Consider the following 72,089-nt stretch of genomic DNA (forward strand, 5'->3'; position numbering starts at 1 on the left):
CTATTATGTTGCATGCACTGCCCTCAGGGGAGCCGCGAACTTGTGCGGGCCTGGGGCAGCGCATTCAAGTGAAATACAGGGCAGTTATGAAGCAGCCACTCCGTGTTTCTCTGTTCAGACGGCAACCCACCTGCACTTTTAAGAAGGGAGAGAGATCCCCTTGCAGGCAAGCACAGTGAGTGACTGCACCCACCTGCAAACAGATGGCTGGGGGTTCCACAGGACCCGTCTGGCCCCCCACCAAAGGACTGCCACCAGGATGTGCACTCACAGTGCACCAGCTTTTTGTGCTGCACTGTTGGTGCATCTCCTGACAGCTTCTTTGCCTCTGAGTCCGTGTCTATAATACAGTGCTGGTGCAGAGGCAAAGAGATGGGGAAAGAGATGCTTGGGGCCATGCACCCATGCAAAAGGGGAAAGCCATCTTAAGATACCACTAGTGCTATATGTGTACCAGCACTATCTGTATTACAGAAGAGGCTGCACAAGTGTCTGCAGCCCCTTCTGTAATACCAAAGTGCCCAGATGGAGCAGGATGCTCCCCCTGGGCACTTTCTATAATACTGCCGCAGGTGATTCATGTAGGAAAGTGCCCTTTTTGTACGGTCACCCCCACATGTTTTTTCTCCAATGCTGATGGTTATGACTCTGAAAGTGCATTGGAGCCTGCTAACCAGGCCCCAGTGCAGTGCTCTCTCTCTAAATAGAATGTATGTGAATTGGTAACCCCATTTGGCAAGCACTTTAACCCTATTATAAGTCCCTGGTAAGTGGTACAAGTGAATCCCAGGGCATAGGAGTTAAAGAAGCCATCAGGGCCTAATGCACTGATTGTGCCTCCCTCAGTGACCCAAGTAAACAGATGACAGCAGGTATGCCATTGGAGACTGCAGGAGCAGTGCAAACTGCTCAAACTATACTTTGCCCTCACCATGAGTGGCAAGGTCACAGCACTATTTTATTATATGTCAGTCATCAGTAAGGTAGGACTGCTCAGCACAGGAGACAGTGTGCATTATATTAAAGGTGCTCACGCATAAGTGCAACATTATATGTCCCTATAGTAGCCTCCTTCCATCAGGGACTACTATAAGTGTACATGGGGCCACAGCATAACATAGGCTGGAACCCGGGCACACAGAGGTTGCCAACTCCATTATGGTCCCACTAAAATGTTATGTTTGGTATCAAACAACTTATCTCATCAAAATCGACCTTTTTCCAAAGTCAGATTAAATGTGACATGCTCCTAGGTGGCTACTTCAGAGGTTACCCATCTTGTTGCCTAAGCCTTTCCAGTGCCCTGGTTGACAGCCTACAGTGGCTGCCCCTAAGACATAAATCTGACCCCCTGACAAGAGGTGTTTTCTCTCTCAGGAGGCAGAAACAAAGGCCTTCCTGGTCAGGAGGTGTCACCTCCCTCCCAGACAGGATGGCAGTAAAGTGGTACATAAAGGTGATGAGCTTCAAAACACCCTCTAATGTGCTATCAGGGTTCTTCCCAGAGGAGGAAATGCCAACACCCTGCCCAAGGCACATTTTCAACCCGGACAGGCATGAACATTAGATGGTCAGGAGGTATACACCATCAGAAGGCTAGCCACACCCCTAGGGTGGGCTACCTGGTCTGTAGAGCAGAAGAGGGGTTATGACATTTTTAAAAGTGGCAGAATAGAGGCTTTTGGGTAGACAAGCTGTCACCCTCCACAGGAAGTGGTCCCCTCAGGGGCTGATTAGCCGCTTGGGCTACTAGCCCATTGGCTACTAGCATCCACACCATTAACACTCCTAAATCTAGGATTTAAAGGGCTCCACTGGCACCAGAACCTCTGATCTGATCGACTTGCAACCAAGGGCAAAAAGAGACCCGAGTCGGCAACTTCAGGACCTGCACAAAGCAAAGGCACAACAACCTGCACCTCTGGCAACCACCCTGCAATTGCATGATTGTGACTCATCCTGGACCAGAGTCTAGTTCCAAAGGAAAGATATACCACTTTGAGAGCCAAACGCAACACCAGCAGAACCTTGCACTAGAGGTACTAGTTACCAGGAGCTCACAGGTAAAGCATGCTCCCGGAACGAAAGAATCATTGGCCATCGAGCCCGCTGAAGGATTGCCCCCAATGTAAATTGTCTAGTGCATTATGGAAATGTAGTCCTGACCTCCAGCAAGTTCCAGGTGACTACCATTTCCTCCCGGACTCCAGGACATCAAAGTAACCCAAGATTGAGCTTGCCGCTACCAAGGCTTAATGGTGGCCAGTCCAGCTACCACTACCTTTGTTCGATGCGGTGCCTCGACAGAACCAAGCAACACTTTCAACCTGCTGCCTCAGTGGCCACATTGTTGAACTTTTACATCCGTTTCCTCATCAGCACAGTCTCAGCGGCAAAACCAGCAAACCTGCAGCTCCTTCTTCCGCACCAGGGACAGCCTGGACAACTCCACACCTGGGCCCTATAAGCCAGGTAAAATTCAACTGACTGTTGGACCCTGGTCCTGAGACCTTACCACCTAGTGGTTTCCACTGAACTCGACCTGCAAGTGACCGCAATGTTAAAGTTTTAGAAGAGAGAAATGGGCTGATTTATTTCTCCTAAAAAAAATATAACTCCAGTTAAACTCATCCGATTGTCTTTGTTTTGGTGTCTAAACTTATATAAACCTCTGCTTTATTTTTATAAATTAGTGTTGAATTTCTTTTGAGTCATGTTAATTACTTATCCTTGTTGGTACTCAGAAAAGCTTAATACATGTTCCTCTAGTAATGCTTGACTGCTAAATCAATCAATCACGTGCTTGTTAAGCGCAACTACTCACCCGTAAGGGTCTCAAGGCGCTGGGGGAGAGAGGAGGTGCAGGTTCCAGTCCATCAAGGAGGGGGTCTGTCGAGGAGCCACGTTTTGAGGTTTCTCATGAAGATGGAGAGGGATGTTGTCTGTCTGAGGTGGAGTGGTAGGGCGTTCCAGGCTCTGCCCACGAGGAAGGAGAGGCCTCTAGATCTGGTCTTTATGGCGCGGGGGACCACGGCGTAGGAGAGCTGGGCTGATCGTAGAGTCCTTTGGGGTGTGCGTGGAATTTGAGTTGGCTGTTCAGGTATGTTAGTCCGGGGTTGTGAAGGGCTTTGTGTGAGTGGGTGAGGATCTTGAAGGTGATTCTAGTCTCGGTGGGGTGCCAGTGGAATGTGCACAGGTGCTGGGAGATGTTGCAGTGTCTTGGCAGGTTGAGGACCAGTCTTGCAGCAGTGTTCTGGATGTTTTGTAGCTTGCGGTTGAGGTTTTTGTTTATTCCGGTGTAGAGTGCGTTGCCATAGTCGAGTCTGCTGGTGATGAGGGCGTGAGTGACGGTCTTTCTGTGCTTGAGGGGGATCCATTTGAAGGTCTTGAATAGGAGGCGGAAGGCATGGAAGCAGGAAGATGCAACGGAGTCGATCTGGAGGTCCATTTTGAGCTCAGAGTCCAGGATGATTCCAAGGTTGCGTGCGTGGTCCGTGGGGGAGGGTGGGCTTCCGAGGGCGGGGGGCCACCAAGTGTCATTCCAGGCATTGGGGTGTGGGCCCATGATGAGTACTTCTGTTTTGTCAGTGTTGAGTTGTAGGCAGCTGCTTTTCATCCATTTGGCGACAGCTTCCATGCCTTCTTGAAAGTTGTGTTTGGCTGCGTTGGGTTCGTTGGATAGAGAGAGGATGAGTTGATAGTCGTCTGCGTATGAAACAATGTTGAGTCGATGTGGGCGAGTGGAGCCATGTAGACGTTGAAGAGCGTGGGGCTGAGGGAGGACCCCTGGGGGACTCCGCAGGTGGTGATGGTCCGACAGAAAAGGAAGGAGTCTGACCCGCTGCGTTCTGCCAGAGAGTAAAGAGTGCATCCAGTCGAGGGCCTTGTCCCGGATCCCTGCGTCGTGGAATCTGCGTATAAAGGTGCGGTTGGATACTGTGTCAAAGGCCGCTGAGAGGTTGAGGAGGATAAGGGCTACTGTTTCTCTTTTGTTCAGTAGGGAGCGGATGTCGTCTGTTGTGGCAAAGAGCGCGGTTTCTGTGCTGTGGTTTTTTCTGAAGCCGGATTGGGAGGAGTCGAGGATGTTGTGCTCTTCGATGAAGGTGGCGAGTTGGCTGTTGATGGCTTTCTCGATGAATTTCGCTGGGAACGGGAGCAGGGAGATGGGTCTGTAGTTTTTGAGGTCGGTGGGGTTCGCCGAGGGCTTCTTCAGGAGGGGGATGACCTTGGCGTGTATCCAGTCGTCGGGAAAGGACGCGGTCACCAAGGAGCAGTTGATGGTGTGGCAAAGCATGGGCGGGATGGTGTCGTCTGCTCTGTTGAAGATGTGGTAGGTACAGGGGTACGTGGGGGCCCCGGAGTGGATTGACTTCATCGTATTCAGTGTGTCTTCAGTGGTGAGGGCTGTCCAGCTGCCAATCGTTGGTTTCAGGGTGTCGTGGGTAGCTGATGAGGGTTCAGTGTGTTGGTTGTCGTCGTCAAAGTTGTCGTAGATGTTCTTGATTTTGTGGTGAAAGAAGGTGCTGAGTTTGTTGCAGAGATCTTGTGAGGGAGGAATGTCAGTAGACTCGCTGGTGGGTTGGATGAACTCCTTGATGATGCAGAAGAGTTCTTTGCTCTTGTGTGTGTGTGTGGAGATTCTGTCTTCTATCGCTGTTTTTCTCGTATTTCTGATGAGTTGGTGGTGGGCGTTGGTGGCAGTTCTGAAGTTGGTGTGGGCTTCTGTGGATTTGGAGTTCCTCCAGGCTTTTTCGAGGCAGTGCATCTGAACTCTCGGAGTTCAGTGGTAAATCATCTGGCTTTCTTGGCATGTTTGTTGTTCTTCTTGAGGGGGGCTATGGTATTGGTGCTGTCAGAGATCCATCTGTGCAGAGTTCGGGCTGCGGTGTTGAAGTCGTTGTCTTCCGCAGTGGTTGGGGTAGAGTTGCCGAGTGAGGAGGTGAGCTGGTCGTCGTTGATTTTGGTCCAGTTTCTTCGTGGGAGCAGGTGCTGGGGTCTGTGGATGGTGGGTGTTCTGAAGGTGAAGTGGATGCATCGATGGTCTGTCCACGGGAGTTCGGTGGTGTGGCAAAAAAAGGACTTTCCTGATGTGAAGAGGGGGTCAAGGGTGTGTCCTGCTGAGTGCATGGGTTTTGCCACAATCTGGCAGAGTCCAATGTTGTGGAGGTTGTCCAGGAGGGATGCGGTGTTGGGGTCTAGTTGGTTGTCTAGGTGGAAGTTGAGGTCTCCCAGCAGGGTGTAGTTGGTGGATGCGATGGCTTGCGGGGAGATGATGTCCGTGATGGAGTTGGTGAAAGGTCCATTGGGTGTCGGGGGTCGGTAGATGAGAGTTCCTTAGAGGGGGGTGGTTGGGCTGGCCTGTATCTTGAAGTGTAGGTGTTCCATCAGGTCTGTGGGCTCGTCGGGGAGTGTGCTCAGGCGGGTGGATTTGTGGACAATGGTGATTCCTCCTCCTGGGCGGGTGGGGCAGTCCTTACAGGAGATCTTATATCCTTGGGGGATGGCGATGGGGATGTCCAGTCCCGAGGTGGTGTTGGTCCAGGTTTTGGTGAAGAATGCTACGTCTGGGGTGGTGCTGTCGAGGAGGTCCCAGATTTCAGTGGCGTGTTTGTGGAGTGATCGGACATTGAGGAGGATGCACTGCAGGGTCTTCGGTTCCATTGTGTTTTTGCGGGCAGGTTGTGCTGGGTCATTGTTCCTGGTGGTGCTGCAGGTGTGCTGGCAGCGTTGACAGCTGAAGGGTCCATGGGTGTCGGCCGGTGACGCTAGCTTGCAGTTGTTATTGCGGCTTGGGTTGAGTGCGTGGAGTACCGCTGGGTTGTAGCGTTGGCGATGTGGAGGTCCAGGGTTCCTGGTGCTGGTCGCGGTCGGGTCGTGGACGGGCGCAGATGAGCTTGCCCTTGGCGTGCCAGCGGCGCAGCCGCTGCGCAGCCGCTGCGCAGCCGCTGCCATTAAGTAGGGGTCGGGGAGGGCTGGGCAGCTAGGAGGCGGGGAGGGGAACTGGCTTAGGCTGGTCGCGCTGGGGGGAAGGGCCACTGGGGCAGCAACGGTGGGAAAAAACAGGGTAAAGCAAGCAATAGAGGAAGAAAGTAAAGAGAAAAAGGGTGAAAAAGAAAAGAAAAAGATCTGAAGAGTAAAAGGGTGGGAAGAATAGAGGGTGAAAAAGGAGCAGAAAGCAGAAGAAGAGTGAAAGGGTGACAGAGCTAAAGGGGTAAAAACAGGGCAGAAAGCAGAAGAATAGCGCTAAAAAGTGTGAAAGGGTGACAGCGCTAAAGGGTGAAAATGGAGCAGAAAGCAGAAGAAGAGTGCTAAGAAGAGTGAAAGGGTGACAGAGCTAAAGGGTGAAAAATGGAGCAGAAAGCAGAAGAAGAGTGCAAAGAAGAGTGAAAGGGTGACAGAGCTAAAGGGTGAAAAACGGAGCAGAAAGCAGAAGAAGAGTGCTAAGAAGAGTGAAAGGGTGACAGAGCTAAAGGGTGAAAAAAATGTAGCAGAAGGGGCAGAAAGCAGAGCGAGAGAAGGGAGTCAGAGGTCCATTGGACCACCAGGGATGAGGTGCAGGTATAACCTGCGGGTGGAGGAGGGCCTCGAACACCAAACACTACGGGAGTGCAGAGGCTCAGGAGAGGCCTCACTTAATGGTGGAGCTGCGAGGGTAGGAGAGCAATTTCACTGACAAGGAGTCAGTGGTCTGCTGTGTGCCACACTACCAGAACTGAGCTAGGGATTTATTAGTATGACTACAAAAGACATATTTGGGGTGACGTGACAGTATTGCATTGTGAAGCCTAACCAGCCTCACTACATAATACCCCACTTTCCTACAATCCTTAATCCTCTACAATTACTGATTCACTTAATGGGAAGGGGAAAGGGACAGGGTTAAAAACCAAATGCCTTTGCCGTGACGTGACTCTTGTAGCTATCTAGTGCTTTACAAAACTGTTACTTAAAATAAGTAAACAAATGAATAAATAATAAATAATGGAACATTAACTGTGATTCTGTAAATCCCTGTATTGTTGCATGGAAGTAAGATTCCCCGATTTTATCCCTGGATGAAGAGAAATCTAGCCTGCAGATGTGGCCTAATGGCTAGAGCAGTCAACCTCAAAGCTGGGGAACCGGGTTCGTGTCTCAGCAGGGATGCGCAACATCCTGTGATTCTGGGCAAATCACTTAATCTCCCAGTGCCTAACAAAATGAATGTGTCCATCTGTAACCAACTGGTGCTCATGTAAAGTGCTCTGATGCCTTCGAGTCGAGTTTGCACTATCTAAAACTCCCTAAAAAATATGGGTGACCTCGTGTTTTAACAACAATATGAGAATATGACTTTGAGCGTGAAGATCATGCTTGTATGCTATGGAATTTCAGTCCATGGGAAGTGTAAATGCAAATGTTTGCATTGAAATCCACACTCTAGTGTGCAGACTTTGAAAGGAAGGTAATCAAACAAGAAACCATCACTCTCCGGAAGCGCATTGTATGAAATGTTTTTAAGAACACATTTATGTTGTGAAGCATAACAAAATAGACATTGACAGCAGATAAGGACAACCAAGTGTCATGCAATCTGACTGTTTCACTGCCTTCTGTAGCACAGACTCTAAGGACGTTACAGCCACGTCTTGCCTCTTAATCTTGTAGGCACACTGGCACTATCACTTAGATAATCTACATAATAGTGGCACCTGGATTGCAGGGTTGGGTACAGCGTTGACCTCAAGAATAGATGAGGCAATGTGTCCCTAAAGATAAGGTTCAACAACATTGCAAAATTCAGTCAATTAGAAGAAGAAGGACTTACTCTAAAAGGGATTTTGATTGCAGTATTTTAGGGGCTGATTACGATGGCGGTGAACCCGCCACCAGCAGGCTGCTGTCGGCGGGTTTACCACCATCGTAAGGCCAATTACCACCCACTAGATTAGGGTGGCAGGTGGTGTGCCTGCTGGGCGGAAAGCCCGTCCACCATGGATCCGACAGAGGCAATCGTTACGACTGCCTGTCAGACCACACCACATCCGGAGAATGGTGGCGATGCCTAGCAGGCACCATCAGCCAGATCAGGATGCTGGATCGCCGCCAACATTTGCATGGCAGTTCAACCGCCATCGAAAGGCTGTCAGGGATGTGCTTTGGAGGCCCATTGCTGGCCCCCCTTGTGCAGGGGAACTTGGTGTGTGCACTTGGGGGGCACCGTAGAGCCCACCTACATTTCCCTGCACCATGTGGCAGGCACCACATGGTGCCTGTCGCGTAGTGCAGGGAAATGTAAACAGTGATTTTTTAACCCCTTCAGTGCCACGCCCTTTCCCCCTCCTGTGCCGGGCGTTACATTAGTGGGTGGGGTTCATGACGAGATAGTCTCGTCATGGGCACAGCGCGACCGTGCTCCATGACGAGACTATCTCGTCATGGGCACTGAAGAGGTTAACATTGCGGTGGGTGCTGATGCCAGCAGTCCATCCTCCATTGTAATGACTCCCTTAGAGAGACCCATGAAGGTTTATCAAAATATTAAAGTGTAATACACAAGGAGAGTATATAGCTCAGTTCAATAAATTAATCTTAGGACATAAAGGCTGTCAGAATAGACATAAGTGCAATAATATGAAAAATCAGGGAAATCATCTCAGTGCAAAATATAAGACGAAATGACAGAGATTCAGGCAGCATCCCTGGTAGAGACCAAAAATATCTAGCTCACCCCCAGATTTAGGGTCTTTTATATTGAATTTCACCAAAGAAAGCTATGACGAGCTGCGTAGTCAGCATCGGATGATTGATTATCAAATTCACAATTCAGAATTATGAAAAGTCATATAGACCCACTATGTAAGAAGTAGCCCACTACATGAGTATTTTTTCGCCCCTTCTGACCTAATGTCATCAGAGGTACCTGAACAAATGTGCTACACTAGACAATGGAAAGTCTCATTGATGGTCGGTCTACAGCATGTGAACAGGAAAGGCTTCTCCAGAGCACTTCAAGAGCCGCATTTCATTGCAAAACAAACTGTACACATTTTGCTGCGTGCAGTGTCAAATGAGAAAATATAAACATATAGCGGCAGATTTACAAGCCCCTTGCGACACTTTTGCATTACTTTTAACATGGGAAAAGTGATGCAAAAGTGGCGCAAGGGTAAATCTGCCTCATAATGGATATTATAAGGCAGCAGCAGCCATGTTTTTCACTTAGTTGGTGCCTAGTTGATCATAGGCCTGAAAACAATGAACTTCTAGATATCTCAGTGTTTTCTTATAAAATTGCAGTTAATTCATTAATATGTACATATGACTATAATCAGAAAATAGCTCCGCCACACTAAAAAGGCTGTAGTGATCGATTGTGTTACAAGAAGAATTTAACACCATCTCTTGGCTAAGCCAATAAAGAGGAAAACACATTTACGTTTTCTGTGCCATGCGTTCACATCCGATATTAATATTCTCGTTTGCACATAACAACAATATATAATTATAGTTTTACATTAAGAGCACACCTAGCTCTTCATCGCACACAAGATTTTCACAACATTCATGCAACAAAACTATTGAATGTGTCCTCACTTGATGTGTTTGGGCTGTGTTACTGTGTGCTTGTCATTGGCTGCAGAGTGATGTGCCCTTCGTAGTCTTGTATCAGATTTCTGGAGTCACTGTACAGGGGAGTACAGTAGTCCCAATTCAGATCAACATCGTATTGCTCACACGAACGTGTCTGGAGTCCTCCGTTTCTGAAACCAAAGAAGAAACATTTCCTGTCCAAGAACCTATTCTGGAGAGGAAAACGGACCATCACAAGGGACCTCTGATCTCAATATCCCTTCCGACTCCCAGCAGGCTTTCAAAAAGCTCCTTCCTCCCACAGAGCGCAGATGAGAACATTTCCCACAAGCTCTTTAAGCATCTGTTTCAAGTGATGGTACATTGAAACCGTGGCTTCTCTGAGACCAGCAGGGTCAGCACCTGTGGTCAGGCTTTTCCATTCTCTTTATTCAGCCAGAAAGGGATGTGAGGCGTGGTTGGACATCTGGCTTTAGCACATAAAAGAGGGTCATGGGTTCACAGGCAGGATCTACTGATCTGACTGTGAGTGACAGCACCATGCTGTGTGATGAAGGCCACGCTTTAATGTGTGCTGCTACTGAATGACATTCTGAGGTTGGTTTGCCCAATAAATCCTTTCATAATAAGGATATGTGAATTGAATCAGTGGTTTTTCTGCAGTTATTGCACTGTTCAATGGTATGTTTGTGACTGCTTAAGAAATATACATGCCCTGTTTTTTTATCGTTATATATAGTGCGTATTACTGCCATTTAGCTTGTTCCAATTCTGGCAGACAAACTTAATCTAAGGCTGGTCCGTACCTCCAGTCTAATATCTGTTTCTAATTGCATGACACAAATCTGAAGACAGCAAGACCCTGCCCCTTGATGAACAATTTAACCAGAAGCCATAGGAGGCCCCGCTCTGTAGTGCCCTTCCTCTTTCCATTTACACCTTCTCCCCTTTTTTCTGTCTGCCTTCACTTCTAGCAACGAACATATCTCAAGAGCTAAGGCTAATACTGAATAGGATGTGATGGAATTTGCAGTTTTGCTTGCCTATTGCTTGGTCCACCAGGTTGTAAACGCTAAATTCATCATAACTCAGTGAACTATAACCATGTTCTTGAGACGGGAGCATGTATCATGTATTTGCATTGCATTTGCACCATGCAACAGAATGCATGCATGACCAAACTACTAAGTGAGATTTATCAAGCCATGCAAGGCCACCTTTCGTGGCCCAGAGTGGCTTGATAAATCCAGAGTAACGCAGCGCAGCACAGATCGCTATGTTGCGTTATTCTGCCCAGGGAGGCGTTCCATGGGTGGAGTTTGGATGGTCCCACTCAACACCCAAGGATTTTGACGCATTCCCAGATTTATCATTAGTAATAGACCTGGGAATGTGCCAAAACTGCTATGCCTTCTCAGGTGAGGTGTAGCAAGGAGAAATATGTCTCCTTGGTTTTTCCTCTTTCTATGTGTACAGGATTTCACTAACCTGTCTCCTACTTCTGGTGAATGTGCATGTGTCTCTGATGTTTTAAATGGCTCCCGTCTCAAGAACACGGTTATAGTTAAAAAAATAAAGATGACTGTAGGGTTTTCATCCTGGTGGACCAAGCAATCGACAAGCAAGACTGCAGATTTCACTGAGATCCTATTCAGTATTAGCTTCAGACGTTGAGATATGTTCGCTGCTAGGAGCCCAATTAATACCAGATGAAAAGAGCAACAGGAGCCTCATTTTTCCATAGAGTTCAATACCTGTCAAGAGATTTGCATAGATTCATAATTACTGCCTTCGCTGTCCTCTATCCACAAGGTATGACTCAGGACAGACCATGGCTGTGTGTTCTGTCAGTTGCTGAACTCTTTCAGGTTCAATATCCCTCATCTTTATCTTCTACAGCACTGTAATTCTATGTCATCAATTTTACATTTTCAGTTTAACCTCTTCAGTGCCCATGACGAGATAGTCTCGTCATGGAGCACGGTCGCGCTGTGCCCATGACGAGACTATCTCGTCATGAACCCCACCCACTAATACAACGCCCGGCACAGGAGGGGGAAAGGGCGTGGCACAGAAGGGATTAACCAGAGGGACGCTCTCCTGGAGAATGGGAAGTTGTGATGATCTCTATCATGGCGAATGGCTGGCTTGGTGATGCCCTGGATGTTGTCCTGGAGCACTTTTCGATGCCTACTGGCGCCGCCTTTGCCGAGCCCCTTCCCTCCCTTGCCACGTCCAGACATGTTCTCCATTCGGTGCTGTGAGCAGACATCATATATATCATGGGTACTCACAAACTTTCTCTTGGGCCCAAATTTACAGTGTGGTTTGTGGTCGAGGGCCGCACAGGTGGGAGTGGGGTCAGTGGGGAGCGGGGTCAGTAGGGGCAGGCTAGAGTAAAAAAAACTGTGACCATGAAGTCAAACACAGGCCCCTGCAGTGGACGCATTAGTCCAAGAAGCCACTAGACCTGGCAGACACACACACACATATATACATATATATATGTGTATGTATATATATATATATATATATATATATTTGGAATAACTTTGGCGCTGATTGACGAATCTTCGCAAAATTTTCCAAACTTTTGGCAAGCTCCGGTCCGCTCCTATCCTGACAGTTTCACGGTGATTCATCTACCGGGGGCCGAGAAAAAAGGGGGGTCCCAAAATGCATTTTCCCCATGCATTTTCCCATAGGACCTTTAGCCGCAGCTACCGCCCGAACTGCTGAATGGAATAACACCAAATTTGGCAAAGAGGTAGTCCTCAGTTCAGACTCGTGCCTTTTGCTTAAATGGTGTAAATCCGTTCAGTAGTTCCTGAGAAAATTAGAGTTAAAAGTACATATATATCTATGTCTCGGAGGATCCGCGCACCCTCCCGATCACAAGCTGAATTTTAATTGGCTGCCAACACTCTGAATCAGGAAGTGTTGGCAGCCATCTTGTGCTTCGGTAGAACCGAGGCACATGAAAGCCAAAATAAAACGACCCAAAAAGCGAAAAGGGGGCAGGGTAGAAACACACTGACCCCCTAGGCCTGCTCAGGGTGTCCCACAAGGACCCCCAAGGCCCCAAAATGTATAAAAAAAATTCAAAAAATATGGGAGGATGCGTGCTGGATGCGCGCATCCTCCCGATAGAAAAAAAAATTCAGAGCCCGTGCTGAATATGCTAATTTGCCCCCGGGGGGGCCAAATCCCAGGGGTCTAATAATAAAATAAGTGTGGGGGGGTCCCAATCCCCCCACACTGCCCCGGGGACCACCACCCCCTGGGGCTCTAACATAATATATGTGGGGGGCTCATGGCCCCACCGCAGCCCCGGGGACCGCCACCCCCTGGGGCTTCTTGAAAATGGGTGGGGGGGCCCCCTAAGCACCTCTAGAGGGTCAGAGTATTTCCACTCTGCCCCCTTTATATGTTTTATACACTTATTCCCCTTACTTCTTCAGCCTCGCTTCTAGCGAGGCAGAAAATGGCCCTCCAACAGTTCCTGGTTTCGAATGTAGACAGACACTCGACAGCCAATTAGCATTCAGCGCGCGATCGGGAGGGTGCACGCTCGGTTCGGGGAGGGTGCGCTTACGGTGCGGGTAGGGTCCGCGGATCCTCCCCGGCCATAGATATATATGTACTTTTAACTCTAATTTTCTCAGGAACTACTGAACGGATTCACACCATTTATGCAAAAGGCACGAGTCTGAACTGAGGACTACCTCTTTGCCAAATTTGGTGTAATTCCGTTCAGCGGTTCGGGCTGTAGCTGCGACAACAGATCCTATGGGAAATTGCATGGGGAAAACGCGTTTTGGGACCCCCCTTTTTTCGCGTTCCCCGCTTGACGAATCACCACGAAACTTTCAGGGTAGGAGCGGAGCGGAGCTGGCCAAAAGTTTGGAAAATTTTGCGAAGATTCGTCAACCGGCGCCAGACTTAGTGGGAATAGAATGTTGCGGATTTCCTATGGAAAATAGGTCCTAACTATAACTATCTACTGGCGACCGCCAGTAGATAATATATATATATATGTATAGATATATATATATATATATATATATATATATATCCAACAAAAGTTGCCTGCAATGAAAGAGCCCACACAGGACGGTGAGTATAGCCTTCTCATTTATTGCTGAAAGCGGTGGGAGAAACAACAGGCTGCTGCGCAAGCATTTCAGTCCAGCCCGACGCGTTTCGTGCGGAATGCACTTCTTCATGGGCTAAGGGCTTCTCACAGAATGTAGACATCGGCAGTTTCAAACGAGCACTATTTCAAATATTCTTGCAACACGCCCAGGTTGGCGTGGCCACCCCGTGGCCTGCTGGTTGCTGTAGTGCTGTGAGTTTTCCTCTAATAAGGCGCCATGCTGCATTCTCAATACAATGAAATTAAATCCAAGTGGGTAGCGTCTCACAGTTCCGTTGTACACCCACACTCGTTTATATTCAGCAATGGCAAGTCCTGGCCTAGCGCTGCAGCGTCGGTTGGTACTGTAGCAGGACTGCACACAGGTGCTGCTGGGCTCATTCCGCGGCTCAGGCGGTGCCGCTAAACATCCAACAAAAGTTGCCTGCAATGAAAGAGCCCACACAGGACGGTGAGTATAGCCTTCTCATTTATTGCTGAAAGCGGTGGGAGAAACAACAGGCTGCTGCGCAAGCATTTCAGTCCAGCCCGACGCGTTTCGTGCGGAATGCACTTCTTCATGGGCTAAGGGCTTCTCACAGAATGTAGACATCGGCAGTTTCAAACGAGCACTATTTCAAATATTCTTGCAACACGCCCAGGTGGGCGTGGCCACCCCGTGGCCTGCTGGTTGCTGTAGTGCTGTGAGTTTTCCTCTAATAAGGCACCATGCTGCATTCTCAATACAATGAAATTAAATCCAAGTGGGTAGCGTCTCACAGTTCCGTTGTACACCCACACTCGTTTATATTCAGCAATGGCAAGTCCTGGCCTAGCGCTGCAGCGTCGGTTGGCACTGTAGCAGGACTGCACACAGGTGCTGCTGGGCTCATTCCGCGGCTCAGGCGGTGCCGCTAAACATCCAACAAAAGTTGCCTGCAATGAAAGAGCCCACACAGGACGGTGAGTATAGCCTTCTCATTTATTGCTGAAAGCGGTGGGAGAAACAACAGGCTGCTGCGCAAGCATTTCAGTCCAGCCCGACGCGTTTCGTGCGGAATGCACTTCTTCATGGGCTAAGGGCTTCTCACAGAATGTAGACATCGGCAGTTTCAAACGAGCACTATTTCAAATATTCTTGCAACACGCCCAGGTGGGCGTGGCCACCCCGTGGCCTGCTGGTTGCTGTAGTGCTGTGAGTTTTCCTCTAATAAGGCGCCATGCTGCATTCTCAATACAATGAAATTAAATCCAAGTGGGTAGCGTCTCACAGTTCCGTTGTACACCCACACTCGTTTATATTCAGCAATGGCAAGTCCTGGCCTAGCGCTGCAGCGTCGGTTGGCACTGTAGCAGGACTGCACACAGGTGCTGCTGGGCTCATTCCGCGGCTCAGGCGGTGCCGCTAAACATCCAACAAAAGTTGCCTGCAATGAAAGAGCCCACACAGGACGGTGAGTATAGCCTTCTCATTTATTGCTGAAAGCGGTGGGAGAAACAACAGGCTGCTGCGCAAGCATTTCAGTCCAGCCCGACGCGTTTCGTGCGGAATGCACTTCTTCATGGGCTAAGGGCTTCTCACAGAATGTAGACATCAGCAGTTTCAAACGAGCACTATTTCAAATATTCTTGCAACACGCCCAGGTGGGCGTGGCCACCCCGTGGCCTGCTGGTTGCTGTAGTGCTGTGAGTTAAGCACCTCTAGAGGGTCAGAGTATTTCCACTCTGCCCCCTTTATATGTTTTATACACTTATTCCCCTTACTTCTTCAGCCTCGCTTCTAGCGAGGCAGAAAATGGCCCTCCAACAGTTCCTGGTTTCGAATGTAGACAGACACTCGACAGCCAATTAGCATTCAGCGCGCGATCGGGAGGGTGCACGCTCGGTTCGGGGAGGGTGCGCTTACGGTGCGGGTAGGGTCCGCGGATCCTCCCCGGCTATAGATATATATGTACTTTTAACTCTAATTTTCTCAGGAACTACTGAACGGATTCACACCATTTATGCAAAAGGCACAAGTCTGAACTGAGGACTACCTCTTTGCCAAATTTGGTGTAATTCCGTTCAGCGGTTCGGGCTGTAGCTGCGACAACAGATCCTATTGGAAATTGCATGGGGAAAACGCGTTTTGGGACCCCCCTTTTTTCGCGTTCCCCGCTTGACGAATCACCACGAAACTTTCAGGGTAGGAGCGGAGCGGAGCTGGCCAAAAGTTTGGAAAATTTTGCGAAGATTCGTCAACCGGCGCCAGACTTAGTGGGAATAGAATGTTGCTGATTTCCTATGAAAAATAGGTCCTAACTATAACTATCTACTGGCGACCGCCAGTAGATAATATATATATATGTATAGATATATATATATATATATATATATATATTCACTTAAAAAACCATAGGTTTCACACATGTTATAGTTAGCTGGACGTTTCCCTCGTAATAAACCAATGAAATTCCCCCGTTATAGTTAGTAAAGGGAACTATAACTCACGCGACCGCAATCCACTGCTGATGACGTCAGATATTACATCACTGTATTTATTCACTTATTTACCCATTTTTCTTTCCTTTAACCTTTAGCTATACATATTTAATAAATATTTATTTTACAGAAAGACACATATGTCATCAGTGATGTAATATCTGACGTCATCAGCAGTGGATTGCGGTCGCGTGAGTTATAGTTCCCTTTACTAACTATAACGGGGGAATTTCATTGGTTTTTTACGAGGGAAATGTCCAACTAACTATAACATGTGTGAAACCTATGGTTTTTTAAGTGAATTTGCAAGGTTTTTTAAATGCTAATTCCTAACTATAACGTGTGTGAAACCTATGTTTTTTTCAGTGAATTTGTACGGTTTTTTAAATGCTAAGTTATGTATTTATTATTTAACTTTTTTTTTTAAGGTTTTTCACCGTGCGCGCACGGTGCGCTTCAAGCACCGTGCGCGCTCTGTGGGCACGCGGTGCGCTTTGCGCACCGCGCACCCACGTTACGCCGTTCGCGTAATTTTCACGTTTCTACCGTGCGCGCACGGTAAGCGCACTCCGCGATTTTTCGTAAAAATATTAAAAACATTTATGGCCCTTGGGGGTCCTTTGGGAACCCCCTGACAATGGCTAGGGGGTCAGGAACTGTCCACCCTGCCCCCTTTTCATGTTCTCCACCTTTATTTTTCACCTACCTCGGACTGCGAGAGACAAAATGGCAGCCGGCACTTCCTGGTTTCGACCGATTCGAATGTTTACTAAGATCTAACAACCAATCAGAATAGCGCTCGTGCACGGCAGGGTGCGCTTACCGTACGCGCACGGTGCGCGCCTATAGATATATATATGCTTTTAAATGCTATTTTCTCAGGAAATACTGAACAGATTTACACCAGACCTGCAAAAGGCACATCCCTGACCTGAGGACTACCTCTCTGCCAAATTTCAAGGTTTTCTGTTCAGCCGTTCGGGCTGTAGCGCGGACTAAAGGACCTATGGGAAAATGCATGGGGAAAACGCGTTTTGGGACCCCCCTTTTTCTCAGCCCCCGCTTGACGAATCCCCCCGAGACTTTCAGGGAAGGAGCGGAGCGGAGGGCCCCACCTATTTTGAAAATTTCGCGAGGATTCGTCAATCGACGCAAAAGTTATTCCAAATAGAATGTTGCGGATTTCCTATGGAAACACGGTCCTAACTATAACTATCTACTGGGGACCGCCAGTAGATAATATATATATATATATATATATATATATATATATATATATGTTGGACAGCAGGAGTGGAGAAAGAAACAGGGACATCATAAGGATTTTGGGGGCCCTGGGCCAAACCTATTTTGGGGCCCCTGTTCAGAACAGGTTTGAATTTATGATTTCATTTCAGAACTTTCATGCCCTCTTTGGCCAGGGCACGGACAGTATACAGGCGCAATTGTTCAAATTCTAAATATGTTTACATCTAATGTTCAGGGATAGTGATGTGTGTGATCAATATTGTAACACATCAGCAGTTCACTAATATTACTGCAAGTAAATATCTGTGACACACTCGAAGATGAAGCTGCTACGGGTGGAGAAGAAGCTGCGGGCTAAGAGGACGTCATCGGCAACACGAAACAGGAAACTTCCCAAAAGGCCCATTAAAAGTCAGCTGTTAAAGGGCCTTTTGGGAAGCTTCTCGCCTGTGCCGTGTGTAATGTCACAGAGGAGGGCACAGAGACCGGCAGTAAACACAGAAGATTGGCGCAAGAGCATACGTAGTGAATACATATTTAATACGTATTCACTACGGATGCTCCTGCAGCCATCTTCTGTGTTTACTGCCGGCTTCACTAGAAAAGTCGAAACGGCAAGGCTGCCAATGAAGGCCTGCCGGGCTGTACTTTGAGTACCATGGATCTATAGCATCACATGGCCTTTACCACCAATCCACAGTTCCATGTCTCTGTTTGCTTTGCTGAGAGTAGTGAACAAGAACTCAGTATTATTTTGGATGTTTCTTCCTGAACATTTGCACAACCTCAAGGGAAACAGGTTTTCTCCAAAAATGAGTTCTAAAACACAAGATGCAGGTGCATATTTCAGCTTTACAGAAGCAGAAAACGGGGCTTGAAAAAGATGCTGCTAATGCATTCAATAGATAGTTACATGCACCTAGTTTGTCTCTGTTAAAGACGCGTCCCCTTTGTAAATAACTGTTGTGCACTAGCATAGTAAACAAGTATAACTCATCTTCATAAAAAAAAACAAGGGCCATATTTATCATTTAGTTGCACATTGTGCGCTCAAGCTGGGAAAAGACAGGAAGGCACCCTATAATGTTAAATACAGCCCATTCCTCTCCTTTCCCTGTCAGGCAGCTCAGCAAGGTGGCTTGCTGCACTATGTGAATTTGTGGTAAATAGGCACCAAAATGCCTAGTATACTAGCAATACCAGTTCTGTGGGTTCATCAATGGCTGTCAAGTTTTGGCTCTGGGTGGGTTTGTGTAAGGAGATGCAGCGTTAAAGCCAGAGCTGCTGACTTTGGAACTGGGGAGCAAAGTTTGAGCCCTGGCGTCTCAAACATCCTGTGATTCTGGACAAAATCAGTGTAATCTGCATGTGATGACAAAAAAAAAAAAAGGTATCTGACTTTATTTCATGTAGTCTGATGCTCATGTAAAACGCTCTGATGCCCTGGCCCAGACTTGTGCTATATAAAACTACAAAAAGAAAATCTGTTCTCTTGGAGACATAAGGAGGAGTATGTTCACGAAGTAAAGTCCCAGATTAGTGTGTAACCTGATTGATGTCAACAGATTTACAGAAGTGCTCCCCTTCTGAAGAAATTAGTGATAACGGGGCACATGCATCTAAAAACTATTTTGCGATTCCTTAATAGCGATTTTTAAGAAATCGCTATTACGGAATCGCAAAAGTGAATGCATCAAAAAATTCTCTATAATTTAGCGATTCAGTAAAAATCACTATTCTCAATAGCGATTTCACTTTTACCGAATCAGTAATAGCAAATTCGCTATTACAGAATCGCTACTAGCGAGTTACTCATATTGCTGCATTGGGATGACATCACAACCAGGAAATGAATCAGTGAATGCACACACCTGTTCACAGAGGGATTCAGAGGATGAGGCAGAGTGGTGTAACTCAACAGGAAGAAGCTGTGTTTGGAGCAGAAGCAGTGAGAAAACAACAGCATGGCCACAGAAAATGGAAAAAATAAAGGAGGAGGCAGGAAAAGAAAGCTAAAATTTAGTGAAAAAGAACTTGAAATCCTCATTGAGGAATTGGTGTTGAACCACGACAAGCTTTTTGGAAAACTATCCCTGCAGGTTGCAGAGTCAGTCAAAAGGAAAATTTGGCTGGCAATCCAAGCAAAGGTTAATGCTGTGGGGGTAACACAGCGTGCAATCTCAGACCTGCGCAAAAGATGGTACGACCTGCGCAGCCGAGCTAAAGAGAGGGTGGCTGAAAGACTAGCAGCTTAAAAGAAAACTGGAGGGGGGCCATCTCCCGAACGTGCAAACACACCACTGGAGGACATGGTTGAATCCGCACTGCAGCCAGAGGCAGTCGTTGGGATAAAACAGATCGACACCGCTGAACAGGCGGGTACCTCCCAAGGTAAGATCACTGCTAAACATATTTCAATGTTAAATGTAACTAAAATAGCACCAAATGATCATCCTGCGTAGTGTAGCACACCTGAGTCCAGTCCACGTTTTACTTGCAACACCCAAATGCACTGTGGGAGTTGTATACAGACAAATGTAGGGGCAAGGCAAGGAGGGACCAACACAGCTTTAGTGCAGTAGAGAACAGCAAGGAAGTGACTAAAGTAGACTTTGTCCAAAACAGAAGTTAATTTATTAGACATTTGCATGCGCTATGTCACAAACATGTGCAGAAAATAAATGACTGATCTTGCACTGTTTAAAATCACAGATGCAGCAGCGCAGGAGAGTGACGTGGCTGACGTCCACGAGTCAGAGGGACCAGTGGAACAGTCTGAGGAGGGACCGGAAGTGTCAACATCCTCACACATACCTGCTCCCACTTGTTGCAGGCGAATAGTCCCACCATTGACTGCTTCGGACAGTGATAAAGAGAGTCACACAGGGACTCCCACACAGCAGGTTGGCAACACACCACCACCACCAACTGAGGTACCTTTGCGGCGCCGTTCCATCCCGTTCAACATGCGAAGGCCCAGGGCAATCCTGACATCTGCAGAGGACAATGGGGCACCTCCCTGGAGTGGGCTTGAGGGCAAGATGCTGAGGGTCCAGCGCCTGGAAGGAAGGAACATGAGGATTATGCAGAGCCAACTGGGGACAATGGCAACACACATGGGGGACATATATGACTGCCTGAGAGAGCTTACCACTGCGGTAGTTGAAGGGCACAGGGCTAACACGGAAAACCTAGCCAGTGTTGCGACAGCTATGCACGAGTTGTGCAGGGTCATCTAGGGTGACCACGCCTCCCATGGCAGGAGGCATCACAGTTTGATCGGGCGCCTGGACGGGTACACCAGGGAAATCAATAGGCTGATTTCAACTACAGCTTAGCTTTTCAGGCGTGCTGTCAGTATGCAGGTGGAGATGAGCCACTGCTGCGGGGATGTGGCCAGGGGCCTCATCAAGGTCACTAATGCAGTGGAACAGCTCCAGACTGCTGCAGCCAGTGGAAACAATGTGCTTGCAGAGGGGACAGTGAGGAGGCCTCCAGCCTCAGCAGCCTACTGGTACCTGTGACAAATCCCAAGAGGCGCAGTACCAGGAGCAACTTCGACACAGAAGGCTCAATAAGGGATATGGCTGAGCCTACTGAGAGGGCCACGGCAGTGCGTGGCCAGAAGAAGTAGACATATGGATAGGGACAAATCTGGTACGGTAACCAGAATCTTGTAAATAGTTCCCACTGAAGTTTTTGTGCCAAGGCAATGACATTTAATTGTCTGTACTCACACTGCACTTGTCTGCACATGGTATGTGTGCATTAACACAACCACACAATTTTCACAATAAACCTTTGAGCACATACTGTGTTGTTTCGTGATTAACCACCTTAAAAATAATGTGTGATTTCTGCCCACCTCCGTCTCCCCTCTGCTGCATTTGGACCGCATGCCGCTTGTAGTGGTTGTCTTGGCTGGTAAACAACGTTTACCACTGAACTTTTTCCCCGCAGGGAATCACAACGCGGTTGTTACAACGACCGTGTTGTGATTCTGCATACCATTACCCCGCAAGTCGGAACAACGACTTGCGGAGGGGGTGGGGGAGGTGTCGGATTTAAAATCCAACACCTTTCCTAGTGTCCGCAGAGACTGGAGTTGAAATAGTAAATTATACTATTCCAACATCCAGCGCCCCCCCCTCCGTAAGTCTTTGTTCCATCTTGTGGAGTAATGGTTTGCGGAATCACAACGCGGTCGTTGTAATGACCGCGTTGTGATTCCCTGCTGGGAAAAAGACGGCGGGATGACGACATAGATTCCTACCTCAGGCTCACTGTCAGAGTCTTCCAGGGAATTGCCTCTATTAGTGGCTATGTTGTGCAGCATGGCTCATGTAGCGACTATTTTGCAGCAAGTCTCCGGCCTATTCTGTAATGCACCCCCAGTTTTGTGGAGGCAGTGGAACCTAGATTTTAGTAAACCAAATATCCTCACAATCACGTTGCGTGGGGAGATGTGTGCCTCATTATATCGCAGCTCACTTAGGGCCTCATGTAGGTGGGCTTGCATTTACCACTTCATAAATACCGAATCATACCGATTCGGTATTTATGAAGTGGTAAATGCAATGTAGGTAATGAGTCGGTAAATAATACCGATTCGGAAAAATTTGGTAATTACCGAATCGGTATTTACCGATTCGGTAATGAGGCATTCCTTCCCATTGATGGGAAGGTATGCCTCATTACCGAATCGGTAAATACCGATTCGGTAATGGGGGAGCACATGCAAGGGTGGCAGGGTGTCACATTGACACCCTGTTGCACCCCTGATTCGGCCATGTGTGCACATGTGGCACACATACATGCCCTAAGGGCATGTATGTCTGCCACATTGCACACTTCTAAGCGCTATCAAAATGCTTTTACACATCCATTCATTATTTACAACCAACTATTAGTTGGTGGTAAATACCGACTCCAAACAACACCCACACACTCCCCCTACATCTCATTCCTGTATTCGGAATTTAACGAATCGGTAAAATTACCGATTCGGTAATTTTACCGATTCGGTAATTTACCGAATACAGAAATGAGCCCCCTACATGTCACAAGCCTAAATACCGGTCGGTAACGGTATAATTACCGAAAATCGGCCGTTACCGACCGGTATTCGGCTACGTACATGAGGCCCTCAGTGTAGTAGGATTGAGATAGGGAGTCATGATGAAAGAATGCACCGCGTATGCGCTATCACCTACAGGATGTAATGAGAAAATACATTAGTCACTGCTATGTGTCACCATGGCAGACAGGTGTGCAAGAGAGTATTACATATGTTTACCAAGCAAATATCCTTCGCCAAACTCCCCCGCAATTGGTCGTCTGTGTATGCCACTATGCCGGAAGATGTAGGTGTCATGTGCACTGCCAGGGTAACTAGCCACTATGTCTGTGATAATGTTTTTAGAATTGCAGATTACTTGAATATTCAATGATTGGTAAGATTTCCGGTTGCAGTAAATGTACTCATTTACTGAAGGTGGGCAAATGGCTTCATGTCACCCATCAATGCAACCAATGACATGTGGGAAATGGGCAACATGATAAAAATCTAATTTAGTTTGCAGCAATTCCTGTGGTGTTGTGTGGAACCTGATGTGGTGGTGTATCCTCTGCAACATGACATCAAGGAATCCATTAAAAAAATTGTGATAGGGCACTTTTACCTCCAGCTGAAGCAATTACTCCCTGGAAGCTCCCTGAAGCTAGGAGATGCAGTGAACAGAGGACCTGCACGTGAGTGGGGATGGCATGTGTCCTGTGAGTCTTACGCTGCAGTATTGGGTCCAATTCAGCTATGAGCTCATAGATTGTGTCTGCATTCAGCCTGTATTTGTCATAAATCTCTTCCTCCGTCTGCCCTAGCAAAGTAACGAGCACTCTGAAAACGCGCTCCAGTATCCTCATTCTTCCCTGTGCTGCTGCTCTTAGCCTCATCCTCCTTGCCATGACGTAGAGCGCTGCCATTGTGAAGCATCCGGATGCCTTCAGGGACTGTTTAAGTAGTTTACTGATGATTTGCACCTGATTTCTTCCATTTGAATTGGTTACTGCCTGATGTGATTTGTTCTTATTTAAGAATTGCTAATTGCAAATTTTTAACAAGTTCGGCATTTGCGAATGTTTAATGCATTGGGTTTGCGATTTCTTATTAGCGATTACTTAATACTGAATCGCTTTTACTGATTCACTATTTAGGTAATCGTTATATTTTGCGAATTTTGGAGATATTCTGCGAATGGGCTTCATTCATTGAAGTGAGCTATTTTGCGATCGCAAACGGACTTTTTTACTGATTCACAACGTTTGCGATCCCAATTTAGCTTGATGCATGTGCCCCAACATCCCTTCCCTAGACCAGGGTTTTACAGTGGGCCAGGTTCAGCTGGTGCTCAGCACTGGCAGTTTTAAAAAGCAGGTGCTGAGACGGGTCCCTATCGGGCTCTCCATTCTTACCCTCACCTGCACCTTGCAAAAAAACCTCAACTCAGTGGCAGTGGCACTCATCACTGGCCTTATATGTCACTGTGAAGAGCCTCCTTTGTTAAGCATGCTGCCACAGTCCGGAGCTATTTGGAAGGTCTGATCACCTGATAGTGATCTGAAAGCGCACGCCCTGGAATCCGCGGTTGGGCAGGAGGGGTGAAGCAGTGGCGTAACAAAACTTGAGGTTGGGAACCCTGCAAAGTACATGGTGAGGCCCCCATCTGGGCTCACTCAGGAACTCTCGGGCCAGGTTACTGTACGGAGGGGGTCCCCATGAGCTTGCCCCACCGCCCCGAACTGCGGTGACCTTTGTTACGCCACTGTGGTGAAGGCCAAAGTTCAGGCTCTTAATGTAACAGGTCTACAGTGTTAAAGTCGCTGCATGGGCTCCTGCTGCCCAGCATTAGCAGCTTCTAGACATTTTTCAAGCCCACAATAAACAAAAGTAAATATTTTACAGAGTTTGATTTAACATTCTTAATTGAGAGTTACTGGTATTTCACAGTTTCATAGTTTCAGTATTGACGCACTTTCAATATTATTCACAACAATCATGGTTGTTACTCATTTAGCTTATGGAGCTAACGACGATTGACAAAGCCAATAGTACTAGCTTGTTTCAGGTGTAATGTCAGTTGTTGTATCTGGATGTAATAATGGCAGCCACGGCTGCTGCAGGTAAGAGCCGTGGGGTGTTCTGGGGGGGACTTTGAGAGATGACCATGAGGGAAAATTAATTATTTATTTAATTTCCCCTTGTGGCCCCACTGCTCTTACCTGCAGGGGCCGTGGCTGAATAATGGAAAGCGGCAGCAAAATACCAGTCGGGCGACACATTTTGGTAAGCACCGATTTTTAGGGTATGTGTTTAAGTGACGCCAATTGATTACATAAGAGACAGCTCCCACCACCCACCCCCTAAAGTTTATTAATCCCACCGAAAGCCCTGCCCTAGACCAATGCTAGGTTTGCGAAAAAGTATACGTCGCCGGGGCTTCTCCGCTGTCATCATCCCTGCCGGCTCTTAGCGGGAAGACAGGCTTTTCCCAGGGACCCCATCACCAGAGTATTCCCCACGTGACCAGTTAACATCTGTTTCAACTTCAGTCCATTTTTTGGTACTTAAATCTATGGCTTCCCAGAGACTGGAAAGGTCAGACCTCTGGATCCAAACTACAAAACACAAGGGAGGCAACTGACTCACTTACTTTTCTCCGTGTGACATCGAACATTCAAGCATTCCTACAGCGCAGAAAACGTGCTCAAATAGCCCATAGGAAAAGAAAGTGGCACGCGCGGCCTTGAAATGCGAAAACAGTAATTATGCAACATGCAAAGCCAACTGAGTATTGATCTGACATTAAAATAAACAGCAATACTTCAGTATGAATTACTTTATATAACTAGTCTTCTGAGAATAAATATTTTTTACTTTTTTATACAAAATATATTCTGACTAATTGAATCTAGGACAACCCTTTTGAAATATAAAACTACAATAGAAGGAACACCCAGACCCTTCTGAGTCACTACTGAAGTGTAACGGGCACATATTCATGAATTTGTTTATTTAGGCACTTTCTGGCACATGCATCAACAATGCCATTTGCGATTCCTTATTAGCGAAAAATAAGGATTCGCTAATAAGGAATAGCAAAAGGCTATGCATGTAGAAATCGCTTACAAAATAGCGATTTCTAAACATTCCTTAATTGCGACTCGCAAATTGCGAGTCGCAATTAAGGAATACCTCCCCATTCATTCCTATGGGCCTGGAGGCCCATAGGAATGAATGGGAAGATATTCTCAATTTGCGATTCTCAATTAGAGAATCGCAAATTGCTCATGCAATTTCAAGGTTGCCAGGGTGTCAAAAGGACACCCTGTTGCACCCCTGAAATCTGCATATGAGTACATCTTGCACACACGGCATGTGTGTGTGTAAAATGGAACTTTGAAAAATGCACTTTAGTGCATTTTTCAAAGTTTTTGCAAATTACCATGAAGTTCAACTTCATGGTAATTTGCTCCCCCTATTAGCGAAATCGCTAATATTTTTACTTTCATGCATTGCATTTAAGGAATCTCAATTTGAGATTCCTTAAATGCAATCGCAATTTAAGTAATCGCTATTTAGAGATTACTTAAATTGCGATTTTTGAATTTGGGATGATGCATCCCAAATGCAAAAACACCGGTCGCAAAGGGGCAGATTCTGAGAATCTGCCCGTTTGCGACCGGTTTTTGCTTTGATGCATGTGGGCCTTACTCTTTCTGTCTTCTTTTGCCATAAATGAGGGCAAACAGCCATCACCTAACCTAACAATAAGAGTTTCTTGGCGCTTTACAGGGGAGGGAGGGCATGCTGCCCCTTCCACACATTGATGAATTCAGCTGGTCTGATCCTCTCATGCATACATCACTGGTGCAACCAACCTCTCCTGCTCTGTGTGTTTTCCGCCTTCGTTCGGACACCTGAGTCCTCGAGATTTGTGTAGAGACTCTTGTCTCTCAGTACTGCAGAACAATCCACAGAGACTTGCACACTGTATTGTTGTCTAAATCGTGGCACACATCTAACACATCTTCCCATAGAATAACCCTTGCTTCACAAGTCACGTTACCAAAGCTGAGCCAAGGATTCATTACAGGAAAACCATTTCACCTTTGTAGTATTGGGCAGTGGTACTGTCCAACAGCCCTCCTCCTTACATGGCTTGACAGCAGTGTAGATCTTAAGTGTGTATTTTGCATGATTTACACAGCTTTTGCAGGCAAGAACTACAGCTTCTTACAACGAAGTAAGGGGCATATTAGCAAGTAAGGGCGATAATTATCGCCCGAGCCAAGTATCGGGAGTTTTGTTATCGCCTCCTTTCCCTGATAATTTTCGGCTTCTTACCGACGTATTATCAACACGTCTGTGAGAGGCGATAGTGTCAGGGAAAGGGCGCGATAATTCCCGCTAAGAGGAGATAGGTTTTCAGGCAATAGCTTGCCATCGGCAGCGATGGCGCTCAGACATCAAAGAGATACTTGACACGGGCGATAATTATCGCCCTTACTTGTTAATATGCCCTATACCTCTTTGGTGTCTGTGGGTCTTCTGATGGGGATCTGGCTTTAGTCAGGTTTTTAGCAGGTGTTAAAAACCTGCGTACATCGGAGGTTAGCGCAAATTATTGTATCACGGGATATCTTTGATAATACATCGAAGTGCTGTTAGCGATCTTCACCATGAAATTCAGGTCAGTAACGCCTACCTTGCATGTCATTAGCGCTACATATCGCTGACATGCAAGGCGATGAAAAAAACGGCAGCTAACGCCGGAAAGCATGCGCTAATGCATGTTAGCGCAGGCTTGCTAATAGGGCGATAAAATTATTGCCGCTTTATCGGCAAAAAGTGCCGCTAAAGCGGCGATAATTCCCTTGATAATATGCCCCTAAGTTTCAAAAATAGATCTAGACAGATCTCGATCTGCCTGTCTGGATGGCTACAGCTCTCTGGGAGCTGTGCATGGAAAGCAGTGATGCTGTCTGTAAAAAATGAGGGTTGCTGGTTGGGAGGTGAAACCTTACTTAAGACTCAACCCCAATCCTTGTCAGGGTGAAGCTACAAGCAAACCAAAAGTGAACCTGGGTTTAACCCTCTGGTATCTTGGCCTGTGATGCTGGTAATTTTAGCAGGGAGGTGGCGAATGGGACACATACACACACATACATACTCACAACCACACATTCACACATGCGCACACACACATCCATTGACAACACTCACTCCCATATATTCTTACATACATGCACACATGCACACATAACATTAAAAAAACAGAATCACACTTCCCTGCTGCATCTCTGCCTCAGAGGTCCTAGGAGGGTTGGGACTGCTGCTTTCTCTCATTGGTTGATGTCACGCAATGAATAGAGGTAGCAATTCCTCCTCATCACAGAGAGGAATGGGGTAAGTGAGAGTTGCTGACCCCACTCTGTGACAAGGTGTCACTGATTGGCACTCAGCCCTGGGCACTTCAGGGCTTAAAACCGAAGTGCCGAGGTCTGAGGCAATCAGTGATGCCCCCCCTCGTAATGAGGAGGAGGGCCTTGAGTTACTTTGCCAGGCTGAAGAGGTCACACCCACAGGAGATGTTACATCTTCAGTCCGGCAAAGTTTAGCTCAGGCAAGACCCAGCACATTTAGCTCATGTCTTGCTCCTGGATTCCTGACCTTAACAAGAAGTGTGTCTGTCAGGCTGATCTTTGCTCAGTCTGACAGACACTCTTCTTCTTGGGCAAAACGTTAAGGGGTGTGGCCCTTAACTCCGTAAGGATGAACTGTTGGGCTAAGATTGGAACAGAGCAGTAACAATTAGCTTAAAATCAATGTGCAAAGTATTTGTGCAACACTTCAGACACTACTAAAATTAAAACAATACACAAAAAGGGTCCCACACCAAATTAGAAAAACAGAGTAGGTTTTAATGAATAAAACAGGACCAAAATGTCAAAAATCCAATCAGTAAATCCAGAGGTATGTAATTTTAAAGATTAAAAAGAAAATAGTGCCCAAAAAAGCCCAAAGCGCCACATGCGGCTATATGGTCGTGTAAGACCGGGGGAAAAGTCACAAGGACAGGCCGACTACAATGGAGTGCAGGATGAATGCAAGGACCAGGTTAGTCCCATTGAAAAGTTACCTTTTCAGTCCTCCACAAAGAGTCCTGTTCGCAGCAGAGCAACTGCAAGCAAGATCCTTTGTTATCATGAACGGTCACTGTTGCTTTGCAATGGCGCTCCCTGAAAGAGGTCGATGTTGTAGCATGATGGGTCAGGCTGATGGAACTTTATGTTGGTGGACTGTGTGAATGACAATATTTCTTCACCAATGTGCCCATTTGTGACTGGGAAGAGCCCAAGAATTTTCATTCAGCCTCTCTGAGGCCCCCCGAGGGTCCACTTGGCACCACTTGGAGGTCAGAGGCTGGATCTGGGTGCTGGTTCAGGAGGTTGTGAGCTTGTTATGTCCCGGTCGTCCTGAACAGAAGGCCCTCATACTAGACCTGGGAGTCCTGGGATCAGGTGCAGGTCCAATCCTTATGACTCAGGCAGGGGGCAATTGGGTAGCAGGGCAACAATCCAGCAAGGCAGCAATCCAACAAGGCAGCATTCCTGCAAGACAGCAGTCCAGCAGAGTGGTTGACGTTTCAGCAGCAGAACACTCCTTCTTCCTAGCAGAGTCTCCACAGGTCCAGAAGTGTACTGAAGAGTTGGTGTCTGAGGTCCAATAGTTATACCTGATTCCTCCTTTGAAGTGTGAGGAGATTTTAGAGATTTCTCTTTGACATGCACAGGTTTCTTGCCTTCCCTGCTATGGCTCCAGACTAACTACAATGGGTATGCAGCCCTTTGTGTGGAGGCAGGTCACAGACTATTCAAGTGTAAGTACGGCTGTGACCTGCTCCGCCCTCCCATCCTGCCAGTCATTGCCCATCTAGAAACATCAAAGTTTATTGTGGGTGTCTAGGAGAAATGCACAAACCCAAAATGCCAACTAGACCCAGTTATGTGACCAGTGACAGACGAAGGCACTAAATGGCAAAGGCAAGAAAATGCTAACTTTCTAAAACATGCATTTTCAAAATTTTAATGTATAATCTGACTTCACTATGAGAGAAGATTTTGCATTAGCATTCTAAAGTCACCAAACATAAACTGTGTACCTGTTCCCATTTGGAAGTTACAGATTATGAAATGTAATAAGGTAACTCCAATATTATCCTATCGGAGAGGTAGGCCTTGCAGTAGTAAATAACACATTTCTGTGTTTTTCACTACCAGGACATGTAACACTTAAAGGCGCATGTCCAACTTTTTAAATACACTGCACACTGCCCTCTGGGCTGTCCAGGGCCTACCCTAGGGGTGACTTATATGTATTAAACTGAAGGTTTGGACCAGGCAAAAGGTTTATTTTGCCAGGTCAAAATGGCAGTTTGAAACTGCATGCATAGACTGCAATGGCTGGCCTGAGCGAGGTTTACAATGGTAGTGAAGTGGGTGGTACAACAAGTGCTTCAAGCCCACTAGTAGCATTTAATTTACAGGCCCTGGGTACATGTAGTACAGCTTTACTAGGGACTTATCAGTAAATTAACTATGACAATTAAGTGTAAGCCAATTCTACAATTTTTAGAGGAGTTAGTACAAGCACTGTGGCATTTGTTAGCCGTGGAAATGTGCACTGAGTCCTAAGGCCAATAAAAACAAATTTAGCAAAAAAGAAGAATGGATGGAGGGTAAAGGCAAAAGGCATGGAAATGATCCAACAGAGAGGGTCAGGACCAACACTGTCCATGATGGTGAAGAATCCTGCATTAGAAATGCAGTAATAGCTTATTAAGATACAAATCAGGCCAGGCTTTCCACCATTAGAAAGAGGATGACCCTGAAAAAGAGGAGACAGAATTGATGAAGTGAACATTCACTTTTCTCAAACCCATCTGTAAACAGCAGTGAGTCCCAGATTCAGCATTAAGCAGGATGGAGCTGAGGACAAGGAGATTCATCTAGCTAGCTCATTTGCAAAGACGGCAGGGAAGGAAAAATAGCTTTTGAAGAAAAAAGGTAGGCTTATGAATTAAAAATATGGGCAAGAGCTCACACCTAGGGGAGTTGCCAAATCAATTTACCAGTGGACAGTTATTAGCATTTTCAGACCAGTCTGTAACAAGATGATAAGAAGTGGAGGTTCACATTATTCTATTCTGGGATGTGGGAAAAGCAACAGAAACAGCATCCCAGACAGTCCAAACAACTTTACATGGATGGGAGGCCACAGGCTGCCTCTGGAAACTAGGGGTTCAGGTGGAGGAAACCCACACTTTAATGTCTCCAGACCCCAAGTGTGTGCTGAACTTCTCACTGTTACACTAAAAGAGAGCTATATGATTAACAAGAAAAAAATCATTGTAATATGGAAACCAAGACGATAGCTAATATGAGTTTGGTTACTGAGTGTCGCCCCTTAAGAATAGAGGCAAGGAGTTCTCCCAAACTTCCTTGGACTGGTAGGAAATTGACCCCGAGGGCCAGACGAAGGTGCCAGAAAATACTAAGAGGTGCCTAGTGAAGGCCGTACTGAATATGGTTCTTATGACTGCACATGAATATGGTTCTAATGACTGCAGATGTCTACCAATCTGAACATGGAAAAGGAAAAGCTGATAGATTAGAGACTGACCAGCACTGGTCAAACTTTTGGGGTAATCAGTTTCGACAATAATGAGCCTTACAGCACCTTGGTCTTTACAGGGTGAGGTAATTGCCCAGACGAGAATCTGCGCAGGTATGGTGGATAAATACATTCTTAGCAATGATTTGCTGAGTTCTTGGATTGTATACAGTGAGAGTTAAAACCCAGATTGTGTTTCAGAGGAACCCTGAAAGCACATGCCATGAGAGTAGGGTCCAGGAACTAATTCGGAAGTGAAAAACTGTTAAGTAAAAGGCAGACTCGACTTGCAGTGGTGAGATCAGTGGTCCATGTCTTACCTTCTTGCTCAGACGAGGAAACTAATGTCGCAGCTGCCACTTCTGGTTTAGAGATGCTCCCTGTGCTGTCTATAGCACAGTTTACAGGAGAGTCATTCAGGCTCACTAAGGCTAACACGTTGCCAGTGGCTGTGGGAGAAAGATCAGTAACTGCTCTATTTACTGCATGCACTGTGGTGGCATGAGTTGTCCTGTAATTCAGATGGGGACAGTAGAGTGAGTTACAGACCCTATTGGAATTATGTGATCTGTGGTACCTCAGCAGATCTGATTTCTTTCATCCTAAGACTCCAGTTAATAATTACAAGATATGTCCTTTATTATCATCATTTAATTATTGTTTATTTTGATCCACTTTTGATTATCTTTCCTCCCAAATACTTATTCAATATTGATTGATTGGTTGACTGATTGATTGGCTGTTATTTGTAAGAGCAAACTGGTAGGCTCCATGGTGTGGGAGAATCTCTTTTCCTCTCTCTGGTACTGTGCAAAGTTAAAGCACAGAAGATGCAGAAGACGTTTAGATCCCAAACATAAGGTTCTAGAAGGAAGATAATGAACAAAGAGTTTCAATATAAATATAGGCGAGTCAGCCTATGACACACAGGACAGCAAATTACCAAAAGCACAATACACCAATGATTCAGAATCCAGTGTTGTATAATGCAAGCTTCAGAAACATGTCTAATTTTCTCAGCCCACAGAGAAGCAAGATGGTTAGGCTTCAATTTCACTGTTATTTGTTTATGGTGCAGGGCGAATGAACTAAATAGAGGACTTTTCCATTATGAATCAAAGACAAAATTAAGGCTCAGGTGATGGTCACATGCTGTGGTCCTTCTTGAGCATAAATGAAATAGTTTTGATCTTGGAGAATGGATGAGGAAGCTCACACATATATAAAGGCTGAGTGTGCTTCCAGAGCAAAGAATTTCGAATGACCACTACAACTCTGGTATTTTCTAAATTAATTTAAAAAATGTTTACCACTTACTAAAGAATGACGTCAAGACAGTCAGCAAGACATGTAATTCAGTTTGAAGACAGCTGTGCCAGATGGATGATCAGACCTGTGCCATTTACTTAAGATAGACTATTATGACCAAAGGATCTGGTTTCACCCATTAGAGGGAACAACCTAGGGGACACCAAAGGTAAACAAGCAACAGAAAAGGGGAAATTGCATTGTCTGAGATTAGCCTATCAAATATGATGAGAATAGCTGAAGAGCCATTCCACTGATCACCACTGAGGCGGATCAGGATAGTATGGTCTACAGTGTGGAATACCCTTTAAAGGTCCAGCTCGACCATTCCAGCCATCTCACCAGAATCTTGACTTATTCGTTGCTCTCCCTGAGCAGTCACCAGAACGATTTCATTCATTATGCCCAAATGAAAACTACTTGGTGTTTGATCAGGGAAGTTAGATGCATGTAAGGGATCTGAAAGTTCTTCTTGATAAAATTGTCCCAGTGATTTTAGCAACTGTAAGCAGGAGAGTGATGGGTTAGTAATAGTCAATTTCCTGAATGATAACAGGTGCTTATTTACAGGATAGCCTTGCCGCTTAAGGAATGTTTCCAAAGTTAAGCCCAGGATGGGCATCTCATTGCTGTGAGCTGAGTCACTCTTGTGCTAGCTCCCTTCATAGTACTGAAGGTTTGTGGAATGGGAACCATGGCCTAAAGAATCCACATACAAACAAATAATGGCAGTGACATATAGTGAGTTTTCTTGCTGTGTGGGCGTATGCATTTTCCTTTCCCATGACTGCCATACATTGCAAGAAGGACCGGAGAGTGAAATTCAGTGACAGTCACACTGGCCGAATTAGGGAGGGACAACCATCACTCTGATCTGGTGGCTCTTTGGTGAATGAGCTGCCAGGTCAGTGGCTATACACTGGAGCCAGTGGAGGGTCAGCAGTGCTTCCCCCGACTCTAAATCGAGCGGGGACACCATCAGTTTGGCAGGTTGGGATCCTGCCAAGTTACTGTGGTGCTCCTTCTCCACCAAACTCTTAATTCGCCTTGAGAAATTTCCCTTGAGAATTCAACATAATGATCAGCAGTATGCCAATCTCTTTAGATACAGGTAACTTCTTCAACCTTTCTGCAGTTTTGGACAAGTGAGAAGATAACAATGCTTTGACAAGCCTTAAATTCTTCCATGACATCCAGTACAAAAAAGAACTGTCATACATATTTAATTACCAACAGTTGAAGAAAATCCACCCTTCCCTAATAATGCAGGGCACTTTTTGGTTAATATAGTCCCCTCTTTCTCAAAGAAGTTCAGTACTCAAATGTTCCGTTAAACTCAATAATACATCCATGTTCTTGCAAGTCTGCAGTCCGCCCAGTGATTCAGCATGACAACTCCTTATAAAGGTTGTTTTGTAGCCTTCGGTTATCAACACTCCAACTTTCACTGAAAATAAATTAGTCTCCTAAACTTTCAAATCTGAAATGTTCACCTTCACACTAGAAATCTGGATGTACTTCTGCGGACCCAACCAGTTCATCCTCGAAAGTACAGAGAAACATATGTCAGTGGTCATTATTATCATTAACATGCTATAAGTTTCATGTCAGGATTATGTCACTCACCCCATTATCTTAGATATATGTAAACATACTTCAACCTAGCGTTCACATAGTGGCCCTAGGTTATAAAGTGTTGTGTCCACCCTCACTATTGGCACAGACATTATGTCCAAAGCTTAATGGAATCCCAGATCTCACCTGAAGTATTACTACCACTTACCACTCCTCATTCTCAGGTTTAATAAAGGGTCCACTCAATGCACTCTGGGCTTCCAGACTCTGAATAGCAGAGGAATGACCACGGGCCACTATATATTTACAAAGTTTAACCATGGAGCATTTCCTCTTTGATCAAACTGAATGACTCTGGATTTATGTTTCACAAATATCTCTGTCATCCCTGCCTTTTAAGTGATTCAGTGGTCTCGTCAATGTCTTTGGCATTTGATCATGTCTACTGATGTAACCTAAAAGCACTGTACCATTGGCTAATGGGATGCATTCCTGGAGTTGGTTAAGAGGGAATAGATGGAGAATGCCCCATATAGAAGGAATTGGAACCTTGAGAAAGGACAAAAGTTGTGCTCCAGCAGCAGTGTGGTGAAGTTGCAACAGCAGCTAGGTACAATGATGTCATACACGTTCACTTGGGAGTATGGGAGTATGGGAGTGACAGTTTCATATATGCAGGAACTTCAATCACGAAAATATAAAAACTTATTATTATCGTCTTCCATGTCGGAAAGCCTTAAAAACCCACATTTGTGATACTTTTTGGGTTATCTAATCATCTAGGGACTTCTCGGGTTTTTGTCTCCCTGCGTATCATTTTGATTTTGGATTTTATGTGTAAGGTGTATGGGCAAATCCAAAGATGTACACTGATTTCTTTGCTGCAGTCCTAGAACTACAACTAACAATGTTGATGTCACAGGAAGGTGTATTACTATTATAGGATTAGTGGTTTCTTTGGGAGGGTGACAGACAACTGGTCCTTAACAGGATAAAGATACTTCGGGCCTGATTTAGTGTTTAGTAGCAGGGTTACGCCTTCACAATGTGAATGATAACCCATCCACCCTATTACAAGTGCATTATATCATATGGTACTTATAATAAAGTGAATAGGATATTTTTCATGCTTTGATGTAGTAACCCATCCACCAAACTCTAAATCAGGCACATTGTTGGGTGTATTTTAGGAAATAAATGATGCACAGCTAAGATTGACATAGATCCAAAGAAGAGGCATCATGAAAATGAACCAGACACAAGCCACAGACAAACCAACAGCTCTCTCTTCAGGTTCACCTCCATGAGGCTTCAGGTGCAGCAGAATGATAATATGATTAGGCCAGATGGAAAATTCCAGCACCCCAAATCCCTATCCCAGACCACCTGTATGTAAGAATAGCAGATCCCAAAGCCCTTGACTTGTCCACTGAGATGATATTTGGTGTAACTGTGTTTATGGCACCCTCTTTTACAGTTTGTTACACAGATACATTTAGTCCTCTCAACAGCGGTTACCTTTTTACTCTGTTAAGGCTAGTAACCTGACTCGATGCACTTGAGCACTCTTTGGCGCTGCTCCACATAGTATCACACTAAATTTTGCAAACAAGAAAGTTAACACTTTTTGTGGTAACAAACATGCAGTAATTCTCAGTATTGCGTTACTTGCTTTGTCTCTGCTCTGTGATTCATGTGGTATGGGATCAGAAAAAGTGTACCTGTGGTTCATGGAGACAAGGAGTAGTTATGGTGATTTTTAACAAGTTAATCAATCAATCAATCATTCAGGATTTCTAGAGCACGGCTTCTTCATCTGTGAGGGTTTTGAGGCACTGTCGGATTGTGCTGCTTGTTCTCCTATTGGTTGAACATCCAGGTCTTCTTGAGGTCGTTTCCTAAGAGTGATGGTGAGGCTCTGAGGTGCAGAGGGAGGTTGTTTGAGGTCCTGGCCATCAGATGGAAGAAGGAGCGGCCTCCGTTGGTCCAGCGGATGTGATGGGTGAAAGCCAGGGTGAGGGCTCTGGAACGGAGTTTCCTGGTGGGTTGTTGAAAAATCGTGTTGGTCAAGGTATGCCGGTCCTTCCTTGTGCAGTGCCTTGTATGCGTTGGTGAGTAGCTTGTACTGGCATCTCTTTATGGCTGGTAGCCCGTGGAGTTTCCTGAGGTGAGGTATTATGTGCGTGCATCTGGGGAAGTAGATGATGAGTCTGGCTGCTGTATTCTGGATTGTCTGAAGTTTCTTCATGAGTTGGGCTGTTATTCCTACATAGAGGGAGTTACCATAGTCTGCTGGTGATGGAAGCCTGTGTGATAGTTCGCCTGACGTTGGTCAGAAGGCATCTAAAAAGCTTCCTGAGCATTTGGAGCATGAGGAAGCAGGCAGTGGAGACGGCGAGATTTGCTTTTTCATGGATAGCTAGCTGTTGAGGATGATGCTGAGGTTGTGGGCGTGTTCTGTGGGTATCGGAGTTGGGCACCGTTCCAGTGCAAAAGCAAACGTTTGCTCACCTCTGTGCTAGAAAGAAATAACTGTCTCAAACATTAAACACTTCGGGGCATATTCCCAAGGACTTATCGCAGAGTTAGCGGCACTTTATCGCAGCCAAAGAGGCAATAAATGTATCGCCCTATTCACAAGCTGGTGCTAACAGCCCATATCACCACTTTTCCTACGATAGCACCCGCAAAAAACATCACCACGGATGACACCGGCAACTAACACTAATGAGATGCAGAGTAGGCGTTCCTGTGCAAAAAGCCGCAACAACAACACTGTGCAACATTCTCAACAACCAGCCAGATCGGCGATAAGATCACAAAACATGCAATAAGGTGCATTAGCAGCAGGGATTTAACACCTGCTCCTACCTGGTGTTAAGTTGGATGGCTACTTGCAGTATGAAAGGGAGCCCCGCCCACAGCCACACCTGAAGAACAACAGATGCCATGGATCTACTGATCATGCAGCTCGGACACCCAAGAGGGCCACAACACCCACCACCACCCTCCCTCTTGCCCCCTCAGACAAAGATATTTCACATCAAATTTACGATATCATGAACAAACAATTCGCCTGATGTCGCACAACAACTATTTGGAAGAGTCATGGCGGGTCTTCTCTGGACAATTTGTAAGTCACAGCCCGCAAGACAAAATTCAAGATAAGAAGGTGTATCATGCGTTCATCAAAGGACAGAGAGAGAGAGAGAGAAAGAGAGAGAGCAAGAAAGTGAGAGAGAGAAAGAGAGAAAGGAAGAGAGGGAGAGAGAGAAAAGAAGAGAGAGAGAGAGAGAGAGAGAGAGAGAAAGAGAGAAGAGAGAGAGAGAGAGAGAGAGAGAGAGAGAGAGAGAGAGAGAGAGAGAGAGAGAGAGAGAGAGAGAGAGAGAGAAAGGGAGAGAGAGAGAGAGAGAGAGAGAGAGAGAGAGAGAGAGAAGAGAGAGAAAAAGAGGGAGAGAGAGAGAGAGAACGAGAGAGAGAGATAGAGAGAAAGAGATAGAGAGAGAGAAAGAGAGGGAGAGAGGGAGGGAGCGAGAAAGAGAGAAAGAGAAAGAGAGTGAAAGAGAGGGAGAGAGAGAGACAGTGAAAGGAAGAGAGGGAGAGGGAGAGAAAGTGCCGACACTGTGCACCCAGGCCTCACTGCTCACCTGCTGCTACAGGTGTTTCTCCAACCACGTGCCAGAATACACTGCTGTTCATCAGGTCCCTTACCTGAAAAAGAGTCCAGATTTATGAATGGCAAAGTTAATATCATTGCACACACCATCCTTGCGTGCGCGCCCCTGTGCCCACAGGCTGCTGCACCCCAGCCCCTCCCGCCGCCCAGCGGTGATTGCCCGCCCCTGCGCACCCAGGCCTCACTGCTAACCTTTGAAGAGGGCCCACTATGTGCCGGTGCAAGCTCCAAGCCCGGGGCCCACGACTTTGGCAGCCTCCATATCATGCAGCCCCGCACCGCGGGCCACAGGGTCACACACGTGATTCTGGGTCTTGATTTCGCAATGGCAGAGATCATATCAGTGCACACGGCCTCATCGCAGGCTGCACACCCGCCCAGCTCTTTAGGTGCCACTAACTCTGTGAACCGCGTGGCAACAGCATGTGGCGGTAGGCCCACGCTGCCCGTTGACTCAGGCCTACACTGCGGTCCAGCAGGGCTCACACAGATCCTTACCAGTCCGGACCGCCCGGACATTGCATCATCACAGGCTGAACACCCGCTCAGCACCTAAGGTTCCCCTACCTCAGTGCACCGAAAGTCACCATCCCGTGGCGGTAGACCCGTGCCGGCCTCAGTGTATCCGGTGCCACCAAGTCTGTTCAACGCAAGTCTTGGACCCTTTATGATTGAGTCTCGTGATATGCCAGGCGGACGCAGCCATGTCAACTCCGGCAGTGGGGAAAAACTGGGATACATAGCGTCGTCATCCCCCCCTTTATACGTAAGCCGAGTGGGCTGGCTCGGTGTATGCCAGGCCAGTGTAGGGGTGTGAATAATTATTCCTGGGCCCTGGGCGTGGTTCATTTATGGACTGGACAGGTAACCAACTGATGCGTGTGTCCCTGTCGCAGTGTCGGCGCCACACGGCCCGCAATCGACAATGTTGCAACGTCGCATGCACACGGAGGGCGGCTGCGCACGAAGGGACTGCACACAAAGGGACTGCACAAGGAGCGCAAGTCCGCTCGGGCTCTTGGCTCATACATGCCAACTGTTGTGTGTGAATCGCTATTGGTGCACCATAAGCCTAAGGCCTAGCCTCAATTGCAAAGTGAAAGCCACATCATATTTCCAGAAGGTAAGCAGTAGTCAGACTAACATAAGGAATTAAAGGATCTTTGTCTCAATACACAAGGCGGAAGGACATCTGCACCTCTGACCTTGGTCTTGCATGCGGCAGGCATCCCCTGAGAGAGATACCATGGCAGATGATGACGACTCCCACACTACAGACAGCGCTAATGAAAGACCAACGTATCCACACCCCACACACAGAAGCCCTTGCTCGAGGTACTCTTGCATGGAATGCCCTTGACACTTACGTACACATCAACCCATACGTACAGACGTTGCACACATATACGACTCATTGGTCCGAGCTGTGGCATATCATCCACATAACTGCCGCAGGTCAGAAGAATGCCGGTTCTATGTGAGCCACCAACGCAAGGGCAGAACATCCAGGGCACATGCACAACGCCTGTCATGTGGAACTGTACCATGTCTGAATGCTGCCAGTTAGTGTCTGATGCATTGGTCTGCATGTTGTGGCCTTTGTCTTGCTCGTACTGACACGCACATGCTAATTAAGTCTACGCAACTTCACTATTGTTCAACTGTGATGAGTGTTGATTAGAATGACAAATCTTGTGCCTCAATGAGCATTGTCTGTACAGTTAGGGACTAACTGATGCATGTCACTTAGGGGTGAGTCCCTATTGCCAGCTCGACCTCTGTGAGCCAGATATTGTGGTTGGGATAGTTGCTGATAGACCTGTGCTCTTGCGTGCCTTCAGCAATGTGAGTATGGTGTCCAACTTCTTGCCATGTGGATCAATATGATCCATCACTACAGGCTGTGTCCACCCAGTTGAGTGTGGGTAGGTATACGAAGAGACGTTCTGTTGTCAAATGTGATGGTGGACACTACTGTAGGCCTGCCAACTACTTTGACATTTCACACACAGCCCTATTTCTAACATTGCGTGGGGCAAAGTTGTGAAATTGCGCGATTGTTGTTTTAGAGCAATGAGGCCATAGCTAGTGCACACATTCCCAGTCATCTCACTGCCTCTGTGTGTCACTGTCACACATGAGCACTGCTTTTATTTCTCAGGGTGTACCTTTGTTTGCAACCAATGTCCTTACATTCATCTTTACTTTCATACTTGATCAATTATGGACATGACACATCTTTGTGATATTGAATGATTTATTCACATTCGGTGGAGTGTCAGTGCAGGAGCAGTACATGGCCATGCAAACCCCACATTACATTGTAGCCCAGTGGAGGGCCAGCCAGAGTCATTTAGGGAGTGACAAGTACATCGGAAGAGGAAGAGTACAGTCCGCAGCCTGATTGCTGTGTCATTGTTAAACAGACAAAATATGGCAGTCCATGTCGAGGTCCAAGGTGAATGTCGCAGAGTGTTTTGGGGGACAGCGGGAGGTGTTGTTACAGGGCATGATGCAGAGGGCAGAACAAAGCTGAAACAGGGAATATGGCAAAGAAGATTGCTACTGGGTCCTTCTTAATACACATGTGGAATCACCCCCATCTTTGTCCTCTATGTCATCTGTCTGACATGTGGGTGCTGATGTTTGGTCTGCATCACTGTGTGCCACTGACACATCAGGGGCCGGAGATATGTGTGTGGAAGTACCAGCAGCATTCATCAGCGACTGCCTTAGTGGCAGCAATGCGATGATGAGGATCTGCAGGGCATGGAAGATACCAACAACTTTTCGCTGGTGTGCATCATGGCAGCCATTCTTTCCACATGCATCCACTCCATGTTCTCCATTGTCCTCAGCATCTGTGCCAACTCTCGGCTGATATCGCTGAGGCCACTCTGACTGGACAGTTGTTCTCCTCTCAGAGGCATGACACCAGCGGTGCGGGGCATGGATTGTTGAACATCATGGAGCGAACTGTGGGTGTCCGTTAGGGAGTGTAAGTGGTCACTGATGTGACTTAGACACCCACGTATGTCATCTAGTTTGGCTGCCATGTGGTCAAACCCCACCCGCACCTGTTCAGCCACCTCGTTCTGGCAGTACACCTGGCCTTGGAATGCGATGTGTTTTTCGGTGAGGTGCTGAGAGCCAGCCGTGGTGGTGGGTGCTTCCTGCTATGTGGTCTGTGCAGGGGGTGGGGGTCTCCTCGATGAAGGTGGGCTGCCCTGCTCCTGGAGATGGGTTGCGGTAGCTGTCCATGAGCTGTTGGAGGGCGTCGGTGTTGAAGGTGGGGAAGACCTCCTCGTCATCAGTGAAGAGTTGTTGGATTTGCTCTGCAGGAGGTGTTGATTGTCCCTCTGCAATGTGAATGGGAGATGCAGTTTAACATTGTGTTGACATGTATGTTGACGCATTGTTCAAGTTTACATACAGACTGCATGACAATATACATTGTGACTGTTTGGGAGGAGCTGACTATTTGATGCGGGACAGTGGACATTTGAACTACATCACGGATGTGAGGTTGTACACGTACATTATCATCTAACAGTTTCCTGCTATGCCAGATGTGATTGGCCAGTTTCTACGCAGAAGCGGAACCAGTTGTGTACTCTGTTCTGTGGTGAGTGTTGCACTTTGCCCCACATTTTCGTCAATGTTGATGTGCTGTTATTGCTATGTGTGTGTGCTGCATTGTGGAAGAGTCGTCCCTGCAGTTGTGATGTGGCTGCCCATTATCCCTTTCATGCGGTTTTCCTTTGACTTCTGTGCTTCTGCAGTGGGTAATTTTGACTCTTGTTCGGATCTTGTACTCTTGGGCATGTTTTATCCGCAGATGTGTTGTTGACGTCAGGGTTGTTTGTGCACGTGGATGTGTCAGAGTGTGACCTGCTCCTTTCCGGATGTGTTCCACGCTGAGCCACCTCCTGTGTTGTGGCGTGCACAATGTCATGATAATTGGACTGCAGCCATGCTATTTGTCATGCAGTGTCACTTGCATTGTCAGTGTGGCTCACAGACACGCAGCTTTGCAGGATTTAACATGTGTGCATGTGTTGGTTGTGAGATTGGTGCTGTGTGGGGAAGGACCCCTTTGTGCCCATAGTGGACAGGGGTCTACTTGCTGTTTGTATGTGTGCTGCAGTGTGCCAAGGGGATGAGGGACATAATCCAGAGTCATTGTGGGTGTGCAGTGTGCTTTACTTGATTGTGAATGTGTGCCATTGTGCCCATCTCCCCCCGTCCCCAGGCCCTGTTCGGTACTCACCCTGGTGCTGTTGTGTCAGGTCATGTAGATCAGGGTCCGGACCCCCAACTCCTGCCACCGTCTCCCCACTGATGACTGTGGACACCATTTTCTCCATCTCATCCAGCTCCTGGTGTTCCGCTGGACTGCCACCTCCAGTCTGCATTGCTGTCTGATGGTTCTCAGCGAGTTTCTTGGTTTTGCGCTTCGCGTCATTCCAGCACCTCTTGACCTCTCCAATCGTCCTCCTCCTCACTCCAACTGCATTCGCCTTGTCCAGGATGTCCTGCCATATTGCATTTTTATTTTCCAATAACACATTGGAGGTGACAAACAGTTGTTGGTGATGTCCTATCACCTCCTTGATGATGATCCTGTTTTCCTGCGGACTGACCCTTGTCTTCCTCGTCTTCTTCTCCTTGCCCTTCCATGCCCCGAGGTCCCAGGGTGGTCCTCCTGGGGGCTTGTTGGGTTCTGGTCGTCCTCTGTACTTGCTCCAGATTCCTCAATGGTGCTATGCAGTTTAAATTATTTTGTTTGTGTTGTTCGGTGCTTTTATAATCATTTTCACACATGACATGTGGGAATTGCTGGCCTGTTGCTGGTTATCGCTGATTTTTGTATCGCAATTGGCCACATCGCAAATTGTTCCCCTTCGTGTTACGCTTGCAAATGAACAGCATTCATGTGCACATTTTTACACCGCACGCTGTTCTGTACCAACTCTTTTGTTCCCAATAACTTTTTTGCATGTTTCACATTAGAGGTATTTACCTCGTCACTTGTGGTTAAAGTCTCTTTGCTCACCGAATGGTTTAGTTACCTATGGCGCAATAACTCATTCAATGTCAATTCTTATCTTTTAAGCCAGTTACTTCTACGCATCTGTTGAGAAGCTGGTGTTTATTTATTTATTTTTAAAGTCTTATACAGCGTGGACTTTACTCAAAGGCGTTAGAGCTCTTTACAATAGTAACGAAACATAGAATGAGAGTAATAAGTTACATAAGTTACAAATATTGAGCAACGGTATGTGAACAGGGCCTGGCAATAGGGACAGAAAATCACACGAGAATTATCAGTTATGCAAGTTATACATTTTAAGTGACAGAATTTGAACAGGTATGAGGCTGAATGAAGTGTAATATAAAATTGATGCAGATAGGAAACATTCCTGCCAAGGCTAATTGCACACTTTAAGTCTGAGAGGGCTTGGTATGAAGAAGAAATATTAATTGAAACGTCATTCAAAAAGAAGGCCTCTTGGTTCGAATGTAAAGATTGTCCGTGGTGCTTAAGGTCGGAGGTAAAGAGTTCCAAGTTCTGGTAGCATAGCACTTCCAGAAAAGGATTGAGCCATACCTTTTTGCTTTTTAAAGGTTGCGGATGGAAGGGGCTTGGCTTCCGCTTTCCGAGATGCTCTGATCCCACCAGGTTTCCGTAGCAGGCAGGTGTGGAGATGGAAGGGTCTGTGAGTGACGCAACCTGTTTTCTACATGGCTCTGGCTTCAATGGGAAGCCACCGGAAGGGTCTGTGAGTGACGCAACCTGTTTTCTACATGGCTCTGGCTTGAAAGGGAAGCCACCAGAACATCCTCAGTACTGGAGAGATATGGTCATTCCTTTTGGCCTCTGAGACGAAGCATACTGCTGCATGCAGAAATGCGTCTTTATGGAGCAATATGTGTTTTGGAAAGACCTATCAGTAATATATTACTATATTGTTGTAAAAGAGTCTCGAGCTCACCAGTGACTGCTCGAGTATTTTGAGATCTTGGTCAGAAATGAAGGGGCATATCAGCAACAGCCGGCGATAATTATCGCTAAGTGCGTTTAGCGCAAGGATAGTTATCGCCGGCTATCGCTGGATTTTATCGCGGAGATAGCGCTTATCTCCAAAGCGATAAAAATCCAAGCAATAGCTGTAAAATGTGAGATTATCGCTGGAAATCCAGTGATAATCGCACAGCGACAGGCGATATGTTGCTGATAGGGCAGGGTGGATTTAGCCATATAATCCACCTCCCATTGGATATAATGGCTAAGTCAGATTGTATGCAGGCGTAAAGAAACCTGCGTTAAGCGTGGTTAGCGCTACTTTTATATTCGCTAAGCAGGTTAGCGATTTCCTTGATAATTGGAGAAATGTCAGTTAGCGACATTCTCCAGTTTGGCAGGGTACGCCCACTTTGCATCTCATTGGCGATGCAAAAATGGGCGTTAGGGAAACCGGCGCTGAGGCATGGGAACACGCGTTAGCGTGTCCATGCTGATCGTGCGATAAAATTATCGCCGCTTTTCGCCTAAAAACAGACGCTAAAGCGGCGATAATTTTATCGCGGGGCCTTGATGATGTGCCCCGAAGTGAAGTATATCCCGGATCCCAGAGAGGACACAGTTGAAAATGTGCATTTTGGGGTACTGTGATTACTTCGTAATTTAAAATTGAGGTTTGTTTTTCAAGGAAGTCTCCTGGGAATCTGGCATTGTCGACGATGATAGGTTTGCAGTTCAGGTATATACTCTCTTGCCAGTCTCTTCAGGGTGCCAAAACGCCCCCATCCTCTCCATCATAGCAGTCCTGAGAGCTTTGACCAAAATGTTTTCTCAGCCTCACCTCGAGGGATGGAGAAAAGGCTCTGACATTATGTTCCTGTCAAGAGGTTGTATGCTGCACACAGTTAGCCCTTTCCAGGGTCTAAATGCACGCATCGGTGGGAAATTCAAATGCATGCGTCAGTGGGAAAGGCAAAATAATGCATCGGTGGGAAATACATTATGCAAAAAGAAAAGACTCAGATTTGAACACATTGGCTTTCTTTTCTGTGAGAACAACAGCATTTCCTACAGACTACCAATGCGTCCAGGGCTATATTCCGTCATTCAGAGAGGAGATACTGATCTGGGAAATTCCATGATTAAGACCATTATGGTGAGAGCTACCTAAATCGATGATAATTAGAAATTTCATAAATATTACTTCTTCAATACTGGAAGGTCTTCTTGTTAGATCCACCCAGGTGGGAAATATGAAAGGCAGCAGAGAATTACTGAGACCCACCACACTAGTCATATCAACCCAGAATAGCTACCCACAGGATAAACTCCTTCATACACTCCATCCCTGCTGAGTCCACATATCCTTTGCTAGGCCTGCATGGTGTATGTGCTGGGAATTACTGTTACTTAATACTCTGGCCAGCTCCACCGGGAGGAGAGTTGCTCAGAAGAGGATTTCCTACACAGGGACCGGCACAGATTCTCTTAACAATCCCACACTCAGCTCTCAAACACAGCACATGCTTCACTTTCTCCATCCACATACAACTGAAGAACGCCTCCTGTTATAGAACTGTCCTAAACTTGATTACTTTACTGCCAAAATACGCAGGCCTCAGTGATCACCACATACAATGTGACGTGGCGACAAATATATTGTTTTTTAAGGTTTCATTGTACAGCGTTACAGCTACGGAGGCACCTGGAATGTACTCTAAAATGTGGTGCTACACAATTGCTCCAATAGAGGAAGCCTTTCTCTGGTAGCACCACTTGGGCTCCACGAGTGAGGGGTTTTCTCTTCCAGAGGCTTTGGGTGACATGTAGTCTTATTGTTCTAGAGAACCCTGTACTGTAAAATAAATGGGAGCCCCTATACCCCATACATGGGATAATTGATCCTTCTACCATACATTACAAGGATCATGCTCCTCAGAGTGGACTTTCATGGCCATGTAGAACAAGAATTACAAGGTCATGATGCTCCAAGATGACTTGCACTACATCAGTGTTACGTATGGTAGGGGCATTATTATGTATTATTATACATCGTAAACCCAACCCACAAACCACCTCCATACTTGCAATTAGTGCTCGTGTGGAGGACAAGCTTGGGAACCAACTGTTGAAAAAATCAAATGTGAGGGAAAGAAATGTCAAAAAAACATTTAAAAGAAATATTTGGTGTAGCTTCATTTGGATTATTTGTGCTAATTCATGAGTTTCATGGCCCAATCACAGTTTTTTTAAATGACAACCAAAAATACAGGTAAACTTTTTATTTCATTGTTAAAAAAAAAAAAGCTTTATGTAGCTTTTGATGAAAACTCAGATAAAACTTACTTAACTTTTTCTCTATTACCTACTGTTGCAGTCAAGCTGCCAGTTGTGCATTTCTTTAACTGTATAGGTTTCATCATTACTAAAGTCCTATTGGTCCCACCCTGAATTCCAGTAAAAGTTTAGTTTAGAAAACAAGCATTGGAAAAGCCAATAGTCCTTGCTTATGTGAGAGCTCTTGGCTTTGACAATGTCTTTAAGCCATGTTTTACAGAAGCGTGGCTGTGCAGCATGGCTAAAAGTGGATAAAAAAACACTATGGCATAGACAGTGCTGGTCATGTCATAACGCGTTTTTTCTTATGGATGGTGGGGTGCAACACGGATAACATAGGAAGGGAACAAACAACACGAACAATGGGAGGTTAGGATTCAAGAAGTAACGCAGACAACAGGAGGATAAAACAACTATGGCATGGCAGCGCTGGTTGCCTCATAGCGTTCTTTTTCTTATTGCAAGTCGGGGGCAAGACAGGCAACAAGAGGGAGGTTAGGATGGAACAAGCAACACGGACAATGGAAGGGTGGGAAGTTACCACAAACCACAGACAATGAGGACGGGAATAAGAAAGAACAACATTAGAATCCCAATCACAGCACGAGCAGTGAACGGCACTGATTAAACTAAGGCAATCAGTACTTGATTCATGCTCCATTCGAGAGAAAAGGAAGTGAAACCTGTAGGTGCAGGCCATATTAAGACGCAGAAAGTAAGAGCAACAGTTAGCCAATAAATGGTGAGCAATGATGGGCTCTATGCCCCTTTTAGTAACGAAAACACCTAGCAAGTGACAGCGCATGCGCTGTCTCAGGAAAGACCTAAAAAGCAGATTTTGTTTACTATTTCCTTACTATCTAGTCATTGTGATGTGACGAGTAAGAGCATATACGGGATAAAGTACTTCCACCTGTACATTATAAGGACACTGTAAGTCACCAAGGAGTTCCTTGAGCATATAGAGGCACAAGGGAAACCTGCGAACTTGCCTGTATAGCAGTAAGGTTGTCATGCACTTTCCTGCAGGTTTGGTAGTGTGTAGTCCCTGTGAGGTCAGCAGTAACAGGGTTGGGCAGTTGCCGGCCTGGGTGGCTCTCCCAGCCTCTGTGAGACCTGCAATGTGGGGACAGGCAGCCACCACCCACTGGTGTACATGGCCTGCTGCAGTCTCATCATACGTCCAGTCAGGGCTTTAAGTTGGCCGGGTCCTGCCAGTGCTCAGCACCGGCACTTCTTAAAAGCAGGTGCCGAGACGGGTCGCTATCAGGCTCTCCATTTTCGTCCTCACTCTCAGAATGGAAAAAAAATCTTAACTCTGCAGCAGTTCACTGTTTTTGATGTAATGTTTATTTTTTTGCAGTTCTATATTGCACAACTCAAAGTGTTTTACATGAGCACGATGTTGTGAAGCGTCGCAGGAGAGAAAACTAGGAGCCGAGCTTAGAGAAGAGGTTCTTTACTAGAAAGCACAACCTGGCATGCGACCACTTCAATGGCCCAGCTGCAACTGGCAATCGTGGAGTGCCGTCAGCCTTACATTCTAAGGAACCCGGTGAGCATGAAAACTCTAACTCAAGTAAGATGCATGCAAGGGAAAGAACCAGTGATAGAAGAAGGACAGAGATAAGTTACGTCACAACACACGAACAAGGACATATTCATTTATTTTTTGGTGGGCACAGGCGATTAAGTGATTTGCCAAAAAACACAGGATGTTCAGCTGACGCTGCGACTCAAACCTTCTTCCTCAGCTCAAAGTTGGCAGCTCTAGTCATTACGCACAACCTCTTGTGCACGAGATAAAGCATTTTCAATATTATGTGCAACGAAGCCATAGTTGTATGTATGCATGTAGCATATTTATCTTATCCAGCTAAGAACCTTTGACAAAGCCAAAAGTCCTGGCTTGTTGTAGGTGTAATGTTACTTGTTGTATTATATATGGCGAGGCAATAACAGAAGCAGCAAATACCAGTCCGGCGGCACATTATAATGAACACATATTTTTAGCACAAATGTTTTAAGCCACACACTTAATTATATGCTTCAGCCTCTGTGAAACTTGTGAGAGTGGGAGGGTGTTGTGTTTTCATTCTTTATCAGAAATTACATGGCGTGATCTTAGTCATGGAACTTGTCTATGTTATTAAGAATTATCTGTGTTCTTTAAGAATGTTTGCTTTCAATATAGTCAGTTACTGCTGATGACTAGAAGCTGCGGTCATGCTGACTGCAGCTCCTCAATACTATTAAAGGATTCTTGCTTAAATTGTATCCTGTGTCCTTTGTAACACTGGCAACGAGTTATTGAGGAGCCATGAACCCATATTACGAGGATTTCAGATACATTACGAGGAATTCGGATTTGGGGATTTTTCGATTTCTACATGAATCGTTTTAAACGTTTCATTCTGGATTATGACTTTGACATGAAGAGCTTCTGAGCGAGTAAGTGGCTGCCCGGCATATTTTCAACTCTATTTAGCATTGTTATCTTTAATGGGAGCTTACCATCAAAACTGAACTTTGCCGTTCAACTGCCGCTGCTCGTGCGCTCCTGCTCGTACTTCTATCGGCTCGAGATCCTCTATGCGTGTTCTTCGCTCTACAGAACCTATGACTTCTTCTGTCCCTGCGGCCATTCTGCGCTCCTTCAGGGACGTTCCTGACTTCTCTAGAGTTTAGTTGTCGTCACGGCACACTTCGCAGGTCACGCTACGTGACCCCACGCTGCGGCCATTTTTTTTTGTTTTGACAACTTCATCAGAGTGTGTCAGTTTGTTCAGAGATCGGAGATCGTAGAGCAGATTTCAGAACAGCTGTTCTTCCGGAAGCGCTTTGTGCTTATTTAAATGCATATCAGCATTTGCACGGCGTATTTACTCCACTGTTACACTTTTGCTCTTTTTGGGTAAGAGTTTCTACTGGGTTTTTTTAGGTCTCGCTGGCATTGCTGCGCAAAGCGCTGCCGCCAACGAGACTATTGTTGCCGTGTTTACTCCCAAGGGAGACAGACCTGGGCACGAGCCGATTCTGGGCTGGGCACGAGCCGATTCTGGTCTGTGAACGCGCTTCACAGTGGAACAGCTTGTGCGCGTTAATTCCAGTTCAGTGCTCTTCTCCGGAAGACGTGCTGCGCCGATTCTGGTCTGGGCACGAGCCGATTCTGGTCTGTGAACGCGCTTCACAGTGGAACAGCTTGTGCGCGTTAATTCCAGTTGAGTGCTCGTCTCCGGAAGACGTGCTGCGCATTAATTATAGTTGAGTGCTCCAGCAGCCTGGGGCGCCTGTCGACATGCTGTGCTAATGATTACTGTGGGGTCTCATGCTGTGATAATTCTCACTTTCTGTGCTGTGATCGGGAGCAGGTGTATTACTGGCGCCACCGCCACGCCTTCATTAGTCATAAAAGCTGCATGGCAAGCGATAATTAGGGCGGCATGTTTTAGGACATTTTTTGTAATTACTTTGTTTACTTAGTGCTATTAGTGATATCTTTCGTGCATCCAATGCTCTATTTAAACGTGCTACAACAAACAAATGATGGACGGAATGCTGACAATGCATACATTCTCCCCCAGTCAAGAGATCTGGGTTAAATCCATCGTTCTTTTGCCCACTACACCACCCCAGTTTAGACATGGCCATATGCAAATCAGTCTTGACCCTGTGCCTCATGGGAACAGTCCAGCCCGAACTGACAAGCCATGTCTTCCCTGGACCGGAATCAAGCATCCTAGGACCGGTTTCTGGCTATCAGCCGTCATCAGCCAGGATAGCTTGACTCCAGTGGCGCAGTGAGCACGGGTCCCACGTCTGGGAATACCCATCCCACTTAGGGTGAAAAGCGTTACAACAAACAAATGATGGACGGAATGCTGACAATGCATACATTCTCCCCCAGTCAAGAGATCTGGGTTAAATCCATCGTTCTTTTGCCCACTACACTACCCCAGTTTAGACATGGCCATATGCAAATCAGTCTTGACCCTGTGCCTCACGATGGATTTAACGATGGATTTAACCCAGATCTCTTGACTGGGGGAGAATGTATGCATTGTCAGCATTCCGTCCATCATTTGTTTGTTGTAACGCTTTTCGCCCTAAGTGGGATGGGTATTCCCAGACGTGGGACCCGTGCTCACTACGCCACTGGAGTCAAGCTATCCTGGCTGATGACGGCTGATAGCCAGAAACCGGTCCTAGGATGCTTGATTCCGGTCCAGGGAAGACATGGCTTGGCAGTTCGGGCTGGACTGTTCCCATGAGGCACAGGGTCAAGACTGATTTGCATATGGCCATGTCTAAACTGGGGTGGTGTAGTGGGCAAAAGAACGATGGATTTAACCCAGATCTCTTGACTGGGGGAGAATGTATGCATTGTCAGCATTCCGTCCATCATTTGTTTGTTGTAACGCTTTTCGCCCTAAGTGGGATGGGTATTCCCAGACGTGGGACCCGTGCTCACTACGCCACTGGAGTCAAGCTATCCTGGCTGATGACGGCTGATAGCCAGAAACCGGTCCTAGGATGCTTGATTCCGGTCCAGGGAAGACATGGCTTGGCAGTTCGGGCTGGACTGTTCCCATGAGGCACAGGGTCAAGACTGATTTGCATATGGCCATGTCTAAACTGGGGTGGTGTAGTGGGCAAAAGAACGATGGATTTAACCCAGATCTCTTGACTGGGGGAGAATGTATGCATTGTCAGCATTCCGTCCATCATTTGTTTGTTGTAACGCTTTTCGCCCTAAGTGGGATGGGTATTCCCAGACGTGGGACCCGTGCTCACTACGCCACTGGAGTCAAGCTATCCTGGCTGATGACGGCTGATAGCCAGAAACCGGTCCTAGGATGCTTGATTCCGGTCCAGGGAAGACATGGCTTGGCAGTTCGGGCTGGACTGCTCCCATGAGGCACAGGGTCAAGACTGATTTGCATATGGCCATGTCTAAACTGGGGTGGTGTAGTGGGAAAAAGAACGATGGATTTAACCCAGATCTCTTGACTGGGGGAGAATGTATGCATTGTCAGCATTCCGTCCATCATTTGTTTGTTGTAACGCTTTTCGCCCTAAGTGGGATGGGTATTCCCAGACGTGGGACCCGTGCTCACTACGCCACTGGAGTCAAGCTATCCTGGCTGATGACGGCTGATAGCCAGAAACCGGTCCTAGGATGCTTGATTCCGGTCCAGGGAAGACATGGCTTGGCAGTTCGGGCTGGACTGTTCCCATGAGGCACAGGGTCAAGACTGATTTGCATATGGCCATGTCTAAACTGGGGTGGTGTAGTGGGCAAAAGAACGATGGATTTGACCCAGATCTCTTGACTGGGGGAGAATGTATGCATTGTCAGCATTCCGTCCATCATTTGTTTGTTGTAACGCTTTTCGCCCTAAGTGGGATGGGTATTCCCAGACGTGGGACCCGTGCTCACTACGCCACTGGAGTCAAGCTATCCTGGCTGATGACGGCTGATAGCCAGAAACCGGTCCTAGGATGCTTGATTCCGGTCCAGGGAAGACATGGCTTGGCAGTTCGGGCTGGACTGTTCCCATGAGGCACAGGGTCAAGACTGATTTGCATATGGCCATGTCTAAACTGGGGTGGTGTAGTGGGCAAAAGAACGATGGATTTAACCCAGATCTCTTGACTGGGGGAGAATGTATGCATTGTCAGCATTCCGTCCATCATTTGTTTGTTGTAACGCTATTTAAACGTGCAGTACTGAACATTTTCAAAGAAGCGAATCAGCGACATTCATTGGAGACACGACCTATTTGAAGACGCTTGTTTTACTGGGGTAAGTTCTGTGAACTGTTTAGTTTGTTTACTTTATTATAGTATAACTGGCAGGGTTGGCTAAATTATGCGAGAAAAGGAAAAATATGCAGGAGATGATGGTATGAGGCAATTGTGGCAAATGTATAATTATGCGTACACCATATAAAAGCAAGATGCAAAATGTCCGGTGTTGGGCGGATGGGTTCACTGTGCTGTTGCATCGCCTGTAGGTGTGGTTATGAGTGCATGTGACTAGCTGGCGACATGTCCTTGTACTGTTACTTGCCTTTGCACTTGTTTTTTTTTGCATATATATATAGCACGAACTCGACCCGAAGTTTATTGGAGCGCTTTACAAGAACACCGTATTAACATTACACATTCAGGCACGGGGAGATTAAGTGATTTGCCCAGAATCACAGGATGTTGATGCGACCTCGGGGCTCAAACTCTGGTTTCTAGCACCAAAGTCGGCAGTTTAGCCGACGGACCACATCCTCGCCCTTGCCCTGCTGATTTTCAGGGACGGCTGCTCTGTCTTCACAAGGGTCGGGCGAACTATGACTCCGCTGCCTGACCTGGAACAGATCTGTTAGGTGTTTGTATTTATTTTTTAGTTTTTTTTATTTAGCGCAAACTCAATCCGTAGGTATTGGAGCACTTTACATGTATACCACATCCATTATAGAAGGACACATTCATGTTTGGTAGGTACGTGGATATTAATTTATTCATAACCGGCGGAGCCAAGGCTGGTCTCTGTGACTCCGGTTGCTGCTCGCGCCTCGTGTATAGCTGGTTTTCCTAGTTATCTGGTGAATACAAAAGCGGGCTTTGCTGTGTTTCTGTTTAAAGGCTACACATAAGGGGCTCAACTGATCGAATTGTAACCAGCTGTCCAACACAATACCGGCAGAAGGGCTCAGTGAGACGTACACTTGTAAGGGGCAGAGGTTACACTCCCGGCAAGTCTGCCTCAGCCTTCATTCTTCCGAGGTGGATCAATTGAATACCATTGATTGGGTAGTAGTTATATCTGTTAAACGAGCGTAGAAATGGAGCAAATTTAATACGGAGGGCTATTTGAAAAGTATAATTTTTTTCCAATGTGCCAGATGAATTTGTCTTTATGTTCTTGGGACTTATAAGAATCTTGTAGTGTGTACATCATGCGGGTCATGTGTCTTTGGAAAACTGGCACCTTTTTGTGAAATTGTAGTTGCATGATAGTTTCACATTATAATATTGGGGGCTCGGATGTCAAACCTCCTTCCCGGGTGTTGGTCCTTGCCAGCAGTCATCACCTACTGCCAAAGACCTGCTTTTTAAAATGTATATCACCTGTCCACCTCCTTCCCCTTCCGGTACCCCCTCGCTAGTGCCCTCTCTCCCTTTCGTTTTCACCCTTCCAGCCTCTCTTCCCCCGTTCTCTCTCGGTCCGCCATTTCTCTCCATGCCCCCATTTCTCTCTCCCTGTGCCCCCTTTCTCTCTCTCCCTGTACCCCCCTTAATCTCCATCCCATTTTCCCGTGACCCATAGCTTTGGCTGCAGGTGAGTTGGCACAACTCCTGTGAGAAAAGTGTCTCTAGATTAGGTGGCACGTGCCCCTGCTGGGACCATGGTCAGGCGTTTGTCTGTTACACAGAAAACCACGTCTCCGTTAAACTGCAGTTTGAGAGTATTTTTGGTTATTGTGTTTATTTACTGTACCAAATTAATCATGGTGGAACCGGGAATCTTATGCCAGAGCATCCCAGGAATCCAAAAAGTAAAACTGAAAAAACACATTTTGGAGAAAAATCATGTGATGTTGCAGAAATCGCTTCATCTCTTAGTGGTGTTTAATGTAGGTTCATTTACAAACCCCAGCCATCATATAAGGTCTCTGGAATGCCTTAGACCTGGCAGAGTCTCTTGATGCCCATGAGCGACAGTAAAGAGCATGTTCACCGCTGAAGAGAGTGACCACTTCACCATTCATCCCTTTGTGCCTGCAAACAGAGCTGAATACTTCACCTTTCACCACTTTGCATCTGCAAACAGAGCTGACCACTTCACCAGCTGAACAACATTTGCACAAGCGTTGTTGACACCCCGTACCACCGATTGTTTTATTGCATATGATGCTCCAATCACTTCAAGTATATTTTTTGTGATCGGTAGTCCCTGTCCCCTGCTATACATTCCATCGTAAATTTTTAGATCCTGTTTTTTGTATTTTTATTCATCCATTCACACTCCTTTACGTTAAAATAGCCATAGCTTTACTGTACAGTTGCTAGAATAGCTTATAATATGGTTTAGTGTGTAATTTTTAAATAATCACTCCACTGCAAACAAAAAAATTGATAAAATAGCTCCAACTGCAACAAATGCGAGACCTATTGCATTGCAAATGCTTGTTTTATTACTCTGTTTGGTGAAGTACAGTGAACTAGTCCTTTAAGGTGAAGTGCAGACACTGATTAAGTCCACACACTATGATTCACCAAAGCTACAATATTAACCCTCCTCAACCTTTTAGGATTTCTGGTGCGGAGCCTGCTTTAAAGTGGTTGCAATGGAAAGCTTACTTCCAAAATTACATTGAAGCCTTGGATGAGGATGGCAAAATGTCTGCTGCCCAAAAGAAAAGGCTATTGTTACATTCCTTAGGCCCTATTTGTTTCAATGTGTTTAATGAGATGACCAAACCTTGTTTTCCAGGTGATTTAAATGCATATGCTTTAGCTTTGCTCCATTTGGAAACTTATTTTACACCAAAGGTTTGTATTGGTATAACGAGATATAATCTTTTTTCAAGGAAACTAAGTAAGAATGTGGCAGTTGATCAGTATATTTCTGATTTGAAAAGATTAGCACTTGATTGTAAGTTTGGTGTCATACATGATTTGATTAACCCTGGGCGTAGTTTGCGTAGTAGCGCTACGGGCGTAGCTACGTGAAGTGCACTTCGCATTACGCAAGATACGCGTAGCGCCACGCGAACGGCGTAGTGTGCTGTTCGGGATAATTGCACAGTGTCGGATGCTTGTCCGCAATGTCAATCATTGAAAACGGCATCTCGCACAGTGCGAGCTGTCGTTTTCTGCCGCTCATGTAGATTTTTACTCGAGCGGCAGCTTTCTCAATGTGGACTGGTAGTTTCTCATCACGAGCGGTCGCAAGCATACGCGACCACTTGCAATGAGAAAGCTGACCTCTCCGCGTTGAGAATCTCGCCGGGAGGTTTATTTTCCACGCTCGCGATCGCCAACTTGATGTTGCTGATCGCGAACGAGGAACAAGTCTCGCCGGGATGTAATTTTGCTCGCTTGCGTTTGCCAACTTGACGTTGAGGACCACAAGCGAGCAAAAAATGCCAACTACGCTACGCTACGAGTTTTTGCACTGTGCTACATGCAATTCGCGTAGCGAGAAGTAGCACAAACTACGCAAGCTACGCAACCATAGCGTAGTTGGCCGCCCACGGTTAGATTTGATCTGAGATCAAGTAGTCATGCATACTAGCAACCCTGTTATACAAGACAGACTTAGGATAAATGGCGATGCGCTTTTGGATGGTGTTCTTGCCATTGTTCGGAAGGCAGAAATTTCTGCTAGATGTGCCAATGTCCTTAAACAGGACCACAATGCTACTGAAGTGGTGAGTAAAGTGAGTGTTCCAAATGAGAGAAAAAAGGTTTTCCTCCCTCTAAAGACAAATCTAAACCTAGAGTTCAACCTAAATGTTACAGATGCAGTAGTTTGGAGCATTTGGCTTTTAGTAAAACCTGTCTTGCCATCAAGTACAAGTGTACTAATTGTGGTATCAAATGTCATTTTGCCAAGGTTTGTAATGAAAGAAAAATAAGTGTAAGATTTGTGGCTAATGTAGAGGAAACAGAGAATGGTTACACTGCAAATTATGAAATTGAAGAGACCACTGTGGAGATTGGTGGATTAGTGATGAATGTACGTGACAATTTAGTGCTCAATATTTGCAAGGAATCTTGTAAAAACAAACCTGTGTGTTTGATGGAAATAGGCGGTGTGGAAATTAAAATGTATGCTTACTCAGGATCCCCGTATACTATTATTAATGAGGGACTTTGGCAGTCATCTTTTGTGCAGAAAGTAGGGAACAAATTGTTGGAGCCTGATATACATACTGAAGGTCAGGGAGGCGAGCCCATCGATCTTCTTGGTTTTCGTTGGTTCACTTTCAGGTTTAAAGGGAGAGAATGCAGAGGCAAATTGTACATTGCTAAAAATGGTCCGCCTGTTTTAGGATAGTTTGACCAAAAACAACTGCATATTATCCTTGATCCCAATAGTAGTGAACAAGTTCTTGTAGTTGATAAAGGAAGTACTGTTGGTGCCCAAATCTTAGCCCAATTGCCCAAAGTATTTAACAAAGTTTTGGGAAATCTTCTGGGGTTTCGAGCACAAAATTACTCTCAAACAAGATGCTTCTTCTAAAGTGCAAACATGCCGTAATATTCCCATATTAGTGTGGGATGAGATTTCAAGAGAATTGGACAAACTGGTTTCAGCTAACATCATCGAGCCTATTGAAAATTCTGATTGGGTTTCTCCGTTTGTAGTGGCCAGACATAGCAACGGTAATATTAGGCTCTGTGTGGACTTGAGCCATTTAAATAATTATATCGTGGTAGACAAATTTCCATTGCCCAAAATAAATGAAATGGTTACATGTCTTAATAATGCAAAATGGTTCTCCATGATAGATTTGTCTCCGCTTATTACCAGATCTCTTTGTCCCCTAAATCCATGAAATTTACCTCTTTTATCATCCCCTTTGGGTGTTTTTAATAAAGGCGCGTGCCATTCTGGTTAGCTTCGGCTGCTGCCATTTTTCAGCGCTTAATGTTCCAACTATTCAAGATAGAACGGGGCGTCACTTTTTTCCAAGATGATATTCTTGTTTTTGGTGCCAGTGAGGAGGAGCACACTTCAAGATTAAAAATAGTTTTTAGCATTCTAGAAGAGAAAGGACTTACTGTAGAACATTCCAAGAGCAATTTTGCACAATGAAGCGTCACATATTTGGGTCATATCATTGACGAGCACGTTGTAAGACCAAAACCTACCTTTGTTTCAGCCATTTCAGGAGCCCCTGTACCTACCAGTAAGGATGATGTCTGTTCATTTTTAGGAATGGACGAATTTTGTTCTATGTATGTGCCCAATTTTGTAGAAAAAACATTTAACATTCGCCAGCTGCTTAAAAAGAACTGTTCATTTGTTTGGTCAGCTGATTGTGACAGAGACTTTATAACTATTAAACAAGCCATTGCCAAAGCTTCTGAACAATGCACTTTCAACCCTTTGTTGGATAGTGTTATTACCACTGACGTCAGCAACAAGGGTCTAGGTGCGGTGTTGTCGCAATTGGACAAACAGGGGAAGGAAAGTATCACTGCTTTCGCTTCAAGGTCTCTGTCCCCTTGTGAGGAGAAGTACCCCATTATTGAAAGGGAGGCTTTGGCGTGAGCCTGGGCGATGGAGCATTTTAAATCTTTCATTTGGGGTAAGGCTTGCACACTTCGTTGCAACCATTAGTGAAAATTTAAATCACGGATGGTGCAATCACTGCATCTGCTAGACTTGCAAGAATTTCCATAAGAATGCAAAATTGTATTTATAAGATAATTTATGTGCCAGGCAAAAATAATGTAGTTGCTGATTTTCTGTCCAGAATGCCAGTCATGTTTGAGAAATGTGAAGACAGCGAATGGAATGATTTACAGGTAGCTCTCATCCATGATAATGGATTGGCAGCCATTGACAAAACAGAATGGGGCAGTGAGTACAAGAAGGATGATGTTCTTCAAGCTGTTATTTCTTATGTTGTTCGGGGTTGGCCTAAAAGATGAGAACTTTTAAGCTCTTGCTACAGACCTTTCTGGGAAATCAGGTCTGAGTTAACCATAATGGAAGATACTCTTTTTAGAGGTGAAAGGATTATTCCTCCTGAAAATCTTCGCAAATGTATTATTGAACTTTGTCATGAGGGTCTCCCAGGCATCGTTAGAACTAAATCAATTATAAAAAGACTGTTTTGGTGGCCAGGGATGGACTCTCAGATTGAAAAGGTTGTAAGGGACTGCATCCCTTGTGCCACTTCTGCTAAGTCTTTAAAAACATTTTGTCCACCCATTTCCAAAGTGTTGTTACCTAAAAACCCGTGGGAAGTTGTTGCTGTAGACATTATGGGGCCCGTGGGTGAATCTCATTCCTACCTCATTGTCCTCATTGATTTTTTTTCCCGATGGCCTGTGGTTAAAGTAGTCAACAATGCAGATACTGATTCTGTTTTACAATTTTTAGATGAAACTTGTGTTGCTGAAGGTATTTCTTCATACATCCTTAGTGATAATGGTGTACAATTTTTATCTGTCAAAGCTAAAACTTACTTTAAGAAACTTGGTATCACCTATAAAACCACTTCCCTTTATAACCCGAGCGGGAATGGAATGGTGGAAAGATTTAACAGGGTCTTAAAAAGCACTATTCAGTTACATTCAACAGTAACCTAGATTGGTTTACTCAAGTAGGAAAGACTGTTTGGGCTTATCGTATCACGTCCTATGATGCCACAGGTTGGTCTCCTTTCGTACTTATGAGAGGTCGGAATCCTCGTTCTAAATTCACTCCAGCCTGGTTAATCTCTTCTGATGCCCAGCCTTGGTCTAAAAGTGATGTACGGGCACGCATAGAATCTGTGCATAATAAAAGCAAAGCGTACTCCGACGCCAAACATGGTGCCAAAACCCCTGTTATAAGTATCGGAGATTTGGTACGTATCAAAAAGCCTGGTTGGGTTCCTAAAAGTGAAAGCCATTTTTCTGAGCCTATTCGAGTGATTGAAGTGCTACTAAGTTCTGTACGAGTAAGTGATGGAAAAGTTTGGAATTTAAACAGAATTGCTAGAAGCAACTCTCTTCCATCTGAACAGGTTGTGGATTATGATTGGTTATCTGATGAACCCAATGGTGATGTTACTGGCAATGTTGTTTCAGAAGACAGTGGGGTTAACTTTGACTCAGTTACCCCTTCCAGTTGTAATAACACTAATGAAACTTTTGGAAATATTGTTTCTACTTCTTCTTCCAGTGTGGACATTGCTAACAATTTACAGCCATCTCAAGAGCCATCTTGCTCTTTATCTACACTCAATGAGAATGTTTCTCGTCATTCGTTAAGAAAGAGGATGGTTCAGTTGTGGTTGAAGGATTACATTGTCAGTAATAAGTAATTGCTTACATTGTCCTATGGATTTCATTATCAGTAATAAGTTAATTGTAACATTGTAAATGTTATGTTATTTGTTTATTTTTCTTTCTTTTTTATTTTTTAATTTTTCCTCTTCCTTTCCGAAGAAAGGGGTATGTGTTGTGTTTTAATTCTTTATTAGAATTTACATGACGTGATCTTAGTCATGGAACTTGTCTATGGCATTACGAATTATCTGTGTATTTTAAGAATGTTTGCTTTCAAGATAGTCAGTTACTGCTGAAGACTAGAAGCTGTGGTCATGCTGCCTGCAGCTCCTCAATACTATTAAAGGATTCTTGCTTAAATTGGATCCAGTATCCTTTGTAACAGAGGGGCAGGGGCAGGCACTGGTGCACCAGGCCTGCTCCAGTCTCAATCAGAGCTCCAGGTGTGAGGTTGGCCGGCGTCGACGTGTGCTTCCGGCTCCAGCCCCTCTGAGACCTGCGGGGGTGAGGCTAAGCAGGTACCAGCATATTTGTGCGCCCGGCTCAGCTCCCTTGTCTCATTGGGGAGAGAGACCAAGGGAGGCTGCCAATAAACGTGACCCAATCACACGGGGTTTCCTCCTCTAGCAGATGAGGCCAAAGAGGTGGAATGAGAGGCGCCCTAAACCCACAGCTGAGAAAACTGCTCACATGTAATAAGCTATTTCAAGCAATTAATGTACTTTTCCAATTACAGGTGCGGTCTGACGTCCGAACACACCTGTTACATTCAAATAATTAACATTTGTTTAGAGGAACATTTGTTAAGAGGGGAATGAGCAACATCCACTTCTTAGACGAGAATGCACAGGGGTATGCAGGAGCATTACAGGGCTTCTATGCAGGGCTTTAGGTGGGATGAAAAAACTGGGGGGGTCTCTCAAACGGGCGTGGCCTATGTAATTAGGGTCATGGCTTACACACACATGGTAAAAATCTGTGTTTAGCATAGTTTGCCGCCCACCATGTATTTTGCTGTTCCTGTCATTGCATCCAGAGATATGATACAACAAGTTACATCATACCTACAAGTCAGGACTATTGGCTTTGTCAATGGTTGTTAGTTGGATAAGATAAATAAGCAGCAACTATGGCTTGTATATAATATTGAAAAAGCTTCCACTTACTATGACAATGTTGCTGCTTCTGCATTTCAAAAAAAGAAGGGAAATCCGGAGATAAAATGACTCTCTTTAGAGGATTTCCCTTCCCGTACAACGCTCACCTGGCATGACGTCATGCCGTAACTTCTCCACTAGTGAGAAGTGAGCAGTGTAAGTACGCGCACATCAATGTGCCCTCTCGCTGCAGTCCAGAAAAAAAGACCGCCTGTGCCAGGGCACAAAACAGAGCTCGATAGAGACCCGTTTTGAGGCCCACTTTAAACAAGCATTGAAAATGCAATAGGTCTCGCCTTTGTTTAAGTTAAAGCCATTTGCTATGCTAATGGTATTGTATAGCAAAGCAAATGGCTTTAACCTAATAAAAGGCGAGACCTATTGCATTTTTAATGCTTTTTTTTTATGTCCTCTGCTGGGAGATGGGTGGTGGTGGGGGGGCATTTGTAACTTTTTGCCTAGCAGCATCCTAGAGCTGTTTTTGTAACTCTTCCGTTTCCTGAATGGGATGTACTGTCCCTGAACTAGTATTCATTTAAACCCCTCACCCTCATTCTTAACCAAGCAGGCATAAATTACCACCTCTACGCCGATGACACCCAAATCTATTACAAGATTAAAACTCATGCTGACATCTTACACCTGAACAACACCCTTACCAAGATCCAAACCTGGTTCCATTCCAGTCATCTCAAACTCAACCCTAACAAAACCGAAATCATTCTCTTCTCTCCCAAAAATAACCCTCTACCCATTCAATCATGGATCCCTGACCTCAATGCACTCAATTGCTCACTCACCCTGTCCAACTCCGTCAAATCTCTTGGCATCACTATCGACAACACCCTAACCCTTAATGTTCACATCAAAACCTCTGCCAAAGGAGCCCTCTTCACTCTCCGTTTCCTCAAGCAAATCAAACCATTCATACCCACCGATGATTTCAAACTTGTAGTTCAGTCGCTTGTTCTGTCACGTATTGATTATGGTAATGCCACCCTCAATGGAATCCCTAAAGTACTCCTAGCTCCAATCAAAGCTGTGCTCAACCTTGCTGCCAGGCTCATCACGGACTGCAAACACTTCAATCATATATCCCCGGCTCTCAAATCTCTTAAATGGCTCCCTATCGAAGGAAGATCTGCCTAAAAAAACGCCTGCATTACTCATAAAGTCATCCACCAAAACACTCCAAATTACCTCTCAAAGAAACTCCACTCTGCGGGCTCCACTCGACCTCTGAGAAGCACCAACACCCTACTCCTAATACCACCTCTGCATAAAAATAAATCTACACAGTCTCGCTCCTTCTCTGGCAATGTCCCTATTATATGGAATGCCCTCCCAAAAAACCTGCGCTGTAATCCCTACTATTCTAGTTTAAAAAAAGACCTCAAAACACACCTCCTCAATTATTATTGGGGTTCCTAGCCTGTGTCCTACTCATGATTTCGTATCTATCATACTATATTTGTTCAGTAATTATCTTCCCTGCTCTCCTGTTCACCATTTACCTAATTACTTAAATGTATAGCTCCTGCCCCTGTTTATTTATCTGGTTTTGTATAATGCTCATGTTGTTTGTACTTTGTATATTTCAAATTTCTGTTGCACTACCTTTCATATGCTTTTATACCCTATGTGCCTTATACTATCCTTATCTTGTAAAGCGCTGATACCTCTGGGTCTAGCCAGCGCTATATAAAACCTTCAAAATAAATAAATAAAATAAACCAAGGCCATTTTTGTTTCTTTTTTCATTATCTCTTTTTAATTGAGACAAATCTGTCCCCTTTACAAACTTGTTTCTGTTGCTCCGAAATCCTTTCACTCTGCGTCATTCTGTCTGATATATTTCTGCGCGATGCCAATTTGAGCCGTGTCCCTGTGACCACTCATGCCCCCCTGCCCCCTTGTATCTCATGTCCCAGTGAGTAGTCTGGGGGACCCCAGTTTCCACAGTATCCTGGTACCCGGCTCCCCGCTCCTCTAGGGTTGAGTGCATGTGTCCCATGGCTGCAGTGTATGAGACAGACTGGACGGATGTACCAAGAGCCCGATGGGCGTATATGGGATATCCAGGGATCATATCAGGGCATTGCTTTGCTGTCTGTAATGACAACGAGGGAGCTGTCACGTTCAGTGCACATGTAGGATATTTCTGCAGTCCCAGCCACTCGAGTATTTAGTTTATTGCTGATGTCTCGGGCCCTGTCCCACTGATGCCTTGTCTGCAGACTCCTGCCCTGGGACTGCAGGGGCAGGTGACTGTAGTGTTTTACAATGATTGGTATCCTTGTGCCAGAACCTTGGCCCGAGGGTGCTTGTTGCTTGTCATGTATGCTTTCAAACAATGTTCCATGATCCGGTGCTGAACGTTGCATGCCAGGATCCTAACAACGTTAGTCAGTTGTCAGAGATCCTGGTATGCGGCGGGAGCATCTGTTTGTGGGTGCTTCTATACTTGAAATAAAGAAACACTTACTCTACTCAGAGTTTCCTTGGACATCATTTACTTCATTTGGTGACAAGCGGACGAAGCTGCGCGTCCAGCACCCACCAGTCAAATCTTCAAATTCCTCGGATTCCTCGTTAACTTTCCTGCTCATCGTTTCCTGCATCTGCCCCAAGCGGAAGACCTCGACGGTTCCTGCTCCTGACTTCCTGATCGGCGCAAACCGCAGTTTTGGCAGTTTCGGGCAGATAGGCGAATTGGGGATTGTGACGTCATTCCTCCCGTCATTTCCCATCAACGCCTCATTGCCTAGCAACAGTGAATGCTGCCTGACGTCGGCCTTTCACGCATGCGCACTTACGTATGACACATATGCGCACCGACGTTGGCGGCCATCTTGCGATCAGCTTCATGGTTACCATAGTAACCCAACGCAAATAACGCGACACCACGAAGACACAGCTGATACTTTCAAACGCTGTCTCTCATCAGTGATCTCTCTTCTTCGCTTCGATCCCAGGTAGGATCCAGCCTGCACGCTTCTACGGTGATAGGCACACCTTTTCAATTTCAAAGTACGATATTATTTTCACACGCTTGAGCCTTCAGATTTGGTGATAGACTCACCTTACAACATTACTTTGCATTGGATTCTTTAGTTTTTGCCTGCTTATACGAATTTTGTGATAAGTTCATCTTTTTAAAGATATTATTTTTCATTTTTACATTAGCAATTCCATTCAACTTGTTGTTTAAATTATAATTTACTTTACCTCACCACCTCCTTCACATCTTATTGATAATTTTACCCATAACAATGGCTTCTTCTCAGCAATTTGCACAACCGCCTCCCTTCTTACAACAACCTGGCAAACCCAGTATTCCATGGCGCCAATGGGTAAAAGCATTTGAAAATCACATTGTGGTCATCGATGCTGTCAAATTTTCACCAGCACGCAAAGTTGCAATCCTGTATGGTTGTTTAGGACTTGCTGCACAACATGTCTTTGAGAACTTACCTAAATTTCCTACTCCTGCTGGAGAAGCTGGTGATGCTGAGCATTGGAATTCTTACAGAGAGGCTTTATCACGCCTTGCGAAACACTATGACCAAGAGTCGAACATTATGCTTGAAAGACATAATTTCTTTAGGAGAAAACAACGTGAAGATGAATGTCGTAGAAGAATACATTGCGTAGTTGCGACTATTAGCATCAACTTGTGAGTTTGAGGCGGATCTGGATATTTACATTCGTGATCAATTAGTTTTTTCTTGTTTTTCAAGAAAAATTCAAGAGCGCCTCCTTAGTTGTAGAAAACCATCTCTCCAAGAAACAATTGATATTGCCAAGAGTTTTGAGAGATCTATCATCAACTCTAAGGCTCTTCAACATGATCAATCTCTAACTCTTTCAAAACTCCAAGGCAAGACATTGTTAATTCTGTCAATGCTGTGTCTACATACAAACCTACTAAACAAATTGTTAAAAAAGGGAACACTTTTTGTTTTAGATGTGGATCTAAATCACACCTGAGCAATTATCCTATGTGCCCTGCTATTGGAAAAAGATGTGTTCTTTGTAAAAAGATAGTTCATTTTCAGGGTTCTTGCAGATCCTCAAAAAGACCTACCAGAATTAATAGCATTGACTACTCTGAAACCAGTGATGATTGTACAGATCATTTTCAAGATATGATAGTTTCTATTGAACGTAACACTGTTTTTACTCCTCATTTTGTCAAAGGTCCTTTAGGAACTGCATTTTTGGTAATATAGAAATTCCCATCATGGCAGACTCTGGTTCTCCCATAACCATTCTATCAGATGTCATGTTTTTTAAAAAATGGCAAGGATCCATCACATTGTGTCAAATAGATATCAACCCTAAAGCGTTTGGTGAGTTTGACATAGATATGTTGGGATATTTCAACTCAAGACTTGATTGTTTGGGGAGGTCCATATTCACGAAGGTATATGTTGCTGTTAGGGGACGCAACATCATTGGTTGGCTAATCCTCGCAAAAATGGGTTTACATCTTATTCCAGGTTCTGATAATCCAATTTCCCTTGGTGATCCTCCCCAAGGTTACAGTCTCGCTGGCTCGAGGAATAATTCACACCCTAAAACAGATTGTTTATGTCTCACAGACCATACCTCTGATATTAAAAAGGTTCTGGATAAATTTCCCAATCTATTTTCCAACAAATTAGGAACTGTCAAAGGTTTACAACACCAAATTAGACTGAAATCGGACGCCCAGCCTTTTGTTCATAAGGTACGTCCTTTGCCTCTTAGTGCGAAGGACAAACTTAAATCAGTTCTCAAAACATTGTGTGATGATGGCGTCATTGCCCCTTGTGACTCCTCTGAATGGGGTTCCCCCATTGTTATTGTCCAAAAAAAATCTGGAGAGGTCAGATTATGTGCGGATTTACGCACCTTAAATAAAAACATACTGATTGACTGCCACCCCCTTCCCAAAATTCATGAACTCCTGGCCAATTTGGGAGGGGCAAAATTTTTCTCAATCATTGACCTACGTTCAGCTTACCACCAGATTCCCTTAACAGTGGATTCTCAGGAGTTCCTCACTTATGTAACACCATTCGAAGTTTTCAAATACCTTAGACTTCCTTTTGGCCTGGCCTCTGCGGCCAGCGTGTTTCAGAAAATTATGGACAATCTCTTTAAAAACATGCCAGGAGTCCAGGCCTACCAAGACGATATTTTTGTCTATGCCAGTGACTGGGAAACTCACCTGGGCAATTTATCTTCTGTTTTAACCAAGTTAAATGAGGCAGGCATGACAATCAGAGCTGAAAAGTGTAAATTTGCTACCCAGGAATTGGAGTACTTGGGCCATACATTTTCTCCAGAAGGAATCAAGCCCAAAATGTCACTCATCAAAGCTATTAGCCATGCCACTCCTCCCAAAGACAAAGACTCTCTTCGGTCTTTATTAGGCTTAGCAGAGTACTACGCCCGCTTTGTTAAAGGATATGCACAAACAGTTGAGCCATTGCGTGCTCTTGTACGAAAAGGCTCTAAATTTGATTGCTCTTTTAATCATGTTAAAAAACTCATTGTGGAAGCGCCCGCTCTTCACCCTTTTCATGACTCTTCAAAGAGTTTCATTATGGTGGACGCTAGTCTCACGGGGTTCGGGGTGGTTCTTGGCCAATGGGTTTCAGGAAAAGAACACACCATAGCTTTTTCTTCAAGAATGCTCAAACCATCTGAGACTCATTATAGCATTATCGAACGTGAGGCTCTTGCCTGTGTTTGGGCTATCGAAAAGTTCAAGAATTACATTTGTGGGCATGAATTTGAACTATTCACAGACCACAAGCCTCTTACTCAATTATTGATTGGTAACGGGCTTGGCAAAGCATCAGCCAGGTTGGTTCGACTGCTTTCAAAGTTACAAGAATTCCATTTCTCTATTAAACATATTTCTGGACGGAGACATTTCAGGGCTGATTGCCTTCCTCGCATGGCTTTTCATGATCCCTCAGAAGTTGAGAATTTTGAGGATACAGAATGTTTAGTTGCTACTCTTGATGCTGTTAAATCATGTCCCAATATTACTGAAGAATCCTGGTTTGAAGCACACAACAAGGATGAAAATCTCAAACTTGTCTCTGAGTATATTGTTAAAGTTTGGCCAGAAAATAGGAAACTTGCTAATGAGTTGAAAGCATTTGCCATGGTTGCATCCGAGTTATCCTTAGTCAATAACATGGTCATGAGACATGATTTTTTTGTTCCTCCGTCCAGTCTCAGGAATGATATTATCAAGTTTGCACACCAAGGTCATTTAGGAATTTCAAAGACCTCACAACTCATCAAGTTTGCCATCCTTAGAATCTCAGGTTAAATTTTATATTGATTTATGTCCTGAATGCCTATTATCGGATAAGAAATGGAAAGTTATTAATACACCTTTACACCCTGTTCCTTTTCCTGCCAAACCTTGGGATAAGGTTGCTTTAGGCTTTTCTGGACCTTACGATCTTCTGCCACATGACCTTAAATATCTAATTTTGTTGAGTGATTATCTCTCCAAGTGGGTTTACCATATGTTTTGTGACTCACCCAATTCCACTAATGCCATTAAATTTTCAAAGAAAATATTTTCTTTGGAAGGTTCGCCTTCTGTATTAGTCACAGATAATGGCTCTCATTTCATTTCTCAAAAATTCAGTTAATTTTTAACTGAGTGTGATGTCAAACATTATAAAGTTGCTCTATACTCACCAACCTCTAACAGTTTGAAAGAGCAAATAGATTAGTTAAAGATGCCATTCAGACAGTTCTCTCTTCTCAACATGATGTTCAAGATTTCCTTGAAGCCAAACTGTGATCTTACAATATTTCTCCTCATTGCACCACAGGCGTTTCACCATTTTCCCTCTTAAGGGGTAGAGCTGCTCACACTAATTTGTTTACAAGCTGGTTACTTTATAAGCACAATAACAACACTCACTGCAATGAGGATTTAGCATCTAGAGTCTAACAAAAACGAAATCCCATGAAATCAGTTCATGATGCTTGGGAAAAATTGTAATACTCCAGAATTGAAAGCTGGTGATTGCGTCCTCATTAAAAATCCAAAGAAGGTGTCAAAGGGCTCTTCAAGATTTTCTCCCCCGGTGCAGGTTACTGGTGTCAGCAGGGGCTCAGCCATTCTTGGTCATAAAGGATGGTGGAATAAAAGATTGCTGGTTCATCTCTCTGATTCTCAAGCTGATTCCTTACTCAAGTTATCCAGACAAGAATTAGAGGATTCTGATTGGATTCATTTACTACATGATCCATTTGCTGATGTTGGAAATTCCTCCACTCTGGTTCCCATTATACATTCCAGTCCGGAACATGGTTCTGGTCCTCGTTCTGTTGTGACCAATGTTGATGCATGTTCCTCCTCATCGGAATTGAGAGTTCGCTGTAGGAGATTGCCCTCAAAATTAAATGACTATGTTTTGTCATGATGCTGTAATTTATCGCTTTTTATAAGCTTGTTTGTTTCTTTTGATTTTATATCAATTGTACTATATTTATTTAGTTTGCTTATCTCAGTTGTTCTTTGTATTTAGTTTCTTGTAGGAGGGAGAAGTTGTAGTGTTTACAATGATGGGTTTCCTTGTGCCAGAACCTTGGCCCGAGGGTGCTTGTCGCGTGTCATTTATGCTTTCAAACAATGTTCCATGATCCGGTGCTGAACGTTGCATGCCAGGATTCTGACAACGTTATTCAGTTGTCAGAGATCGTGGTATGCGGCGGGAGTGACTGGTTGTGGGTGCTTCTAAACTTGAAATAAAGAAACACTTACTCTACTCAGAGTTTCCTTGGACATCATTTACTTCAGTGACCCTCACTGCTCAGGGATGGCACGAGAATTGACCCCATAAGACCCTATTGTGGGAGGAAATGGATCTCTGGATCTGAGAGAGAGGCCCTTGTCAGGGCGTTCAGAGATACCCCTGAGCTCTGATTCCTGACAGCAGGGCGCAGGCTGTCTACTCTTCAGTGTGAGGGCACCCCTATCAGAGACTGCCTCGCGAGACAAGTTCCCGTGACTGCAGCCGATGCTTTTGGGAGAGCACTATGTATGGGTCTGTAGAGGGCTCTTGATGCAGAGCTCCGCCCGTCTCAGAATGGAGTTTATAAACAAGACGCCCCTTGACCAACCCAGCCGTGCCCGAGCTTACCTGAAGACGTGGCTGGCTCCTAAGACCGACAGCACACAGTGTGAGTGGCTGCTGGGTCCTGCCAGGTCTATGACACCCACAGGAATATGGAACAGCAGCAACCTCCTACCTGGTGCGCTCCTTACGTCGCTACCTCTGCGCCATCATTCACCCTGCGGCTGCCACAACATGGAATACAAGCACCACCATTGCCGCTCTGCAGCGCAAGCTCAAAACAAGCCCCAGCACCTTTCAAATGAGGCCTGAACAGAACTGGTGCCCATACAAAGATGTAGATAGGTTAATGAAGTTAGCTTCTCACATGGAGGACAAACAAGCTACCGAAACAAAGATGGCATGGGCCAGTCGCCATGGGCCGTCCCAAAAGGCAAAAGGGTGGTAACAACAAAGCCCGATATCCAATTACGCGCCACCGTTTACCATAACGGATGACGCAAGCCAATCGGAAAGAGGGGCGGGGGTTCAAGTCCCTTTCTGAATCTTGTTTACTATAGCTCTCGCAGGCGAGGAGCGCATGCGCACTCCAATGTCAGGCGAGACCTAAAAGCTGCAGGTGCTCAGCACCGTTGAGACCCGGCTCACTTAAAGCCCTGTTTCTATGTGAAACAGGACTGTAACAAGCGGTCTTCTTACTGTCGATGTTGAACTTCGGACTAAGACATCACAGCGCTGTCTCCGCAAGCCCTGTTCTGTGCTGGCATTTTAAGGATTATGGTGCTGCTCTTAACGAGTTAAGTTTATTGTTTTTTGCCAGTGGGACATGCAAACAAAGAAACACGTGCAATCAGTCCTCATTTATTCCATATACTATCTCTCGTTCATTATGACTGACTCCCTGTAGTATGTAGTATTCGGTATCGCGCGCCGTGGTAGAGGGTTAGGCGCGCGATGCCTCTAGGTGATGTATTGTAAGGTGTTGGTATTCTTTTAAATGTAGCTCGGGGCATGGCGTTCTACTCACGGGTGTTCCGATGGTATCTGGCCAGTTGCCGTTCGGACGTCTATGTGAGAGGACGCTCAGGCTACGGGTGGAGTGTATTCACGGATTGAATAAACCTGCTTTACACTTAACGCGATTCCTGCTGCTTATTTCATCTGGCGACGACCGGGATTTGCTCCACCCTTGGAACCACGCAGATTTTGTCGATCTTCAGGAGGCTTCATATGCGAAGTTTTCGAGGTCTGTCGATATCGCTGCCATCAAGTCCAGCCTTCGACGATCGTTTCTGGAGAGGTAGAGGCATCCGGAGGTAAATTGTGTGGGAGTTCCTCGCGCATTGCTGAGTGGGAGTTATTGAGTCTCCACGCATGCGCATGACTGTTTGCCGGACTACTCATCCCCCATGTGACGTCAACACGTAATTAACGTGACGCCATCTTGGATTGGGATCAAATGCTCGCAACTCTACCGGTATAAAGGTTAAACCGGTCACTGCCTGCCTGCGTGTCTCATTTCGACGGCACGCACGTCATATTTTGAAGAGTTAATTCAGCCAAGGGAGCATTACGAAGTACCAGCGTGTTATTAATAATAATTCGACGACACACACGTCATTTTAATTATTGGATTATAAATATTTCTGCATACTTCGACGATACACACGTCATTTAATTCCCCATTTCGTGTGTGTTGGATTCATTCTGCGACGATACACACATCATAGCTTGCAGCATTTATTTAAAAACACTGCATATTCAGTTTGAGTGCTTCTACACAGTTGGTTTATTATAGACTTTCACGAGATTGTACCACCATCATATCTGATTCCTTGCAGTGTTTGTGATATTTTTACAGCTATACTCACGGCGAGTTTGGTCAGGGAGAACCGGTTAAGATTTTTTTTTTTTTTTCTTTTTTAATCATTTGAGAATAATTTGAGAGACATTTGGTGGATAAATTTATATATATATTTTTTTTTAAAAAAGAGAAGAAAAATGTCTGCAAGCAACAAACAAAATAATCTCAACCTTACTCAACCGCCACCCTTCCTAAGCAATCCTGGTAGCCCACCTATTATCTGGTTGGAATGGTTTAGACTTTTCGAAAACCATCTGGTAGCTATAGACGCCGACGGTTATTCTCCTGCACGCAAATTTGCTATACGTTTTGGTTGCCTGGGTCAAGCGGCACAAAGAATTATTGATAGTATTGTACCCATTCCACCACCAGCCGCACAGTCAGGGGATAACCGTTGGAATGTATATGTGGAAGCTGTTGCTAGACTTAAAAAACAAGTTGAAGAAGAGCCTAATATTATGCTGGAGCGACACAATTTTTACACACGTAAACAAAAAGAAGAAAAGGTGGAGGAGTACGTCTCCGCTCTCAGGGTGTTGGCTACCACCTGTGGTTTCGGTCCATTATCCGACAACTATATAAGAGACCAATTTGTTTTTAATTGTGTATCTCGTAAAAGGAAAGGATTTTGAGTTGTAAAAACCCTCCTTTGTCTGAGGTTATTGAGTTAGCTTTTAGCATTGAGCGTTCAACGATTACAAGTAAGGTTATGCAAGCTGACGCCAAACCTGGTATCAATGCTATGGACTCGATCGAGCCAGATCAAGAAAATACTTTAGCGTCAGTCAATGTTAAGTCCAAGGGAACAAAATTTGTACAGAAGAAACAAAATGTATTTTGTTATAGGTGTGGATCTAGAAACCACATTGGTAATTTTCCGGGATGCCCAGCGGTTTCAAAACGCTGTGTGATTTGCAAGAAAGTAGGCCATTTCCAGGGGGTTTGCAGAAATGCTAAGAAACCGATTAATATCCGATATTTACAAACTGAAGTTGATGAATGTACAAGTTCTTTGAACGATGTTATTGTAACTTTGGAGTGCGGAACGTATTGTATCAAAGGTCCTTTATGTTCGGCTGTAATTGATAATGTTTCTTTAAAGGTTATGGCGGATTCAGGGTCACCGATAACCACTTTAAGGGACACAACTTTTTATGAATTTTGGAAGGACAAAGATTTGCTCACGTCAGATGTACATCCCAAAGCTTTCGGGGAAAAGGATATAAATATGCTGGGGTATTTTACGGGCATGGTACAATGTCTGGGTAGAGAGACCATGACAAAAATGTATGTGGCGGAGAAGGGCAAGAATCTAATCGGGTAGAAAGATCTAGCTCGGATGGGGTTGTATTTAGTTCCGGGCGATGAGAACTCAATTAAACTAGGGAAGATACCCATTTGCGACATCGAGACGATAGAAACAGGTAACGACAGTGAGTTACAAGACCTGCTCAGGGAGTTTAAACTTGTTTTTAGAGAAACTGTAGAGAAAGTTAAAGGGGTGGAACACCACATTAAGCTGGTTCCGGGTTCACACCCTGTTTCTCATAAGTCCGTTCGGTTCCCATGAGCGTTCGTGAGGACCTTAAACTCATGTTGAAAAATTTGTGCGAGCAAAAGATCATAACCCCGACGGAATCTTCTCAGTGGGTGGCACCCATCGTGGTCGCATGGAAAAAATCTGGCGAAATTAGGCTTTGCGCCGACTTGCGCACTCTTAACAAAAATATAGTGGTGGATTGTCACCCGCTGCCCGGAATCCACGAGTTGCTTGCAAATCTAGGAGGAGCAAAGTGGTTTTCTTTGATTGACCTTAGGTCAGCGTACCACCAAGTTCCATTGTCAAAGGAATCACAAGAGCA

The 72,089-nt window shown here is 45.4% G+C and overlaps 1 long non-coding RNA gene across 1 annotated transcript; it reads right to left on the reverse strand.

The window, feature by feature from the left end:
* Positions 1-20,081: 20,081 nt before the first annotated feature.
* Positions 20,082-48,745, reverse strand: LOC146810690 (uncharacterized). Its single transcript, XR_014965716.1, has 3 exons — positions 48,605-48,745; positions 37,700-37,763; positions 20,082-20,496 (listed from the first exon to the last, which is right to left on the reverse strand). It is a non-coding gene; the product is annotated as an uncharacterized LOC146810690 (long non-coding RNA).
* Positions 48,746-72,089: the final 23,344 nt, after the last annotated feature.

Source organism: Triturus cristatus, chromosome 7, assembly GCF_964204655.1.
Source record: "Triturus cristatus chromosome 7, aTriCri1.1, whole genome shotgun sequence".
Taxonomy (NCBI): Eukaryota; Metazoa; Chordata; class Amphibia; order Caudata; family Salamandridae; genus Triturus; species Triturus cristatus.